A 72,089-nucleotide genomic window follows, 5' to 3' on the forward strand; every position below is an offset into this window, starting at 1 on the left:
GTTTACAAAATACTTTACAAATATCTCATTTAATCCTCACAACCTTATACTTTAGGGGTTAAGATTATGCCTCTTTTACAGATGGGATACCGACAAGTATGTATTAAATGACCTGTCCAGGATCACCTAACTAGAAAGAGTTCTGAGGTAGAATTAGAACTCTTGACACTATGACAAGTGCTACTCTACTACTACATCTAGCTCCTTACATATACACATAGAAATATCTTAGTAATTTTTAGAATATTGCCTTCCTAACTGTGTGATCCTGAGCAAGTCACTTAACCTCCTTTCCTTAACCCTTACAATTCTGTCTTGGAGTTGTTAATAGAACAGAAAGGAAGGATTAAAAAAAAAAGAACAACACTGGCCCTCTTCATTATGCCATGTTTATTGATTAACAAGCATTTATTATGTGCCTTCCATATGCCAGGCACTGTAGGAGGTATTACTGATGAAGATACTGAAGCCGCTACTTGCTGATCTGATAATTATGAAAGAGGGAGCCCTGGCTTACTGGAGTAGACATACAGGACACAGTGGATAATTTTCAAGACTTGCCAAGCCTAAGGAAAAGAGCCCCTTGGAGATAATATACTCTACTGCTTTCACTGTTTCGAATGGAGTTGAGTGATTGATCCTAAGACAGAAAGCAGAAGGAAATTGGGCTTGGTTGACCTGGTTATAAAAGTCAGAGAGTGTAACTCGGAGGTGCTAGATTTGCTCTTCCACTCCAGGGAGGACCAAACAAGAAACTGATTTTTAGTGGGAGACATTCGTCAAGGTAAGTTATACCTACAAAGAATGAATTACTGAAAGGACAGTCATGGAATCTCAGTCTCTAAAAAGAACAGATATTTTATGATGATTTAGACATTCACTCATCTAAAGGCACAGAATTGGAATAATTGATCCTTTAAAAGCATTTTCCAGCTCAATGATTTCTATGTTATTTCCCTTTCTTTCCTCCCCCCCCCCCCAACCTCTAACCCTGGCATGGAATCTTCAACAATTATTCTAAGTTCCTCTTTCAGTTTCTGCTGAAGTAGGGGGTCTCCCATGGGAGATGGTGGGGGTGTGAGGCGCTCAGAGTTCTGCTTTTGGACGAGTTTCTGGCAAACAATTGATCCCATAAGCAAGCATTTAAAGCAGTGGCAGCCAACACCTCTCAAGCACCCAAGGATGAAAATTGTTATGTGGCTGAGGCAACCTAATTTCAAGGTCTATATTTCAAAATGTCATTTTCTCTCCCTTGATGTTTATACGTTCAAGACACCACATCTCTTGACTTTGGGCATTCTCTCTGCCTACCTCCCATGTCTGAAATATTCTTCAACTCTGCCTTTTGACTTCTCTGACTTCCTTTAAATCCCCACTAAAATCCCATTGTTCACTAGAAGCCTTTTCCAATCCCTCTTAATTCTAGTGCCATCCCTGCATTAATTATTCTTGATTTATTATGTATGTAGCTTGCTTTGTATACATTACTTTACGTGTTATTTTCCTCATTAGATTTAAGCTCCTTGAGGGCAGGGATTGGCTTTTGCCTCTTTTTGATTCCCCAGCACTTAGCACAATACCTAGCACATAAAAGACATTTCTAAATGTTTATTGATTGACATAAATCATGGAGACAGATATTGGGTTTCTACCACACAAAACATTTGGTTACCTGAAAATATCCAGGCTGTCAGGTCTGTGAATGGAGATTCTTGTTCAGTTATGACTAGGTGGGCTCTGGGATCAAATCCAATTGTGAAATTCTGTGATTTCGGTAAATTTACAACTTTTTTTCAGTTAGAATCTGGGGTTGGCAGGAATGATCAATGAATGACTCTAAGACACTATTGATGTCTCCTTGATGTCAAGGGAAATTGAAGAAGGTTTTGGGTGTGTTGAGTGTATGCTTTGTAGATGTGTAGATCTGCCTTCTGGATCTAAACATGTTTCTTTTATAGATCATCCCTTGAGATGCTTGAAGACCTCAATCATATCCTCCCATAGTCTTTTCTTCCCCAGTCCAACCACCTGATTCTTCAGGTGATCCTCATATAGTATGATCTCCACCATCCCAGTCTCCCTTCTCCAAATACCTTCCAACTTATCAATATCCTTAAAACGTGATGTCTGCAACTGCGCACAATCTTCCAGGTTGTTATTGTTGCTGCTCAGTTGTTTCATTTCTTTCTGACACTTCATTGTTCCATTTGGGATTTTCTTGGCAGAGATACTGGAGTGGCTTGCCATTTCCTTCTCTAGCTCATTTTACAGGTGAGGAAACTGAGGCTAACAGGGTGAAATGACTTGCCCAGGGTCAGACAGCTAGTGTCTGAGGCCAGATATTAAATCAGGAAAATGAGTCTTCCTGCCTCCAGGCCTGATGTGCCACCTAGCTACCCTAACCTTCTAGGTAGGGATGCATTCATAAATGTTTAACAATTGGCTGTCAATTGCAGGACCTGGCTTCAATTTGGCCCTCAGATAATTCCTAGCTAGGTGACCCTGGTTAAGTCACTTAACTCTAATTGCCTAATCCTTATTGTTCTGCCTTAGAATGATACCTGTATCAATTCTAAGACAGAAGGTAAAAGTTTTAAACAACAAACAACAAATGTGTTGTTTGGAAATAGGCATATTCAACATACTTTGAAGATTAATTGACATTTTTTAACATTTCTCCACCGTTTTCTTAAATCTAAACAACTAATAAAAACATGAATTAAGTTCTGGTTTGTAGGAAATTCTGATTCCTGAGGTGCAAATGTTTGAACTGGAAATGTAACAACAGGCTTTCCCTAGCCAGTTTAAATTGGGCTCCAGCATACCCTTATTTCTAGGTGTCTGATATAGAAAGAAGACCATGAAGCTATCATATTCTGAGCCTTAAACACTTTGCTTCTTTCAATGGATCCTAAAATCAAGTTAACTTATCCCATTACTGACTCACGATGAACTTGGGTATACTATAGCCTTCAGATTTTTTTCATAGGAATTGCTCTGCAGCTATGTCTCTACCATCTTTTTTTAACTATAAAATTGGGTGTTTTTGAAGCCAAGTATAAGAATTTACACTGATCCAATTAAAGGAAATTTTATAAGGTCTTTTTGAATCATGATTTGGTTATCCAGTATTGTTAGAGAATTCTCACAGCTTTCTGTCATCTTCACCTGTGATTGCCATTAATAACAATAATGATGATGATGATGATAGTCCTTCCTTGAAAGTTTGTAAAATGCTTTAAAATATTAGCTCACTTTATCCTGATAACAACTCTGGAAGGAGTGTTGAGGGGCCTGTTGGAGCCAACTCAAACCAGCTTAGGTGACCTCATTGTTTTTTTTTTTAATAATATTTTATTTGATCATTTCCAAGAATTATTCATTAAAGACAAAGATCATTTTCTTTTCCTCCCCCCCATAACCCCCCATAGCCGATGCGTGATTCCACTGGGTATCACATGTGTTCTTGATTCGAACCCATTGCCATGTTGTTAGTATTTGCATTAGAGTGTTCATTTAGAGTCTCTCCTCTGTCATGTCCCCTCAACCGCTGTAGTCAGGCACTTGCTTTTCCTCGGTGTTTCTACTCCCACAGATTATCCTCTGTTTATGGATAGTGTTTTTTCTCCTAGATCCCTGCAGATTGTTCAGGGACATTACACCACCACTAATGGAGAAGTCCATTACGTTCGATTATACCACAGTGTATTAGTTTCTGTGTACAATGTTCTCCTGGTCCTGCTCCTCTCACTCTGCATCACTTCCTGGAGGTTGTTCCAGTCTCCATGGAATTCCTCCACTTTATTATTCCTTTTAGCACAATAGTATTCCATCACCAACATATACCACAATTTGTTCAGCCATTCCCCAATTGATGGGCATCCCCTCATTTTCCAATTTTTGGCCACCACAAAGAGCGCAGCTATGAATATTCTTGTACAAGTCTTTTTCCCCATTATCGCTTTGGGGTACAAACCCATCAGTGCTATGGTTGGATCAAAGGGTAGACATTCTTTTATTGCCCTTTGGGCATAGTTCCAAATTGCCCTCCAGAATGGTTGGATCAGTTTACAACTCCACCAGCAATGAATTAATTTCCCTACTTTGCCACATCCCCTCCAGCATTCATTACTTTCCTTTGCTATCATGTTAGCCAATCTGCTAGGTGTGAGGTGATACCTCAGAGTTGTTTTGATTTGCATCTCTCTGATTATAAGAGATTTAGAACACTTTTTCATGTGCTTATTAATAGTTTTGATTTCTTTATCTGAAAACTGCCTATCCATGTCCCTTGCCCATTTATCAATTGGAAAATGGCTTGGTTTTTTGTACAATTGATTTAGCTCTTTATAAATTTGAGTAATTAAACCTTTGTCAGAGGTTTCTATGAAGATTTTTTCCCAATTTGTTGTTTCCCTTCTGATTTTATTTACATTGGTTTTGTTTGTACAAAAGCTTTTTAATTTGATGTAGTTGAAATTATTTATTTTACATTTTGTGATTCTTTCTATGTCTTGCTTGGTTTTAAAGTCTTTCCCCTCCCAAAGGTCTGACATGTATACTATTCTGTGTTTCCCCAATTTACTTATGGTTTCCTTCTTTATGTTTAAGTCATTCACCCATTCTGAATTTATCTTGGTGTACAGTGTGAGGTGATGATCAATTCCTAATCTCTCCCACACTGTCTTCCAATTTTCCCAGGAGTTTTTATCGAATAGTGGATTTTTGTCACAAAAGCTGGGATCTTTGGGTTTATCGTATACTATCTTGCTGAGGTCACTTTCCCCCAGTCTATTCCACTGATGCTCCTTTCTCTCTCTTAGCCAGCACCAAATTGTTTTGATGACTGCTGCTTTGTAATATAGTTTGATGTCTGGGACTGCAAGGCCCCCATCATATGTGTTTTTTTTTTTCATTATTTCCCTGGATATCCTTGATCCTTTGTTATTCCAAATGAACTTTGTTATGTTTTTTTCTAAATCAGAAAGGAAATTTTTGGGGAGTTCAATGGGTATGGCACTACATAGATAAATAAGTTTGGGTAGGATGTTCATTTTGATTATATTGGCTCGTCCTATCCATGAGCAGTTAATGTTTTTCCAATTGCTGGAGTCTATTTTTAGTTGTGTGGAGACTGTTTTGTAGTTGTGTTCATATAGTTCCTGTGTTTGTTTTGGGATTGCTACTGCTAGTTTTTCTATTACAATGTCAAATAGTAGAGGTGATAATGAGCATCCTTGTTTCACTCCTGATCTTATTGGGAATGCATCTAGTTTATCCCCATTGCAGATGATATTAGCTGATGGTTTTAGATATATACTGTTTATTATTTTTAGGAACGATCCTTCTATTTCTATGCTTTCTAGTGTTTTTAATAGGAATGGCTGTTGTATTTTATCAAAGGCTTTTTTTGCGTCTGAGATAATCATGTGTTTCTTGTTGGTTTGCTTGTTGATGTGGTCAATTATGTGTATGGTTTTCCTAATATTGAACCAGCCCTGCATCCCTGGTATAAATCCTACTTGATCATGGTGGATGACCCTTCTGATCACTTGCTGGAGTCTTTTTGCTAGTATCCTATTTAAGATTTTTGCATCATTATTCATTAGGGAGATTGGTCTATAATTTTCTTTCTCTGTTTTTGACCTGCCTGGTTTTGGAATCAGTACCATGTTTGTGTCATAAAAGGAGTTTGGTAGAACTCCCTCTTTGCTTATTATGTCAAATAGTTTGTATAGTATTAGGATTAACTGTTCTCTGAATGTTTGATAGAATTCACTGGTGAATCCATCAGGCCTTGGGGATTTTTTCTTAGGGAGTTCTTTGATGGCCTGTTGGATTACATTTTCTGATATGGGATTATTTAAGAATTCTATTTCTTATTCTGTTTGTCTAGGCAGTTTGTATTTTTGTATATATTCATCCATATCACCTAAATTGGTGTATTTATTGCCATATAATTGGGCAAAGTAATTTTTAATGATTGCCTTAATTTCCTCTTCATCGGAGGTGATGTCCCCCTTTTCATCTTTGATGCTGTTAATTTGCTTTTCTTCTTTCCTTTTTTTAATTAGATTGACCAGTAATTTGTCTATTTTGTTTGTTTTTTCAAAGTACCAGCTTCTTGTCTTATTTATTAAATCAATAGTTCTATCACTTTCGATTTTATTAATTTCTCCCTTAATTTTTAGGATTTCTAGTTTGGTTTTCTGCTGGGGGATTTTAATTTGATTGCTTTCGAGTTTTTTTATTTGCATTTCCAATTGATTGATCTCTGCTCTCCCTAGTTTGTTAATATATGCACTCAGGGATATGAATTTACCTCTGATTACTGCTTTGGCTGCTCCCAAAAGGTTTGAAAGGATGTCTTGCCATTGTCATTTTCCTTGATGAAATTGTTAATTGTTTCTATGATTTCTTCTCTAACTAAACGATTTTGGAGAATCATATTATTTAATTTCCAATTAGTTTTTGATTTGGTTTTACATGTACTATTACTAATTGTTATTTTTATTGCGTTGTGATCTGAAAAGGCTGCATTTATTATTTCTGCTTTTCTGCATTGGTATGCCATGTTTCTGTGACCTAGTGTATGGTCAATCTTTGTGAATATGCCATGTGGTGCTGAGAATAAGGTGTATTCCTTTTTATCCCTATTTATTTTTCTCCATATGTCTATTAATTCTAACTTTTCTAAGATTTCATTCACTTCTTTTACCTCTTTCTTATTTATTTTTCGATTTGATTTATCTAAATTTGATAATGGTTGGTTCAAGTCTCCCACTAATATGGTTTTACTGTCTATTTCTTCCTTCAATTCTCCTAGTTTCTCCATTAGAAATTTGGGTGCTATATTATTTGGTGCATATATGTTGATTAGTGATATTTCCTCATTATCTAAAGTCCCTTTTTAACAGAATGTAATTACCTTCCCTATTCCTTTTGATCAGGTCTATTTTTGCTTTGGCTTTATCAGATATCATGATTGCCACTCCTGCCTTCTTTCTGTCAGTTGAGGCCCAGAAGATCTTACTCCATCCTTTAATTCTGACCTTTTGGGTGTCTGCCTGCCTCATGTGTGTTTCTTGGGGACAACATATGATAGGGTTTGGGATTCTAATCCATTCTGCTATTCATCTATGTTTTATGGGTGAGTTCATCCCATTCACGTTCAAAGTTATGATTGTCACTTGTGGACTCCCTGGCATTTTGATATCCTTCCCTAATTCTAACCTTTCTTCTTCAGCTCTACCTTTTTAATCCAGTGATTTCTTTTAAATCAGTCCCCCTTGTCCCCTCCCTTGATATATTTCCTTTTCTAGCCCCTCCATTTTTGTTCCCTCCCCCACCCCCCTCTTCTTCCCTCCCTTTTTTATGTTCCCTTCCCCCTCCCCCCCCTTGGTTTTCCCTTCTCCCTACCCTTGTTGGGTAAGATAGAATTCAAGATCCCAATGGATCTGAATGTTCTTCCCTCTCAGAGTTGATTTCCCTGAGAGTAAGGTTTAAGAAAAAACTCTCTTCCTCTCCTTCTTATAGGAGTTTTCTTCCCCTCCCCTTCCCGTGTTAATCTTTGTGTGAGAGATTATTCTATTTGTTCTTTCTTTTCCCCCTATTTACACATTACATTTTCCCCACATATTAATATACATAGATTGATATAAATATAGTCCTTATAGAAGAGAGTTTGAATAAAAGAAAAAGATAACATTTTTCTCCTTTTCCCTTTCCTTCATATTTACCTTTTCAGGTATTCCATGCTCTTTGTTTTTCGATATCAAACTTTCCACAGAGCTCTGGTCTTTTCTTTGCAAAAACTTGGAAATCTTATATTTTGTTGAATGCCCATACTTTCCCTTGGAAGTATATAGTCAGTTTTAATGGGTAGCTGATTCTTGGTTGAAGGCTCAGCTCTCTTGCCTTTCTGAAAATCATGTTCCATACCTTACAGTCATTCAGAGTGGAACTTACAAGGTCTTGTGTGACCCTGATTGGCATTCCTTTATATCTAAATTGTCTTTTTCTGGCTTCTTGTAAGATTTTTTTCTTTTGCTTGAAAGCTTTGGAATTTGGCAATTACATTCCTGGGAGTTGTCTTTTGGGGATTTAGTGTGGAGGGTGTTCTGTGAGCTCTTTCAGTGGCTGTATTACCCCCTTGTTCTAGAATCTCTGGGCAATTTTCTTTGATTATCTCTTGTATTATGATGTTGAGTTTGCGGTTTATTTCTGGATTTTCTGGTAGTCCAATTATTCTTAAATTGTCTCTTCTCCCTCTATTTTCCAAGTCTATGACCTTGTCGGTAAGATATTTTATGTTCTCTTCTAATTTCTTGGTCTTTTGGCTTTGCTTCATTAATTCTTTCTCATTTTCTTCCAGTTGGCTGATTCTGACTTTTAAAGCCTGGTTTTCCTTTTCAGTTTTAGTTTGGTCAAACTGGTTTTGTAGATGCATGAATTTCTTTTGCATTATTTCCCACTTTTCCTCCCAGAAGGCTTCCATCTTTTTGATCATTTCAGATTCAAATTCTTCATGGGTTTGTGGAGATTTTCCATTTCCTTTGGAAGGTTTCAGAGCATATGCTTTGTTTCCTCTTCTATCTTTTCTGTATTTTGTATTTTTGCTCCATAAAATGTGTCCAAAGTTGCCCCCTTCTTCTTGTTTTTCTTGGAGTGTTGAGGCTTTTCTGTGCTGTTTGCCATCTCTATCTGAGTGGGGAGGTCTAGCTTTTCTTATCTCTGTCTGGTCTTCATAGGCTTTTGCCCCAGGCAAATTATCCATTCATGGGTGTTACTGCTCTCAGTTCCCTCCCGATGCTTCTTCGTTGCCTTACTCCCATGCTCTGAGCCTGGCTTTGCACTGTCCCTGAGGCATCTCAGAGCCTTTGTGGGCCAGAGAGGCCTGCACTCTGAGGGTGGAGGGGCCAAGGTTTCCCAGAGCTCTGAGGGCTCCTGATAGGATTAACTTCAGTTGGGTTGGATTGAGTTTGTCTTAAAGCAGGGACCTTCCCTGAGACTCGGATGGAAGGATCCAGCCAGGGGGCTACAGGCTCCCCTCTGTCTCTTTCTGTTTCCTGGCTGTCTGAGTGCCCCCACGACTGGCTCAGGTTGTTTTCAGGATGTGGCCTTCTGAATAGCCAGCCCTGAGGATTACTGTTGTCTCAGAAGACCCTGCACTCTGAGGAGGGAGGGGCTGTGGCTTCCCAGAGCTCTGAGGGCTCCTGATAGGATTAATTTCCCCTGGAGTGTATTGAGTTTGTCTTAAAGCAGGGACCTTCCCTGAGACTCGGATGGAAGGATCCAGCCAGGGGGCTACAGGCTCCCCTCTGTCTCCTTCTGTTTCCCTGCTGTCTGGGTGCCCCTGTGACTGGCTCAGGTTGTTTTCAGGGTGCAGCCTTCAGAATAGCCGGCCCTGGGGTCCTTTTGCTGGCTCTTAGGTTCCCACTGCTGCCTCGGACTCAGCGCTCTGGGTTGGGGGGGATGGGTCCTGGGACTTTCCTTCTGCCTATCCCTTAGATCCAAGTGATCTTGGGTTCTGGCTTTTGGGGGGCTGTACCTTTTGATCCAGGTCCAGGTCCAGGAGGAATGTTGCCTGGATCTATCCTGTTGTTTGTTTTGAATTTCGGTGTCCTAGGAGCATACAGTTTGAGATTGGTAAGGAAGGGGTTTCCAGAGATCTGAACTTTAGCTCTCTCTAAGCCGCCATCTTGACCAGAACCAGGTTACCTCATTGTTAAATTTTCATTGGGAACATTTACAACTCAGAAAGCAGTAAATGCTACAAATCAGAGTGTGACTTATTGATTTGTTGATTGTCTAGATGCAAGAAAATGATGGAGAAAAATGTTACTAAAACAGATTAAATTTACAAGTATGTCATGGGTATGCAATTTTTTTCTCAGAGAGCTGGGAATTGATTTGCATTTTCTCCATCACTTTCTTTAGTCTAAGCAACTAAACTAAACTAGGCATCTAAAAATTTACCAGATTACTGCTTAGCATTATTATTCCCATTTTACAGATAAGGAAAGAAACTGAGGCAAGCAGAGGTAAAGTGACTTATCTGAACCACACAGTTGGATTTGAATTCACGTCTTCCTGACCCCACTTCCATCACTCTATCCACTGCTCCCCCTACCTGCCTCTGATAAAAAATGTTAAATGATACCAGGGGCAAATCACAGATCACTGGGGCATTCTTTTAGAGAATTTTCTTAAAACTGATATTTAAAAATTGACGATTACGTTTTGGTTGTGGTCATTCAGTAAGTTCCAAGTCCACTTAATCATAGTATTGTCTAGCTTACATTTCTCTATCTGTCCATAAGGACTGCATGAGAGATTTTTTCAAATGCATCTACAATATTTCCCTGATTTAACAGTCTAGTAACCCTGTCAAAAAAAGGAAATGAGGTTAGTCTGGCAAAAGTTGTTCTTAATAAAGCCATTCTGGTTCATTGCTTCTTTTTCTGTATGCTCACAAACCATTCCTTTAATCATAAATTCTAGATTTTTACCAGAAATCATTCATGGCTGGTCTTCTATAGGCAGAGAGGACATGGCAATATCATGGAAAATTTCTGGGAAACAGCCACATCCTTTTAGAGCCCCATGGGCTTATCTAGGTCTGATTTTAAATTTGAAGTCAAAGTAATTCATCCAAAGTCAGTAAGGTCATGGATATGGATAAAGTGGATAATAATCCATTATCAGCAGTACTTGCCTTTCCTTCTCCTTGGGTGTCTCTAGTAAAGACTGATTTCAAGTAGACTCAATTGTTCTTTTTTTCTTTTTAAACCTACCTTCTGTTTTAAAATTGGTGCTAAGTATCCATTCCAAGGCAAAAGAGCAGTAAGGGCTAGGCACTTAGGGTTAAGTGGTCACACAGCTGGGAAGTGGCTAAAACCAGGACTTTTCATCTCAAGATCTGTCCCTCTATCTACTGAGCCACCAACTGCCCCAACTCAATTGTTCTGAATGCAATTCATTTGCTCTGCATTTCTCTACTGACTGTGAATTACAGAGTTCATATTCATCTTTATATCCCCAATAGATCCTACCCCAATGCCCAACCCATCATTAACACTTAGTAATATTTTCTGAGGCATTTAGGTAGTACAATGGATAGAGAGCACTGTCTCGAGTCAGGAAGACTCATCTTCCTGAGTTCAAATCTGACCTCAGATACTTACTAACTGGGTGATCCTGGACACCACATAACCTTGCTTGCCTCAGTTCCTCATCTGTAAAATGAGCTGGAGAAGGAAATGACAAACTACTCGAGTCTCTTTGCCAAGAGAACACCAAATGGGCTCCTGGAGAGTTGTATATGACTAAACAACAATATTTATTGTATAAATGAAGGAATAACTACAGAAAAAGTACTCTAATGTCTCTCAGATGATATCAAGGCTTAATTTGTTCTCCTCCACTCCACTTATTACTGCATCATTGACTTAGAAATAAAAGGATAGTATTACAGATTTAGAATTAGAAAGACTCTTAGAGGTCATGAAATCAAAATCCTTCATTATTTTGGTGAAGAAAGAGATAGGAATCTCCCAAAGTCAGCTTGTACCAGCTAGAAAGTTGATTGTTAAATTTTCAGAGTGAGCATTTACACCTCAAAAACCAGCAATTGCTACTAATTGATTTATTATCTTGTTTACTGTCTAGACTTTAAAACATGATGGAAAAAATGTTAATAATACTGACTACATTTAAAATTATGTCCTGTGTATATCCTCCCTCCTAATGAATTACAAACTCAGGATTCAAATTCAGGTTCTCTGAAACTTCAAGGATCTGTATCAATTTTGCCTTCAAGGTACCCCCTCATCCTCCATCAGATTCTACTTTAAGAGGACAAGATGTTTATGTTTAAATGGAAGTCCCATATCCTTTTGATTAAGTATCAGGGAATAGTATTTCTCAGTGAGTCATATTTCACCTTGAATTTTTTAGATATCACTTTAACTGATTTTATTGCAGTACTCCTCCCTTTTCCCCCTCTCCATCTATTTTTAATTTTTTTTAAATCAGTTAGGGCTACAGAATTAGATTCAGTGGAACTTCCCAATATATATTTTCAAACTAAATTCATCCTCTGAACAGTCAAAATCTGTGTCTCTTGAGCCCTGAAATTTTCTGCTGTTACCACTCTTGGTTCACCAGACTAAGAGAACTTGCCCTTGGAGATTCACTTGCAAAACAGGGGGTTCAAAACCTCAGAAACCTCTTTCATTGGCATCTTCCTCTCTGTTGTCTCCCTCCCTTCCATGTAGCTTTCTTTAGCTCATCCCTGCCCTGAAGAGCTGATTTGTCTCTTCCTTCTGAATGTGGGCTGAGAGACCTGGGGAATTTTCTCTTCCTGTATCTTGGAAGCCTGAGAAGTCTGTGGCAGAAATATATCCTCATCCAAATAAACTATAATAATAATAAAACAACAGTACATAGCATTTGTATAGCACTTTAAAGTTTGCTAAGCATTTTATATGTTATCTCAGACAGACAACTGAAAGGCAGATGCTATTATTATCCCCATTGTACAGATGAGAAATCTAAGGCTATGGTTAAATAACTACATATACATATATATATATATATATATGTATGTATGTATGTGTGTTTCCTCATCTGTAAAATGGGGACAATACTTGTATTGCCTATCATGTGGCATCCCTGAGAAAAGGTCAGAAGGGACCTTGGAGATGCTCAGTCCCTGCTCCTCCTGCCTGCCCACCCTTGAGCTGATGTCCTAGTTGTAGATCTTCTTCTAGACCAGGGGTCCCCAAGCTTTTTACACAGGGGGCCAATTCACTGTCCCTCAGACCGTTGGAGGACTGGATTATAAAAACCTAACCCTAACCCTAACGGGGCAGCAGCATACACAATGCAGAATCCCCTACCACCAGATCGCCACTCACTATGCTGATGTCTTCCATTGTGCAGCCACATAATCTTTTGCATAGCCACACAAATTATTATGTCACCGGAAGTAGTACTGTACGTGAGCAACGCCATGCTTTGTGACGTCTCCACATATAGTGCTCCTCTCACTGACCACCAATGGAAGAGGTGCCCCTTCCAGAAGTTCAGTGAGGGCCAGATACATGGCCTCAGGGGGCTGCATGTAGCCCATAGTTTGGGGCTACATGCTGTAGTTTGGGGACCTCTGTTCTAGATTTATGTCCTCTTTTAGGGTCATTCCCATGATAATAGAATCTGGGCAGAACTTCTATATTTATTTAAACCATTACCTTCTGTCTTACAATCAATACTGTGTAGGTTCTAAGGCAGAAGAGTGGTAAGGGCTAGGCAATGGGGGTTGTGGCTTGCCCAGGGTCACACAGCTAGGAAGTGTCTGCAGTCAGATTTGATTGAACCTCCCATCTCTGGGTCTGACTCCATCCACTGAGCCACCCAGCTTCCCCCAGAACTTCTATATGGAAGCTCCCAAGTGTCCTAAAGCCTGTAGGGCTGGTTGAAATCCTTATCCTAGCTGGCTTGGGTCTGTCTTGTTCCAGCCTTAGTGAAAAGTCTTTAGACAGTGACATACTGTGATGTTCTGCCTTCTTCCTAAGAACAAGTGAATAGATGAAGGAAAAAATTTTGATATCTGCTCTTTACTTTGTGCCAGGCAAGGATGCTGAGTGCTGGAGATACAACTACAAAGGGTGCCCTAGACCTCAGGGAGTTTTCATCCGAATGGGGGAAACCATATATTAGGTAAAAATTGTTTTTGTCTTGTTAGAGCAGTTGGTTAATATACCTGGCCTAGAAACGATGATGGAAGTTAGCCTGATTACTGTTTGGTGGTAGAGGAAGTGTGTGTGTTGAGGACAGAGAACCAACCTCAGAACCAGGAAAACCTCAAGTCCTGTCTCTGACATTCTGATTGCGTGATGTACTTCTCCCTTCCAACCCCCCAAATTGTCTTCTTCTCTCGATGCTCTATCAGTTACAGGAAAAGGAACCAGCCTGCTTTGGCAGGAGTTTCCTTACTTGGGAATTTCTGATATCGATGAAACCAGAGGTCCAAAACTCAGAAAGCAGGGAATGGTAGTATTATAGATCCTCTTCAGTCAGAACAGAATGGCCCTATCAGCCAACTGAACATAATTGTGGCTGAAGCTGTTTTTAGCGTACTTGTTTCCCTATTGTAGCGGACCACAGATGGCTGTGAAATCTCTCTACTCTTTTGTCCTGACTGTCACTGTGTGATACCTTGGTGGTACTTCCTGAATGCAGTTTTGTGCATCATTAGAGCAGCTTGGGATGGGTAGGCGTGGTAGGAATCAGATTCCTTCTGGTCCAACAGCAGTCAGTTGAGAAAGACTCATTAGAGTAGGTGGTAGTTGTATTGACATGTTCTCCAAAAGTGTTCCTGAAATAATTCTAAGGCTTGCAGTGCAGGAAGTGCTGCTGGCATCCATCTGATGGATGAGCATGTTCTCATCTTGTCCACAGAGCTTGCCCCTCTTCCCTTGCCCCTCAATATGCCATGGGCTTAGGGCTGGACACAATGTTAAGTGAAAGTAAGTACAAATACCATCATCCTACTATTTCTACCAGGAAAATAAATGATGCCTGCATGGAGAGAGCAGTTGTCTCCATGTAGAGCTTTCTGTGAGAGAATACAGACTCCACAAATAGAGAACTTCCCCAAAGCCCTGTTGCATTAGCAGCTAAACATAACATGTGGAAGGGGGACTGACTGACTTAGCTGCTTACTAATGCTGGTTAAAAACCAAACTAGCCCAATTTAGAATTTTCTCATCTATTTTAGAAAAAAAAATCACTTGCTTTCTTATAAATTTGAAGATGTGGAATGATAGAGTAAACGAGAGGAGCAAGATGATATTAAAGGGACCCACTAAAGGGCTCTAGCTTTTCTCCTTGACCCTTAGGACTGAGATTATCTGAGTGCAGAGAGTTCTTAGCTCTAACGTGACTTATATATGGTTCAAAGTTTAAACTTTGCAAACTGTTATAGACAAAAAGTATAGATCAGATTTGTGCCTTGCTGGTTTGTTTCTGAACTGCACATAATTAATCAGCCAGTAAATTAATCAATTAGCAATATTTACTATGTGCCTGTGCCTGGTCCTGTGCTGTGTACTGAAGATATATATATATATATATATATATATGTATATATATATATATATATAAATCCTTACCTTCCATCTTAGAATCAATACTGTATATTGCTTCCAAGGCAGAAGAGTGGTAAGGGCTAGGCAATGGGGGTTAAGTGACTTACCCAGGGTCACACAGTTCCCAAGTATCTGAAGCCACATTTGAAGCCAGGACCTCCTGTCTCTCTGAGTCTAGCTCTCAGTCTATTGAGTCATCTAGCTCTCCCCTGAGGATACAAATATAAAACATAGATAAACCCTGATTTCAAGTAGCTTATATTTTACTAGGAGTATTCTACAATCTATTCACACCAAGAAAATACAAGACATATACATGTAGTCTGCATATGGCATTGACTCCTAAGACTTTCCAGCATCTCTCTGTTTTTGGGCTAGGACTTGGTTCATTTATCCCACTTGCAGCCACTTTCAGCAGGTCAGAAAGGCATGCAGCTTCTACTCTAATTCTTAGGGTCCTAAGAGTAGCTCTTGTGAGTGACTCCCCATCAATACCATTGCTCATTAGCCTCCACCAAAGTATGTACAGGTTACAGTCACAGATAGCCTTAATGAAAATATTTCCTGAAAATGCTAGGCAAACATAGGTCATTTACTTAGCATTCTATCCAATTATATTCTCTCTCTCCATCAAGGAGCAATGGTTATGGGGAAAGCAGATACACACCTAAAGTTATGGGTTAGAAAAGTTTCCAATTTTGGAATACAGGTGACCAAGGAAATTCACAGCTCTCAACTGTAGACTTTCATTGACTTTTTCTATCTTGGGGACTATCCATAAAAGTTCCTATAGGAACATAGCTTCTATGCTGAACAAATGCTTCTACAATTTAGCTGCTTGACTACCAACCACTTCACTAAGCATGACATTTCAACCACTTTAGCCAATCTACTGGACAACTCTTCTGATTCTCTGCTCTCAAATATCTAAGTCCTGTTCCTTACTTGCTGGACTTACTTGGCAGCAGCAACTCTAGTGTGTATCACTTCCAGCATCAAACTTAGATGATACCTTTACCAGTATGAAACATATAAAAATAGAAATTAAAAAGGATGATATAAAATGAGATAAAGTAAACAGAAACAAGAGAACATTATGCACAGTAACAAACATTGTGGGATGATAAAATGTAATAGACTTTGCTACTAAAAGTGAATCAGTGATCCAGGACAATTCTGAGGGACTTATTTAAAAAAAATACTATCCACCTCCAGAGAAAGAACTATTGGAATAGAATTGTATAAGAAAGCAAATGATTTATCACTTGTTTATTTGGATATATGATTTAAGGTTTTGGTCTTATAAGATTACTCTCTTACACAAATTAATAATATGGCAACCGGTTTTGAGTGATAATACAGATATAACCTAGTGGAATTGTTTGTCAACTCTGGGAGGGGAGAGGAACAGAAAGGAGAGAGAAAACATGAATCATGTAATCTTAGAAAACTTACGTGTAAATTTGTCACTGGTGTAAAATAAAGGAAAAATAAATAAAATCCATAAAATAAATACAAACAAAAAAAGAGATAAATCATGGATAATATAATTTTTATTTTTGATTTTTACCAAAAATGCATGTTATGTTCTTTTACAAAAAGGCATATTTATCTCATCTTTTTTTAGTCTTGATTGTCTGGCCAACTGCATATAGCTTTGACTATAGTCCTTCAATTGCAAAATCTTTCTGGCCATGGACAACTAGCACCTAACTTTTGAACTCAGTCTCTCAAACTCATGAGGTTTCTGCCAAGACTAGAAACAGTCATTTCTCAGGATTGCTGTCCACTGACCTGTGTTCAGGGAAAGAAACACTAAGCAAAAGAGGCAGCCCAGACTTTGAGGTCCCAGACTCAGGCTCCTCTAGACAAACACAGATTCTGACACGAGCTATTCTAGCCATGCTAGTTCTGCTGAAGAGGGGAAGGGGAGAGAAATCTCTGTGGAATACCATCATCTGACACCACAAAGGAAAGCTGATAATGCTCAAAGAGGGGAAGAGAAAGAGGTAGACACTTTGTTCTTTCTTTTCTAAACTGAGTGGGAAGCTCTTCCTAGCCCTGTCAACAATCATCTTTAACCCAATCTCAAAGTCATGAGGACCAGCAGGGGACTATTGTGTCATCCCAAAGCACAAGTAGCTGAGTCAGATCACAGATTTCTACCCACTGAGCCAAAGTGGGAATGCTCAGCTCTATGGAAGGTACCCCAGCTGAGCAGATCAGAGTGGCTCCCCTTATCATCCCTCTTATGTCTGTCTAGTACTTTACATTGTCTCATTTGCTTTCCACAATAACACTGTTGCCAGTTCTATCAATTATAAAGAGGCAGTATAATACAATGTAATGATCTCCTAATTTTTTATTTACCTACCTCTATCAATAAAATGTTTTTGAGCATGAACTCCTGATATATAGATGTTTATTTATAAAATATCTATATGTACTACAGTATAAATATATTGTATGTATTATGAAAAAAGAAAACTAGAAATTAAAAAATAAGGACATAAAATGAAATATTGTTGCTAAATAATTTTGTTTTCTAATATTACAATAATCTTTTCCCATTATTATTAATAACCATGTTTTGAGTGAGAGTAATATGATTGAATATTGATCGTTTTTTTTTTTAATTTGGTGTAACAGCAATCCAGAAGGCCTGGTTCCAAGTTCAATTTATTTAATACCTGTTTTTAATTGCTATCAGATAAAAAATATAGCTCACAAAGATACATAGATAGGTCCAAATGAAAGAAGGCTTTCAATGCCTATTTTACGAAACTAAAATTTCACTATCGTTCAGTAGTTTTTCAGTCACATCTGAGTCTTTATGATGCCATTTGGGGTCTTGATGGCAAAGATACTGGAATGGTTTGTCATTTCCTTCTCCAAGTCATTTTGTATATGAGGAAACTGAGGAAAACAGGGTTAAGTGACTTGCCCAAGGTCACAGAGCTAGGAATTGTCCAAGGCTAGTTTTGAACTCAGGAAGATAAGTCATCCTGACTCCAGACTATGTACTCTATTCCATGAGATAGATACCTGCTCACTAAAAAATGATATTCACTTTTTAATCTTATTTACCAACTAGAATGTAATCTTGTGGGTTGGTAAATTGGAGAGGTATGTTTGTCCCTTATGTACAGTTGGATAAAGTGAAACTTAGATAAAATCTCCTGTAAAGTTTTAGAAATTTTCTGTGTTAATGCTTTGTTGTAAAAACTCTTTCATGTGAACCTGGCTTTGGGGAGGTGCTTTCCCCATTTTATTATTTGACACGACCCTTGCAACTAAAAAGTGCAATGCAAAAAAAATTTACACATAATAAGAATTTTCCAAATAAATTTGCTGAAGTTATATGCTCCATATTTTCTCCCTTCATCTCTTCCCTCCCCCTTCCTGTTAATGACAAACAATTTGATCTGGATTATATGTGTATTATCATGCAAAACACATTTTCATATTGTTCATTTTTGGAAGACAATAATCATGGAAAACCCAAACCCCCAAATAAAAATCTAAGCAAACTCGAATGAAAAAATAGTTTAAAAAAAAAACAAGGATGTGATTTCCTTGAGGGAAGGAACTCTTTTATTTGTTTGTTTTACCTTTCTTTATATACTATTTAACATATTATCTGGCTTGTAGCAACCAATTAATCAATTCTTATTGGCAACTAAGAACAAATCCAAGATTTTTGTTGAAACATCATCTAGCGAATTTCCATCTATTCTAGTTGTTTTTACAAATAGGAAAGTGTTGAATTTTTAAATTCCCAATACCTGGTTTCAAAATACCCTGTAGCTCTTCTTCATTTAAAAGATGTTTAACAATTCCTTGATCACATGGGTCGATGGGGATATGACTGGGGATATAGACTATAAATGATCACCCTAGTGTAAATATCAATAATATGGAAATAGGTCTTGTTCAATGACACATGTAAAATCCAGTGGAATTGTGTGTTGGCTACAGGAGGAGGGTGGGGAGAGAGGAGGGAAAGAACAGGAATCTTGAAACAATGGAAAAATATTTTAAATTAATTAATTAAATAAGATTTTCCAAAAAAAAATTAAAATAAAAAATGTTTAATACAAAAATATTTCAAAACAAATGAAAAAGTTTTATTTGCCAGTGCATAAAATGTATGGATATGAGAGATGGATATAGATGACACATTTAATAAGGTTTTGGGGAATGTTATTTAATTGTTAAGTGTTTTGTTAGTTTTGATCCCTTCATGGTATTTTTTAACTACCAGATACTCTGTCTGTCTGTCTGTCTGTCTGTCTGTCTCTCTCCTCTCCCCTTCTCTCTCTGTCTCCCCCCTCTCTCCTCTCTCTATAGGGCAGGGCTTATTACTAATGATAGTGAATATAAATCCATATTTCCAGTAATATTCTAGAAAATTTACAATTTGTTGGTTAATCTTGACAGATTTGACTAGGTTGCCATTTTTAACCTTGAAATGTGTCTGATGAAGAACTTATGCTATGAGTAGAAAAAGATTTTTCTCAACTCTTTTTGTTGTTCACTTGTTTTCATTATTAGTATTGTTTTCAACCCAGTTTTTAAAGTCTCTTGTCTGTTTTGTGAGGGTGAGTCTAGTTAAAATTAGATAACCCAATCCACAAATCCACATAGCTAGGCATATGAACTTCAGTTTCTCATAATACACTGAGATTAAAGAAAGAAGTGATTCTTTTTGGGGGGTTGGAACTTCCTCCTTTCTCAAAGGATACATCACATACTATTTATGACATGTGACTGTAACATACAGACCAAGTAAGGGCATCACTACCAACTCACTTTTATTAAATGTTCATAAAGCTTAAATTTCTTCCTTTTTAAAACATTAAATGTTGAGGTGTTCATAGAGAACTAGCAGGTTTGCCCAAACCCTTTTAGAGAACAATTTGTTCCAGTGACCATGAAAATGGCTGAAATAAGTGCTGTGGTGCATCTAGAGCTTGGTCAGGCATCCTGAACAATCTCCCATCATTCTGGTTTTTCTCTTGCCACTGAACTTCAACAACTCTGGAAGAAAGTGGCTAACAACTTGATCAATTCTGCCTCCCTTAAACCATTTCATGAGTAAGCCAAGACCACCTTGTAATTGTCATTGAGCATCTTTGAAAATGAAGTTGTTACAACAAGAAGATATTATTTCTATTTAGGAATACTAATATTGTCTTCCAGAACCCCAGTAGATCTTGTGCACTCTGCTTTAGAGACCCTGGGGTAGGGAAAGGCCTTGTCCTTGAATCCTAGATTCAAGTTCCACCTCTTACATAGATACAGCCTGTGTGACCCTGGACAAGTTACTTGACCTCTCAGTGCCCCAGGTACTGCTATAAGAATTCCCAAGAATGCCCTTCTTTCCATGATCCTACGCTATTTCCATTTTCGTATTTACATATGAAAAGCAAATCCTTATAGATATAATGCTTTAATACTGAGTAATTCTATTCCTTTGGTAATTTCAGAGAGTCTGGCAGACCAGTGGGAAAAAGAAAGGGAAGAGTCACCTCCATACCTCCCAATGATTACTAGGTTACTACTGTTTTATCTCTACTCTTTACTGTGTACTTAATAAACCCTATACTATTCTCTCCCTCCCTCCTCCCTCCCTTCCTCTCTCTCTCTCTCTCTCTCTCTCTCTCTCTCTCTCTCTCTCTCTCTCTCTCTCTCTCCTCACCCCACCATGTGTAAAACAGAGATAGTCCGGTATAGCAAATAGCAGAGATTGTTCTTGGAGGCAAGAAGACTTGGGTTCAAAGTCCTGTCCCTGGTCCAGTCTAGCTGTGTAACTCTATGTAAGTCAAGCCCTCAGACTGTAATTTACAGACAAATGGCTGATCTTCATTGATGGATGGAGTTCCCACACTGGGAATTCCCTAGCGAGATAGATTAATAGGTTCATACTCTCACACACCCCACACCAAATAAGAACAATTATAGTTACCTCTTTATTATTTTACATATGAATAGGAACAATAAGATGTTTTGATTTCTTCAGAAGAAAAACAAATAGCACAATATACAGAAATTTATTTCTATTATGATTGTCTATTAAGTTCATATAGCTGGAAAGTACTGTGACTCAGAAATTGGACAAAGGGAAAAACCTAACAGGGAAGTTGTTTTTTTTTTTAATCAAAAAACATAGTATACACACTCACAATATGGAAAATTTTAGCTTCCTTTTCTGAATCTCTGTGGTTCTCAAAACCTCATGAGTAAGTGTCCAGAAAGCTGACGACCTTTTAATCCTTACTGCTTGGCTTTTAGGGGTTTGTTAATGGTAGGGTCCGATGTGTGGGAAGGTGTATTGGGCACAGCGATGGGGTAACAACAGATGCCTTAAATGAGTGCAACTCGAGGGCTTGGCAACAGTTGCCTTCCTGGATAACTGAAAGAGAAGAAGGAAACTTGGGAAAATGTTTATTTATTTCCTTGATCAAGACTTATTGCAGCAAAGGGACTAGCCCTCAGGGCATGGTATGAAGCACTTCAAAAGCTTTGTTCTAGAAGGTCATTCCTTTGACCTAGATAAACCCAGCTGGACACATCCAAAGATCATAGATTTTAAACTGCAAAGAACCAAATGACTTCATTGTACAGATGAAGAAACTGAGTCCCAATTGGGAAAGGCACAGAGGCAGTGAGGGCCAGAGCTAGAATGTAAGCCCAGGTCCTCTGACTCCAAATTCACTCTTTCTACTGTACAGCTTTGGCCAAGACAAGGAATTGAGGCAAAGTAACTTTGCTGCTGGCTTTCCCTTTATATAAAGTTCAATTCTCAGTCATTGACTAATCTGAGAAATGATGGGTGGGGGCAGACAGGGGTAGCATTCCTGGCTTCCAAACTAGTCATCTCTCACACATAGGCAAAAAGCTTGCTCAGTCGTGATTTGTGGCTTACAAAGTGCTTCCTTTATAACAACCCTATGAGGCTAGTACTGGTATTATTGTTATTTTATAGATGAAGGATCTCAAGCTCTAACAGGTTAAGTGACTTGCCCAGGGCCACACAGGGACAAAGCATATATTTCAGGTTTCCAAATAGACCCCTGATGCCAAATCAAGCATTTTGTCTTCTCAACTCACATAACTGAAGAGTGTCCAGATGTACTGTCACAATTCCAAAATATGTATTGTGCACCTACCATTTTTTTAAGTACTATAAAATGTATTTTAAGCTGAGCACAAAAATTCTTAAGAACATTTGGCCACACAGAGCAATCTATTGCTTAACAATTCCTTAATCGATTCACAATGAAAGTGACCAAAATTAATTACTCAACAACTCATTTATTAAGCAACTCCAATGTGTCAAGTACTATGCTGGGAGCTTGGGATACAAAGATGAAACAAAAATGAAACAGCCCACATTGTGTGAGGAGGTGAGGGAAGGGTTGAGGTACCTGGAAATAAATTCTATTAAGAAAAAAAAGGAATTAACCTGTTCATCATTTCTTAAGATGAAATAGTATTCTGTCACAATCATATGCCACAGCTTGGGTATTTTCATATAACAAATAAATAAATTTAAATTTAAAAAAGAATGTGGGGGGAATGGATTTTTAGTTTCATTTGGAAACCAAACAAAAATTGAAAAGGAAAGAAGGAAGAAGAAGAAGAAGAAGAAGAAGAAGAAGAAGAAGAAGAAGAAGAAGAAGAAGAAGAAGAAGAAGAAGAAGAAGAAGAAGAAGAAGAAGAAGAAGAAGAAGAAGAAGATGTTGAAAATGACGATGATGACAATCCCTATCCTTGAGGAGCTAAGCTCATGTAAAAATGATAACTCATAAATAAATGAGCACAACAAAGGTATGGTAAATTTTAAATATATATATAAAATGCATGCAAGATAAAATTTTTTTGGTGGGTGGAATGGGAACCTAAGCAGTTGTGGAGATAAAGAAAAGCTTTGTGAAGTAGGTATCATTTTAGTACAATTTTGAAGGAAGTGATGAATTTCAAGAGGCAAAAAGGGAAGAGAACAAGTCCTTTAGTAAATGTTTACTATGTTTCAGACATTGTACTACATGCCAAGCACTTTACAAATCTTATTTCATTTAATTCTCACAACAATCCTAGGATGTAAGTGCTGTTAGGATCCTCATTTAAGTGGACAAAAGTTAAGTGATTTGCCCAAGGTCATAAAGTTAGTAAATATCCCAGACTAAATTTGAACTCAGGTCTTCCTGACACCAGGCATTTTAGCTCTAAAACAATTAAATTGCCACTTGTACATGAGAGATAGCCAATGCAAATGTACAAAAATTGGAGGTGGAGTGTGGTGCAGGAGGAGTAGCAAATAAGCCAATTTGACTAGGTAGGGTAAACCTCAAAATTTCTCAGACTTATGAATGTTAGGGTTTTCCCCCATTGGGGAATCTTCTACTTAAAAAAATTCCCTAGCAGATGGTGAGAACTCTACTTGAGTGTGGGGGCTCCTAGCTATGGGAGTGTCCCTGATCCACCCTACTTAAGACTGCTTTAGAACAGAAAACTGTTTGCTAAACAATGAAAGTACTTTGATCCATGGTTATGGAAGGGACAGGGAGTTCTTTGAGTCATGACTGTTTTAGAATTGATACAATGGGACACTAAGTACCTATAAAGGTGGGGCAACTTGTAAACTACTTAAACCTAAAAGGGTGATAACTTATTCAGAGGTTTTTTCTTAATGAAATCTGTCCACACAGCAGCATTTTTTCCTGACTTACTAAAGAGATTAAAACTACTCAGCTGTGAATTCAAAATGGGTGGTCCTTTAAAAACATTTACAGTAATTGGTAGACTTAGGGGAGGTGACAGAGGAGATTTTGCCCTTAAAAATAAGAGCTCAGAGAAGAGCTAGGGATCTAGATTTCTGACTCTCATTCTGAAGGAGAGTTCTTTGAGGAGTTTCTCTGAGGGGCTCTGTCCCTCTGGGGTAGGAGCTCTAGAGGCTCTTGAGAGAGGCCCTTTGAAACAATCTCTGGCTGGAAGACTCTTTGAGGAAGGATGCTGGCCTGGTGTCACTAGTGTCAGACCTTGTGGTGAGTGTTAAAAAACTGACTGATTTCTCTTTTAAGACTCAGGTCTAGGCCATATTGGCTTGAGGCCCTTCATACTTATTCCTTTCTTACTCTCTCTCTCTTTCTTTGATTACTCATTGTATTGTTAATAAAAATCTCTATAAAACCCAATTGACTTGGGTATTTGAATAATTGGGAATATTTCCCTGGCGACCACCTTATATTTGATTTTTAAAACCCAAGACACTGTAGTGAAACATATTTCTGTGGTCAAATTTACTCACCCTCTCTTATATCTATCACAATTTAAATCTTCCACTATTTTAATCACTACAGTTTAAGACCTCAACCATTTTAAATCTCACAGTAGCCATTGGAATTTGTTGAATATGGGAGTGATGTGGTTAGACTTAAGTTTTAGGAGAGTCCCATTGACAGTTGTAAGGGGGGTGGATTGGAGACAAGAAGGATTTGGAAAAACAAACCAAGATTCCTTTCCAATGTGTTTTCCCCTGGGCTGTGACCAGGTTTTAAAAATGTTTAATTTACCAAAGACAGAAGAATGAGAGCTCTGGGAAAGGGTGAAGAAAGGGGAAGAAAGACTGTGATCTCCAGTAATAGCCACAGCAACTGAGGAGAGGGAACAAGGTAGTATGATTTTGTCTAAGAGAAGCAAACAATAACACAAACACCTGATATAGGAACCTCCAAGAAATAGATATCCCAATGACTCACTAATATGGTGACTATGTACAATTACAAGTATTTCCTTATATAAAGAAGAAGCAGGAGAATGGAAATGACAGCTAATGGTTTCAGAAAGACAAATAAAAAGCTTTTTAAAATTGCTTTTCCCCTTCTAGTTTCTAGAGAAAACAAAGATAAATTCATTTGTAAAATCATCCTCATAAGTTCATTGATAAATGTCAAAGGCTTTTCTCACACCCAGGGCATCCCTAAGTTCAATTGATCTCAGTAATATTACATTTAATAAAGTTACTAAATTGACATTCATATAGGATGTGACTTTAAATATATGTTTTAATAACCCACTCTACCACCTAAAACCTTATTTCTCTGCTCCATTGTGGGATGTTAGTGATCCAGGGGTTCTGAAAACCAAAGGGGCACAGCTCTAGTTGGACCTATGAAACTGGAAAGGATTTGACTATGAACCAGGCAATGAACTGCATGGCTATTGTCAAAAGACAAGCCAGGCTAAGTTCATAGGGCCCATTACTAGATGGTGATGAATTTGGGAACAAGAATTAGTCTGCCATGACCATGATCTACTTTACCATGGGTAAAGTACTTTGGTGGTGGATCTAAAAAAAATACAATGATAAAATCACAGATCCCAGTGAAATATGCTAAATGGACTTAACCATCATCTGCATCTGTGGCTTCCTTGGCTTTGGGGATTCAAAGTGAAGAAAACTCTTATCAATGCAGATCAACAACTGTTCAGCAATTTAGAGATTTCAGGGAGTTGCCTAGGGTTAGTACAAATTAAGTGACTGGCCTAGGGTCTGCACTGTCAGGCTGAATCAGAAGCCTGAATTGAAATATTTCTCGAAACTCTGAGAGCAGATCTCTACTCACCATAACTGCTACCTTTTACCTATCCACATAGTGTGCCATTTATTTTTTTTTTATTTTTTGCAGTGTGCCATTCAAAAATAAAATATGTATATTTATAATTCCTAAGCTCAAGAATGACAGTAGACAGCAGCAAAGGTATTGGTCCTCAGGACAGTTGTGTGAGGGCCCTTGAAAACTTAGTTATAGAAGGTATATATGGGCATAGTTAACATATGCCAAGGTCATTATTCTCTTTATATTATATAAAGGAAACAGACTAGTGAAGAATTGAAGGAAATAGATTTCTGTCCAGAGGAGGAGGAACTCTGATCAGAATATTTGGAAGACTAAGATGTTCCTCAAAAAAGGATTAAGAATTCCCATGGGCTAAAGAAGGGGACATACAGAGCCACTTATTGTTTAAGTCTATGAAAAGAGGATTCCAGATGTTTTATTGTGGCACATCAGTGACCCTAGTTTCTAGAAGGCAAGGTCACCTGAGGGCATGCTCTGCCAAGTCTTATCAAGGTGGAAAGACTGGACTAGTTCTTGATGGGTTGGCTCAGTCTAATCCTTCAGAATCTGTCCAAGTTTATTTGGCAACATCTCAGAAGGTTGGCCACCTGGTGGTGATTTTTTAACTCCTAACCACAGTAACAAGTGAAGGGGAAAAAGGAGTTATGATTTGCTCCTGAGAGAGTGCCCACCCAGCTGAAATCCTGGATTCTTTGAGGAACTGAAGAGAAACAAAGCAATAAATGATCCCCCCCCCCCCCCCCCCCCGCTGGGGTACTTCAGGTGGCTGTAGCGGCTGGGTGATGGATTCTTCTGGAAATTGGAAAAGGAAGGGATTCCTGAACTTACTTTCCGAGGTTCCTCTACACCCCAATACGCCCAGGTCCCCAGGACCAGGGCGTCTAGTGGAGCAGGGGGAAGGAGAGGGGTGCAGGGTACCCTGGGGTTCAGAGAGCAGATGGTGCTGTTTCTAGACAGGGAAGCAACTCAGTCGAAAGGGAAGAGAAAGTGAAAGGCGGGGGAGAGGGAAAGGACAGCAGGGGGTGGAGCTGTCCACGCAGTTGGGGGTTGCGAGGAGAAGGAAAGGCGGGGGATGCCCCAGAGTGGCGCAATATCTTGGGGGTGGGGAAAATGGTCCCTTTAGCCTCGCTGCAAGGGGAATTCCCTAAAGCTCAGGAGGACAGGAGGGTGACGACGTAGGGGGAAGCCCCAGCGCTGGCTAGAGAAGGCTGCGGCAGCAGGCGCAGCAGTCTTATTGTGGGATTTGGTGTCTTGGGAGACAGAGCCTCGAACAGCCATTCCACTGCGTCTCTTTCAGCCTTGACCAGTCCTGCTCCCCAAACCATGAGCATCCTCCGGCTCCTAGTCCTGAGCTGTGGTAAGTGCTTGAAACCGACCCTCTGACGCCCTTCCCTCCGGTTGTTGTGGGGTGGTGTTGGAGCTAGGTGCCACCGCGTTTGATTCGTGGCTCTCCACCCTTCTCCAATGCGCCCCATCCATCTTCACTGGCTCACGGCTCATTCTTGTCCACCTCTCATCCTGCAGCTTGGTGCTTGGTGCCGGCGACTCTGATAGTGGAGACGACTTGTTCAGGGAATGTTTCTCTGCCCTGTACTGCCCTCTGGGACCCTCAGACTCCATACACGACGATCTTCTGGGAGAAGGTAAGGAAGACTGCAGCAGGAGTAGTTCCTCCTGTTTTGTGGCGTTGGGTCAATGAGCAAGGGCGGGGAGAACTTAGCATCTGAGGTATTTCATGCTTTTTCTGAAGGAAAGTGGAAAGAGTGAACAAGTGAGAGTAAAGGGGAGAGAAGGTATCCTGAAGCTCCTAGCTAGCTCATAGAGCACACCCCAAATCCCCAAGATTAAGTGTCAACCCACCAGGCTCAGACAAAATGATTAGGGCCCTTCAACACCACTCCTAACACCTGGCTCTTCAATGTTACTCTCCCCAAATTGTAAAAAGTCCGTGGCCCAAGAGCCCTAGTATTTATAACCCAGAGTCCTTTTTTCCTCTTCTCTACTTCTAACCTGAGTTAAATTCAAGGGTTCTAAGAACCTAAAAGACCAGAAAGTCTGAAATAATGGTCCATTTGAAAACATGAAATAATTTCATATTCTAATGGCATGTCTGAAGTACACACATATACATATGTATGTATTTATGTATGTATACATATACATGTAAAGAGGAGAAACAAGCCATTGAAAACTGATTTTTAGTTCCCTCAAATTGTCAACTTTCATTCACTTTAGGGATTACCTGTCTCTGGCCATTCTGCAGCAAGGATGACAAGCCTTTGAGCAACTAAACTGGGGAATAATCAACATATATTTACTATATCCATAGGTGCACAGGTATATTTGAACAAACCTGTTTCTCCATCTGAAAATGGAAGAGTTTCATTAAAAGTTCTCCCAAGTCTCATCCACCTCTAAAAGCCTCTGGAGGCCCTAGGAGGGCCTCTGATTATATTCTCCAAATTAAATATAAATTAATTTTTGGCATTAGGTGTCTTCAGCAGCTGAATTAAAAAACAAAACAAAACATGGTGCCCTAGGCTCTCTTTTTATCTCCATCACTGATTTGCTGTATGAGCTTACAAGAAATTACTCATCTACAAAACTGAGAAATGTTTGCCACCTACATTATAGCAAGATTGCTATGAGAGCTTAATGTTTGTGCCCTTCATTTATATATATGTATGTGTATGTAGGTATGTATATATATATATATATGTTTGTTGTTATTGAGTCTTTTTCAGTCACATTTGACTCTTCATGATCCCATATGGGGTTTTCTTGTCAATGAAATTGGAGTAGTTTGATATTTTCTTCTCCAGTTCATTTTATAGATGAGAAAATGAGGAAAACAGGGTTAAGTGACTTTCCCAGGGTCACACAGCTATCCATATAAGTGTCTGAGGCCAGATTTGAACTCATGAAGATGAATTCCTGATTGCTAAGTCTAATGCTCTATCTACTGTGCTACCTGATGATATATATATGCATAGCTGATATATATAAATATATACACACATATGTATACCACCATACATTGCAAGTTCTCTACTTAAAATATTTTGTGGTTTTAGATACCTTTGTCTTTAAAAATATTATTTTCTTAATATCTCTGTTCCCTCCTGCTCATTAAGCCATCTCTTATGATGAAGATTTCAAAAAGATAAAAAACTAAAGAGTACATCATGCATGTCTGATAGTATGTCATAGTCTGCCTCCCCATTTCTGCAAGAAAAGGAGGAAGGGGCTAACTCTCTTTAAATATGTATAAGGGCTTATTTCTCTAGCTAAATCATGCTTTCAAAGGGCAAGGGATAGCCTTTTTTATACTCCTTTAATGTCCTGCACATAGTTGGATGCTTGGTTAGTGTTTAGTTTTTAGTTGATGTGAGCACAAAATGGAGAGGGTACTAGAACATTGCATCAAATTATAGATAAATTGGCAAAAGGGAGTCCTGAAGTCACCTACTTTAACCATACCCAAAGAACAAATTCTGATAGCCATGAGATATCAAAATGAGGCCATCCAGCTTTTGCCTGAAGACTTCTGGTCCACAGGGAATTTACTGCTTTATAAGGCTTTTCATCACAATTTTAGACAACTCCATTAAAGGGAAAGAGATGAAGGGAAGCATTTGTGTAATGCCTAGTGTGTGCCAGACTCTGTGCTAAGCCCTTTTGTAAATGTTATCTTCTTTGAACTTTACAGCAACCTTGGGTGGTCAGTACTATTATTATCCCCATTTTACAGTTGAGAAAACTAAGGCAGACAGATTTAAGTGATTTGCCCAGGGTCACATGACTAATAAGTGTCTAAGGCAAGATTTGAACTTGTTTTCCCTATTTCATGTCTATCACTCTATCCACTGCTTTACCAGCTTCCTTATATTCAGTTCAATGGAATTCAACAACCATTCATTAAGTACTTGCGATGTACCAGGGCCCTTAGAGATACAATGATGGAAAGGAAAACCAACCCTGCCCTCAATGAGCTTACACTTTATTGGGTGGAAACACAAGTAAATATAAGATAAAACCCTAAGAAACAGGGGTGGGGGTGGGAAAGGGCAAAAATAGAGGATCTAATTAACAATTTGGAAGATTCAATAAATTTACCTCCCCTGTACCTTCCATCCATTGCTTCAAGCTTTAGTGTTTTAAGTTTTTTTTAATTGTTATCACTTCAGATATTTGAAAACAGCTACCATATGTAATAGAAAGAGCAATTCATTTGGAATCACAGGACCTGGATTGGAATCTGAAATTTTTTATTTACTGATTTGCACAGGAGGTACTTCCTGTGCCTAGACTGCATTCTGTCCACATGTCACTTGTTGAAATATTTTCCTTTTTGGCCTAGATCAAGTACACAATTTTTCATGAAATCTTTTCTGATTCCCTTCCCTAGAAAATGGTTTCTCTCTTCTCAAATTTTTTGTGAAAATGGAGCAAGCATGTATTAAGTGCCTAATATGTGCCAGGTACTGTGCTAAGTATAAATATCCCTCCCACATCTTGGCTTTTCCCATTGAGGTTTGGATTATTATTTTTTTTAATTTAAATTATAAAGATATTTTATTTTACCAATTACATGTAATAACAAAATTCCACATGAGTTTTCTAGGGTTTTATGATCTGAATTGTTTCCCTTCCCCCTCCCAAAGTTGGCAAGCAATTTGTTTAGGGCTATACTTGTATTATCAGGCAAAACACATTTCTATACTGATCTTTTTTGTAAGAGTATAATCATATTAAAACCAAAATCCCAAATAAACTAAAGAATCACATGTTTTGATCTGCATTCTGACTCCAAACAATTCTTTCTCTGGAGGTGGATAGCTTTTTTTGCATAAGTCCTATTGTTGAGGGTTGGCATAAGAACTTAGATTGGAATTAACACATTATATGCTTCCATAATTATTTATACATGTATTACTTACCTTTGTCTCCAAATTAGATTATAAACTCCTAAAGCCATGGACAGTGTTGTTTTTAGTCCTTGTATCTCAAGTTGTTTACTTATAGTTAAAATATGAAAAAACAAAACAAAACATCGAATTGAGTGTTCTCTGGGTTAAGCATTCTCAGGTCTCTCAACCAGTCCTCTGATGCCATGGCTTTATATCCCTTCTCCATCACAACTATCTGCTTCTGACTCTGTTCCAGACTATCAATGTCAATCTATACTCCATTAAGTCATTAAAGTGATTTTCTTAAAGCTAAGATGCAATCATGTTACTAAACTCCAGAGACTCCTTATTCTCTCCAAAAAATCCTTTGACACTCAAAGCCCTTCATATCCTAGCCCCTGTTACTTCTTCAGTCTTATTACACTTTAACTTTCCTCTATGGACTTTTCAATCCAGTGACCCCCAAACTCTTGGCTGTTCCCTAAACAAGGCATTCCATCTCTCAGGTCCCAGAATTTTCTTTGACTATCCCTCATACATGGAATGCTCTCCCTCCTCTGCTTTGACAACTGACTTCCTTGGGTCTCATTAAACTAAGATCCAACTGGAAGCCTTCCCCAACTCCTCTTAATTCTAGTGCCTTCCTTCTATTATTTCCCAATTATCCTTAATATATCTTTTTTTGTTGTTGTGTCATTTGAGTCATGCTCAATGTGGTGTGGCTCCATTTTACATTTTCTTTGCAGAGAGATATAGGAGTGGTTTGCCTTTTCCTTCTCCAGATCATTTTAAAATGGGGAAACTGAGACAAACAGTGACCTATATCACACAGCTAGTGTCTGAAGGCAGATTTCAACTCCGACCAATCTTCCTGACTTCAAGCCCAGCACTCTTATCCTCTGTGCCACCTAACTTCCTTTGTATATATTTGTTTGCAGTTGTCTCCCCCATTAAATTAAAATGAGCTCTTTGAGGGCAGGGACCATTTTTAGCTTATTTTTGTATCCCAGTGCTAAGATATAGCCTGCTACATGATAGGTGCTTAATACATCTTTATTGATTTTTTGATTTCCAAAGATTTGGTGCCTAGAACTGAAAACAATATTCCACTTGTGTCTGATTAATAATAACAACATAGTACTTTAAGATTTGCAAAGTGTTTTATATTTGTTATCTCAGTGACCCTCCAGCACCCCTGGAGGTAGATGCTACCTATCATCATTCCCATTTTAGCATACACAGGAAGAGATAGAATCCCTAAGAAGTTAAATGAGTTGTGCAGGGTCATATAGTTGATGTCTGAGGCAGGATTCAAACCCACGTCATCTTGACTTAAAGTCCCACATTCTATCAACTAGCTGCTATGATAGGGGAAAAGTAGAGCAATAAGGTCACTTCTCTGTATAAAACTAGAAGTAATTATTTCTCATTAGTCATTTTCAGCATTTGTCATCTGAAATACAGCAAATATGATTTTATTTTCCATAATCCCTCAGCTAGTTTTATTTTTGATACCTCTGTATTTTTTTTCTTAATTACTTAAGGGAGCAGAAAACCCCCCACAAAACCTAATAGCTCTAAGCTAGCCAGATGTGGAATTAAACAGTCATTAAAAGAGGGGTAGATGGGAAAAGAACCTACCACCCCCTCCAAAGAGTAATCAGCAAGCAATACACAAATCCCCAAGGGTGTAATTAAAAAAAACTTCATGAAATAAGTGGGGAAATTTTTAGACTGTTGAGCTCCAGCTGCTGTTAAGTCCAATCTTTTTGTATTGGGTCATTTGGAATGATGTGGTAAACCTTGGTCATTAACCTCTGCCTCTTATGGGGCTTTAACTGATGTTATAACTGTACAGCTGTGGGTGGTTGTTTTTATAGACATATTCCTTGCATTATTTACTCTGCAGGATATCTTAGGCCTTTATTTTTCTTCATTCTCCACCGCCACTGAACATTCTACCCCTTTTCTATGAAACTAAGCCATTGAGTTTTATTAAAACAACAACCCATTGGGTGTTGGGATGCAAAGGAGTTATTGTTATGCCAATAAACCAATCAGAGACAACTAAAGTGATATTTATTAGACTTCTCAATACTTCCAACAGGTCTAGGAACATCCTACAGATGTTTGTGATTTTCTAGCCCAATAATTATATGTTTGTATTGATTGTATTTGTGCTGTCAAGAAGAAAGTGGTGTTTGGGGGCAGAGGAAGGGAGAAGGAAGGAGGGAAGGCCCCCAGTGAAATGTTGCTTTACAGAAGATAAAACACCTTCTAATTTTTTCCACTACTTTCTTGTGAAATGTACAAATGGAGCAGAAAAAGAGCCACAAGAAGAAGAATGTTAAGTAGGTATCTGTGTCAGGTTATTTATCCCAGCTTATGTTACCTCCAAAAGCATTATTTTAAAAAAATATTTTTTCTCTTTCTCTGGCACTGAGCTGGATATTGGACTAAGTGGGTTAGATAGATGCTATCTCTGAAGTTGGTTTCCGTGGTTAGTTTTACGGGACAAATTCCTGTGTAATCTCTCTATATCATTAGTACCATTCTAATTACTCATAATTACAAATTCCATTGAGCATCTCTAGTCTTCTGGGCTTTGGGCAACACATAATCCCTGTCTAAATGGAATTGATTTACCTGGGATAAAAAAAAAAATCAAGCCCATGCAAGTCGTGCATTTATCAAATACTTTTAACCAAAGAACTCGATGCACTCTGTACACAGTGCCCAAATAATTTTTATAGAATCTGTGAAGTCTAGAGAGCCTGCCATTTTGTTCTCCTAATGGGGAAATAATTGGAGGTGCAAAAAAGGTGATGTTTCATTTCTATGGTAGTGAGTCACTAGTGAGATTTCTCTGAGGCTGACTTAGCCTGATTTCCTTATTCTTCCTATTGGACCAGGCTTCTCCCAAGTAAGAACGCTCCGATGTTCTGATGATTTCTTCCGTCTCCTGAATTCTCTTCTGGTTTTATATATATATCTTTTTCTACTGTGCCTTCATATTGTTAATGAGAACATGAAGAAGTGAAAAGAAAGAGAAGAGAATGACCCAGAAATGCCAGCTCTTAGGAAGCAATCAGCAGTCAGTGGCACGGTGGGAGTTAGCTGCCCTCAAGGAGCTCACAACCTAATAGGAGACACCTAGAATCTTTTAATTAAAAAACTGACCAAGATCAAGCAGTAGTTTTCAACATAGGCTTACATGTCATATACATATCAACTCTTGACTCATCATCATTTGGAGTACCATATTACTCAGCTGGGTTGGACTGGCTGACCTCTGCTGGGCATAATTTCATTTAATCCACTTGAATATTTGTCACTCTTAGAAATATTCTAAGAGGAACCAGGGAATAGATTCTGGATTAGCAAACTATGATGTAGGGCCAAATCTTGCTGCCCAAGTTTGGCTGAATGGCTGGTAAACTAAGAATGGTCTAAAAAACCAAACCCAAACACCAGAAGCTAGATTTGACCCCCTGGCCTATATAATGCACCCATCGTGCACAAAATTGATGACCTTCCTTAATGACCTGCTTAGGAAAGGTTGATCTTCAAACAGACACTCCTTGGAATGACCAAAATGCAAACTGGGCTTCATACTGGGCGACACTTTGCTGTTCATTTATGGGAAGCCAGTGTGATACAGTGGAAAGACATGGAGGAGATAGAGTGATATGGGGAAATGAGCACTGGATTTGGATATGCTCCCAGGCTCAATTTACAAAGCCATTGATAGCATCCAGGGCAAGGAAGGCATGATTAGATTAGCTAGATGGCCCAATGGATAGAATACCAGTCCTGGAGTTGGGAAGACCCCAGTTAAAATCCAACCTCACATGCTTACTCTGTCTTCACTGTGTGATTTTGTGCAGGTCACTTAACTATTTTTGCCTCTGTTTTCTCATCTGTAAAATGAGCTGGAGAAGAAATGGCAAACCAGTCTTGTATCTTTGCCAAGAAAATCACAGAAAGGGGTCACAAAGAGTCAAATGTGACTAAAACACTTAACAAAAGGTTGGATGATGACTCTGAGTGTCGGTAGGCTATTTAGGAGATTCTTTTCCAGGTGTAGGTAGGAGTGATCTCTCAAGTCCATTTTAACTCTGAGATTCTGTAAGTAGAAGACCCAAGTTCATGCCCTGGCTTTGCCTCTGAAGAGTGGCTATGTGACCTTGGGCATGTCAGTGGGTCTCCACAACCTCATCTGTAAAAATAAAGAGTATGGAGACCTATTACTTCATAGGTTTGTTGTAATGATCAAATTAGATAATTTGCATAGAGCACACTTGTTACTACTAAGCATCAGCTATTCTTCTCAGAGGAATAGCTTTTGTTGCTGTTAGCCCCAAAATAGTGATAGAATCTGTTAAAATATGTAAAGCTGATGCTTCAGTGACTGAGAGCTAAGAAAGATGTCCTGCCTACTTAGAAGCTGTCCCTTGTGATGTAAAATGAAAGAGGATATAGGGAATACCCATTTGGTCAGGGTCAGGGTTGAGCAGAGATGCGTCATAGAACAAGTGACCTTTTCTGGATGAGTTAGAAGGGAAGAGAAAAAGAGGAAACAACTTCATGTGCAAAATCACATGTGACATTTTTATTATTATAACAGCAGAATTGGGTCAGCTGAATGGTCCCTTCAGTCTAGCACTCTCTCTCTCTCTGACAATGGCATCAAGGAATGTTTTGTGTGATTATTATTATTAAATATTATTAAATGCCTACTGTGTGCCAAAGGGTAAAGACAGATTTAAATACCCTGGATTTCTTCCCCTTATCTTGTCATAGACCTTTCAGCCATAAAATGATCAGAATGTTTCTTGAACCTAGTTATATTTTCCTTATGGTATTAACAAGCAACAAGACCTAGAAGGAGGAGGCAGAGGAGAACAGAGTGCACTGGGAGAAAAGAGAGGTTTGGGGTGCACCTGGAATCTGCGGATCCACAAAGAAGAATATACAGCCTTGGGCCAGCAACTGGTACCTGTTAGGACTCTTTAGAATCTTGGTTGCTTGAACCACTTAGAGAGGGGAGACTTTTGAGCCAAACCGAAGTAGGAAAATTTATTGTTTAGATTTTCCCCATATTACCCCATTAATACTCTTCCTACCACCACCAGGTTTTCAGTCTTTTCTACTCTGATGCCCTGTAAGACTACTCTGATGCCCCTCTAGCCAAAACTAGTCTTTTAAAAAGTGCCTACTATGTGTCAGGCACAGTTTGAAGTCCTGGGAATACAGAGAAAGGTTAAGCTAGTCCCCACTCTCAAAGAGCTTATAGTCTAGTGGGGAAGACAGCATGACCCTATAAGTCTGGTAGTGAAAGCATTATTATGCCCATTTTATAGAAGAGGAAATCAAGGGTTCAAGAAATATTAGGGACTTTCTAAATAGTCAGTTTTTTAGTATCAGCAGCAAAGTTGAACTCAGACCTGCCAAAACTGGTGCTCTTTCTATCATCTTGTGTTGCTACCTGGGGAAGAAAGAGCTAAATAAGACATAATTTTAAGGCTATCTGTAAACTTTAACTTGGTTGTTGGTATATAGGCAGCTAAGTTGTATGCTTGACCCAGAGTCAATCAATCAAACAGTCAACATTTAGTAAGTGTTTACTATGTGCCAGGTATAGTGTTAAGCTAAGGGAGTCAGGATGATCTGAGTTCAAATCCAACATAAGACACCTTGGGCACATCATTTAATTTCAGTTTGCCTCTATTTTCTCAACTCAAAAATGGGGATAATAATAGCACCTACTTCTCAGGGTAGTTTCAAGGAACAATGACTAAATATTTGTCAAGGACTTGGCACAGTACCTAGCACATGGTAGGTTAGCTATTGTCACCATCACCGTCATTACTCTAAATGTGAGATCCTTGTCCTGTTTGATGAGCAAGCAGACACCCGGAGGAGTCAAATCTCAGCAATTTTGATAACTAATAAATGGCCTGAGTGTTCCACTTGGGTTCTCCTGGTGTCAGGAGAGAGCAAGGAAGACCACCAGCCTGATGGGTAGATTGCTTGTGGCAAACTTATGGGAACCCTGGATAGGAGAGCTGGATGGTGCTGTGGATAGAGCATTAGGCTTAGAATCAAGAAGACTCATTTTCATGAGTTCAAATCCAGCTTCATATACTCATTAGCTGTGTAGCCTTGGGTAAGTCACTTAACCTTGTTGGCCTCAGTTTCCTCATTTATAAAATGAGCTGGAGAAGGAAATGGAAAACCACTCCAGTATCTTTACCAAGAAAACCCCAAAATGGGGTCCCAAAGGGTTGGCTATAGCTGAATGACAGCAACAAGGGTAGGAATCACCCAAGATGGGCATAGTCAGACTGTAATCTGTTTTGTTGGAAGGAAGAAAAAGACTGAGGAGCTCAAAAATCTAATTGAGTATTTGGATGTTGTCATATGGGGAATTAAATATTATGTAGAGAGAAGTATTAGAAGATAAAGCTGTAAAGATAGAATCAGATGATGTTAGAGCTACAAATACCCTTAGAGAACATCTTTAATCCAACTGCCCCATCCCATTTTCCAGATGCTCAGAGCAGTAAAGTAACTCACTCAAGATCACAAAGCGTGGAACCCAGATTCAAATTCTGACTTTCTGATTCTGTGTCAGAAGTACTCTTTCCAGTGCATTGGGGCTGTAATGAAGGACCTTGAATGCCAGGCTCAGAAGTTTGGTCTTTATTCTCTAGGGAATTAGTTATTTAATGGTTTTGAGGAGGGGAAGGGGCACAATGGATGAAGTTTTATGCCAGTTAACCTGGCAGCAGTACACAGCATGGCCTGAAATGTCTTCCAGAAGGAGGCTCCATTCACTTTTCCACCCTAGTAAACCTTGAAGGCTCATGTAATAAAGATCTGAGGAACTTTCACAGAAATGTCACTGCTTTCAGTGGATTCCAGACTTTCCCTTTGGGGTCCTCCACTGACATTACTTGGTAGCAGGGAAAGCTTGAATGGGGACTCTGTTGGGAAAGGACTCACTCAGGGGATGGAGACTATTTTCTTTACAAGAAAGAGAAGTGTAACCACTGAACGTCACTCCTGTTACTGTCCATAAATCTCAGAAGAAGCCACAAAGGTCGTGCCTTTTAAGGAACAGGAGGAAGGAAGGAGGCAGCTCGTTTTTTCCATGACAGAAAAAGAAGCACTTTTTTTTCCATAAAGGAAAAAAAAAAGAAGGAAGCTCACTGATGTGAGATCTACCTGATCTGAGTACTCTGGATAAAAAGCTATAAAAGGACATGGAAGGTCAGAGGTGTCTCTTGGTGATGTAAAATGTTTCCCACATTTGCCTCAGTCTCTCTTCTCTAGGAAGAGCCAAGATTTCAGGTAGGGTAGTTCTGAGGAGCAGAGCTATAGCCCTAATATGGTTCCTTTAATTGAAATGATATCTCAGAGGCTCTTTTGTGAGTTTCTTTAGGGCTGTCTTTTGCCTTTCTCTGTATTCCTTAGCACAGTCCTAGGCACAGTGACTAAACAGTGCTTGTTCAGTCTTTCATTTGTGTCCAATGTTTCATAACCCTATAAATTCATGGGGTTTTCTCAGCAAGGACACTGGAGTGGTTTGCCATTTCTTTCTTCAGTTCATTTTACAGATGAGAAAACTGAGGTAAACAAGGTCAAGTGACTTGACCAGAGACCCACAACTAGTAAATGTTTGAGGCCAGATTTGAACTCAGGAAAAAAGAGTCTTCTTAATTCCAGACCTGGTACTCTATACACCTTGCTGGTACAGAGTAGGTGTTTAATCAATATTTACTGCCTGACTGACCATTAAATATCCTGACCACTCTGCCCAAGCTAGAGTTGGACTAAAATACTTCCCTTCAGGGACTGTGGCATAGTGGCTAGCATGCCAACCTTAGCATCGAGATTGGAATCCTGCCTCGCTATATAGCTGTATGACATTGGGAAGATTATTTTATCTCAGGCTATTCATCTGTAAAACAGATAGGACAACAGCAGCACCCACCTCATGGAGTTGTTGCAAGGATCAAACAAGGTGATGTCTATGTAATGTTTTGAAAACCTTGAATAATATATAAATGTAAGTGTTTTAGATTTAGTAGTAGAAGAGACTTTGGAGGTCATAGAGTTTTATAGCTGAAGAAATTGTAGCCCAGAGATATGAAGTGAGGTCACAATCAGCAAGTGTCTGAGGCAGGGTCCAAACCCAGATTGCCTTGACTCCAAGTCCAGTGCCCCATCTCCTACATTTTATTGCTTCTCTTGATATTTTACAATACAACTATTAACTATTTGAAGAGAAGCCTCAGGATAGTGACTGTAACACTGGGGCAAGTTATAGCACAGCCTGGATAGGTAGAGGGCCTGCAACGTAGACCCCCAATGTATTTCCCATATATTCCATGACATAATTCTCAGGTATTCCTGCCCTCCCCTTCAGAAATCCATTGAGTTGTGGGTAGCTGCTGCAGTTCTAAGAAAGAAAGGGAAAAATGAAAGAAAGGAAGGTAGAAAAGGAGGAAGGAGAGGAGGGAAGAAAGGAAGCAAGTTGAGATGGAGGAAAGAGAAGAAGGAAGGAAGGAAAGATGGAAGGAAGGAGGGAGGGAGGCTGGAAGGAAGGGAGGGAGAAAGAGGAGGGAGGAAGGGAGAGGAGGAAGGAGAACAAACTAGAAAAATCTAGGGGTTGGAGGTTAATAGGAAGGGTAAAGTCATTTCATAATGATTTGGGGCAGGTTCTGATAGGGGAAGATGTTCCCAAAGAGACTGTGGTCCAGTTAGTCTGCAATCATTACTGGAGAGGAAGCCAGACATTCTAAATCAGATCAGGGCTCTGTCCTCTCTTTCTTTGAATGGATAAGAACACCTAGGGAAATCCAGAACTCACATGGATTTGGAAATTCCATGGTGATGATACTTACAGATTCTCTTGATGCCAATCTATCTGGTCTCAACCACTTACTAGCTCTATGATCCTGGGCAAGTCACATAACCTTTTGCCTCAGTTTCCCCATCTGTAAAATGAACTTGAGAAGAAAATGACAAATCACCACAGTACATTTACCAAGAACACTCCAAATGGAGTCACAAAGAATCAGACAAGATTGGAAAAAACCTGTCATATAAATTATTTTCTTGTTAAACTGGACTGTTCATTTGTTCCTGATCTTACCATGCTATTTCCCATCTTCCTGCATTTACCTATACTCTCTTGCCTAAAACAAACTCCCTGTGTCTACTTATTAAAAGCTGTTTCTTCTTGCAATACTCATTTTGGGTTCTGGGTCATTCAGGAATCCTTCCTTGATCCATCCTCTGCCCTCAGAAAGAAGTGTTTCATACCTTGTTAAAACTTCTATGCCAGTCTGTTTGATCTCCTATGTAGCGAATCATATCCCAATTTTTATAGAAGTCATCAGGGTACTTATCACATCCTCCCACTCATCTTAGTATCCATAGTGCTTAGCACAGGAGTTTATACAGGGCACACCAGTTTATTGGGAAGAAATCAGAACCAGAAGAGTCTCAAATAAAGATGAAAATGATCTCTCATATTGCTGAATTCAACAAATAATTCAAACAAAGATTTAAAAATTAAATTTAATAATATTTAATAGCACCCCTACTATGTGCGAGTTTCCTGTGCAAAGACCTGGCTTAATTCCTTGGTCATTTAAAAACTATTAAGATAAATCATTCTGGCAACACCTATAAATCTTGCCTTGTCAATTAGACCTAGTAAATTTCAAGGAAGAAATCCATTTTCCTAATAAAACTACCCTTGAAAAAACCCCCATGTTAATGCTAATACATTCTACCCTCATTATGACATCAGCCTGGGAGCCAAACCATTTTGCATGTAATAAAGAGTTGTTTTTATGATGAATGGGGATTATATTGGCAGTTTAATTGAGTTAGAAGCCAAGGTACATGAGGGTGTGTGCACAAAGAAGGCAATAAAAGAAAGCTGTTGGATAAGATTGGAAAGCACTAGGTTAATTTAATACCAATTCCGTGCTTTTAAGTATATTTTACCAAATTGTCAGATGAAATATAGGGGAAACACACACACACACACACACACACACACACACACACACACACACACACACACATTATGTCTAGATCTGTGATATCACGAACAAGCTTTACAAGTGTATTGCAACCTAGGATCTTGGCACCGAAAGATTATCTGACATGTCCACAGACTTAGTATATGTATAGACACAACATTTGAATTCAGATCTCTCTGACTACAAGACTAGATCTCTATCCACTATGGCATACTGCCTTTCATATGCATATTCGTGTTACTCCCATTATCTTTGAAAAAGTCTGTGTTTGGGGAAAATGGTGAAGAAATAAATAGAAGGGGAAAATTAGGGACTAATTTGGCTTAGGAACTAAATGAAATGTTGATGTGGTTGGGATCTGGTGCTGATGGTCTTCCATTCAATAGTTCTATTTCAAATGAATTTTTCTTTCTTTTGAAAAAAAATTTTTGCATGGTTTGCATTCATTTAAAAAGAAAGAGGAATATTTCTGTGGCCTTTGGTTTGGCATTCCACGTGGCTTATTCAATCCCTTGCTTCATGCTCTGGTTTAGCCAGATTTCTAAACTACATGAAAAGCTTGGCGTCCCCACTGGTTAGTCAAATGAGTGGTCTCAGTACAAGTCAGAAGGGAAGCTATTGATGTCTCTTCTCTTTGATCTATTGTAGTTCAACTGAGGAGTGAAACTGCTGACTGAAAGTTAATATGGAAAGGACATGGAATGAGTAAATACTATTAAGAAGAATTGGGCTGTTTTGAGTGATTAGTGTCCAAGTTGTGCTGTGGTGAAGCGTTCTTTAAAATTAGCTGGTTGAAACGTGCTTCTAAACTTTTCTCATCAACAGCCTTTTTTTTTTTTTTGGTTATGAATGAATCAGATGCTTGTTTGCTAGCATCCTAAAATGTTAAGGATATATGTATATTTAGCTTCTAATACATATTTTAAGCCATTTTATCTTTCCCATAGTTGATTTTTTTGTCCAGTTTCCAGTTTAATAAGAATTTCACAAAGTAGGAAAATGGTGGATTGTTTTTTCTCTCTGGTTTTGTTTCCCACCCTACCACCCATTTTTTTTTTTTGAAGTCAGCACTCTTAACGATTTTCCTCCTTGGTTAGTCAATAGCTTATGTGAGCAATGCACATAACAGCATTTACCATACCATGTCTATTCAAAATATTTTTTTCCTATAAAATTTCCCATGGATGCCAAACAACCCATTTAGAATATGAACCATCAATATTGAAAAATACTGCCATCTTTAAGGCTTTTTTTTTTCCAAGGGAGTTGGTCACAAGTGGAAGAATAGTTGTGATTGTCAATAGGAGAATCTGCTTAGAAGCACAAATTTAGAATTGTAGACCCTTTGAACATAAATTTAGTGTTGGAAGGGATCCCGAAGGTTGTCTAGCTCAGAGATGTCAAACTCATGGCCAAATTCACAAAACTCCCAAGTGCATCCTGAACCAGATTAAAATATAAGTGGGAAATGTTTAACAAAATTAAGACTGTTAAAATGGGGACAGGGGGCAACTTTAGTCCTTGTAAAAGGGCTCCCTTCCACTAATTTCTGTACTCTGAGCATGCCATTTAAATGTTTTGCCATTTTATGTCTCTGAAACAACTAGGGCAAGTGTTTTCATTGTCAGTGTAGCCCAGCTTGATTATAGCTCTACTCCCTGGAATATTGAAGGCAAAGAGTCTAATTCACAAATAATATCTATGGTGGTCTGCTCAAACCTACTATTTGACTAGAGATGTATCACTACTCTTGGTTGGTCCCAAATCAGAATTCTTCCAATTGTAGGAGTGAGGGGAAGAAGAGGTATAGGAAACATGGGATGTGGGGAGAGAAGGGATCTCAAAAGCCATCTAGTCCAACACCCTCATTTGTCAGATAAGGTAAACGAAGCCAAGTTCACTCAGGAAAGTAAGTAGCAAAGCCAAGGATTTGAACTCCAGTCCTCCAACTTCCAATCCAGTGCTCATTCCACTCCCCAATGCTATTCTTTTTGTTCCTTCTCTTTCTTCTAGGCAGGATCTTGTACTGAGTAGGCAGCTAATAAACTGTTGTTGAATGGAATCGATTGCTTTGCTTTGAATTCCCTTCTATCCCTCCCATCCAACATTTGTTTTGCCATTTAAAAATGGCCAATGGCATTCGGAAGATTTTGCCAGTGGCCCATGGAAATTTGACCATAAAAACAGACCAGTTTTCGTTGTTGCTGCTGCTGAATTTTTAAAAATGAGTTATCTCATGCAACTAGGCAGAAGGACACTGCCGACAGGTCCCTGATCACCAGCAAGATTCTTGCTTCAGTAATTCCCAGCAGCCGGCATGATAATGAAGCCATTTTTATGTAAATGGACTCAATAGTTTATATTTTTGCTGCCTCCAGAGGGATGCAGTGCTTTACTCTTGAATTCCAGATGAACTGTTGGGAATTCGAAAAATGGGTGGACAAGAGCTATCCACTCTTCCTCTCCCCCATCCCAGTGGAAAACCAGGTGTAGATTACCTGGAAGTTCCTGTCATTCATCCGAGTTTTTGTCACTACAGATGCAGGAGTTTCTGTCAAAATATAGTCCCACTGAAATTCAGTGGAAACAAATCGGGGCTGAACACATTTTAAGGTTAATTAAGAGAGGAGAAGTGGGATGTTGCAGCAGTGTGGGGACTGTAGCTGTCCATTGTCTCTTGCACTAAAACCTGCAGTGCCTGGGCAGAATTAATTAGTTGAACCTGCAGCAGCCGAACAGTTGTAGCATCACCTGGAGGAGACTTGGCATGAATTAGCACTGGATTATCCCTGGAGCCTGACCTGTTAAATGCCCTGTCTAGCAAGTGTAAGCATGTGTCTGCCAAGATGCTGGGGGTGGGGTGGGGGTGAGGGCACATGATGAGGCAGCATTTCGTGTTTTAATTAGATTTGAAAAGCTCAAGTTTGTGCTCACCCAGATATGTGTTTAAGAAGCTATCTGACTTCTGTCTTTGCTTTAATCAGGACACTTAATTGACCTCCCTCTCTTTTCTAATATCTGTAAGGCCACATGTTTTTTACCTTCCTCCAGCAGGGCTCTAATAATTATTTAGGAAGAAATCCTTCAACACTTAAAAGATAGCCAAGAAAATGAATTCCTTCTCCCAGACTCTTTCTGGGCAAGACTGTGTGTGGAGCTTAGGGCTCCAAGGGAATCTTCAGGAAGGAATGAACAGGCTGCCTGCCACCAGAGGTCTCTGTAGCTTCATGGAGGGGGACTACTGAACAGAACTGAATGGGATGGAGGGATGGAAACTCGGGCTTTCCGCTGATCTGGTAAACTCCCAAATTAATAAAGGAGCAATAGCAATGGAAAGAAACTGTGTTTGCTTCTCCAGGGGAGGTATGAGGAGGACCTCACAAGCTGTTCCCTCAATTTCCTGCCTATGTGCCTCAGTATTTATTATTTTTCTTAAAAGTAAAAGGGGTGGTGGGGGAAGGTCTCTCAGGAAAAGAGACCTTTACAGACTAGATTTCCCTGCAATATAGAAGACTGGGCACTTGCATTGTAGAACAAAGGGAGTGGCAGCAAGATCATTTCATTGATCATCTCTGTTTGTATTCAGAAAATGCTTCTTGGCTGCGAGGCACAAACTGAGCATAATTTGCCATAAATGTCAGCACTTCTTCCTGGTCATTGCTGGACCCCCAGCTGTCCAAGCACTGCTCTGTTGAAAGGTCTGCCTACAAGTGATAATTTGCCTTACCATTTGCAGGACTCAAATTTAGAAAGCCAGAAAATTATGGGAAATAAATGGATGCTCAGATGACAACTTTTTCAGATAAGAAAAAATCGGAACAGGAGATGAGGTTAGGAATGAAGTGGTGAATGGCATATTCCAACATCTGCAAGTAGGGGAAGATGGAAATTAGCAACTGTTGCACTTGGAAAGGAGTCATCCAATTTAGCTTAAAACTGACCATTCAAGTCAATGAGGTTTGAAAAAGCCTTCACAGAGAAGTCATACGGTGTAATTGAAACACTGCTGGCTTTAGTTAGAGTCATAGATTCGAATCTTACTTCTGATGCTTAGCTAGGTGACTATAGACAAATCACTTCAGCTCTGGGAACCTCAACTTTACTTATTTGTCAAATGGAGTCATTGGAATAAGCCACTATCTCTGAGCACTGAAGATACATGCGATCAATCTCCTAACAGGGAGATGGTAGATTTAAGGTGCAGAATGTGGCATACAGTTTTAGACACGGTCAGTGTGAGAATTTGTCTTGCTGGACTATGCATATCTGTAGCAGGGTTTTGTTTCTGTTTTTTTATTCCTCATTTGTGGTGACATTTGTAAAAAGTAAAATCAAAGGAAGACCTTGGACTAAGAGATCTTCAAGGACCTCTTGCAGCAATAACATCCCATGACTCAGTTGTTTGCCTAAATTCAGTTAGGACCTCTGGCCTGATGTCATGAGTTCTGTGTTTGGGGAAGATAACTCTCCTTATATTTGTTGAGTGTGACATAAAAAAATGAGGGACTTGATTGATAACAACTCTAACGGAGGTTCTATTCTTATTTTTCTTCTCTTACTGGTAGAGTTCATAGCATATTTTGTAATTTCATGGATGGTAGCAAAAAAGAGACCTTTTAAAGAACCTTTATGGGCTGGCTCTCATATTCATTTTCTGGTGATGACCTATGTGTTTAATTGGCCCATTTGGTGTGGATCTACCATATTTCAAAAGACATTTTTTAAGCATTCTGCATGAATCTCTAATGTCTCATTGGAGGCTTCTTCCATGTGCTAAAGTTCTGTGATTCTATGAATAATAAGTGAGTGCCTGATGAATGGATGGATGGATAGATATCTGAAATGAAACATAATATTTTATTCAGAGAAAATAAGTACCATCTAGGTAAGGAAAATATAGTCAATCCATAATAACATCATAGTAAGCATTTATTGAGAAACTGCTATGTACAAGGCACTGTGCTACACGCTGAAGATGCAAAGAGATATGCCATCTCCTTCCTCAATGTTGAACTAATTTTATTGTTATTAATCATCTAACTGGAGAGTTTGGATTTATTGTTGTTGATATCCCATCTATCCTTTTTTATACCATTACCTTCTGACTTTGAATTGATACCTTTGGCTCCAAGGCAACAGAGCGGTAAGGGCTGGGCAGTTGGGGTTAAGTGACTTGCCCAGGGTCACACAGCCAGGAAGTGTCTGGGGCCATATTTAAACACAACACTGGCCATCTCCAGGTCTGGTTCTTTATTCACTGAGCCACCTTGCTGTCCCTTTTCTTTGTAAATTTCTTTTAAAAAATAATTTCCTTCATCCCATCCATTCTTAAAGCTCTAGCTCAAATCATGTCCTTCATGAAGCCTTTCCCAATCCTTCTGGATGAGAAGGTCTTTCTCCTCAGAGAAGGTTGGACATGACCCAAAATGACTGAATGACAAAATAATGTATTAAGAGCTAACAATAGAAAGTGCTATCGAAGTGCCAAATGGATGGAGGAAATATTGAACACTCGACTTAAAATAATAAAACCCGTGTTCTAGTCCTGCCTCTGCCTCTGACAAGCCCTGTGGATTTCAGTCATTCGTTTCATTTTTCCTCTAAGATTAGTATTTGAATTAGATTATCTCTGAGGTCCCTTCTAGCTCTCGTCTTCACTTGACTCTTCAGTGTTGGGTCAAAAGAACTCAAAGGAGGGGGAGATCCCAGGGGCTGAAGTAGTCAGGAAGACCACAAATGAGATGCTTAAGCTGTAGCTTGAAGGATGTCTAGAACTGGGGGCATTTTAGGTGGATGGACCAATGTCAGCAGAGATGCAGAGGCAAGAAGTTTCAGGGTGGTCTTTTAGGAGAAGGTGAAGAAATCACTTGAGAGTTTGTCTACAGGGGCAGTGGAAGATCAATTAAGATATGAAAGCCACATTAAGAACATTGCACTCAGTCTACAGGCAATGGGAAAGTACAGAAAGTGTTTGATCAGGGAGTGATACATGAAGAGTGGTATCTTAGGAAGAATAATGTGTTTAAGATACACTCAATATGATGAATAGGATTAATCTTAGATATATAGATGGAGTGGGCTGCCACCTAGTGATAGACCCTACTGATTTCCCTAATTGCAGATGCCTGAATTTCTACCATTAGAGATTCATTCTTTTGGGGATGAATATACAATAGGATGGTCCCTTGTTAAGTCTTTGGGGTGGGACTGAAAATGTGTCTTCAAGGATGTGTAGGGGAGATGAAGAAGTAGTGAAAGCAATCCCTTTTTTTGTAATTTTATCTGAAAGTAATATCTAACTTGTAGTTGTATCCTTCAACTTAAAATATACTTTTCAGTATGGTGTGTGCCTTTTTCTTTTGTACCTCCTAGAAGCTTGCACATAGAGAATATGGACTGACTGAATTACAAGTATATGTACTATGTAGTCTCTAGTTTATAGCAGGATAGCTAGGTGATGCAGTGGATAGAGGACTGGGCTTGGAATCAGGAAGATTCATTTCCGTGAGTTCAAATCTGTTCTGAGACACTTACTAGTGGTTTGATCCTGGGCCAGTCACTTAACCCTGTTTGCCTCAGTCTCTTCATCTTCTCCAATGAGCTGGACAAGGAAATGGTAAATCACTGTGATGTCTTTGCCAAGAAAACCCCAAATGGGGTCATGAAGAGTCAGCCATGACTGAAAAGACCAAACAATAATAGTCTGAATCATGGCAATGTGATATAGTGTGGATGGCATGCTGGACCCAGAGTCTAGAATCTTGGGTTTGAATGTCGCCTCAGTCTAGTCACATGATCATGGCTCAAATCAGTTTCAAGTGGAAATAATAATACTATATTCTTTAGCCCTGCATAGAAATTATAAGTAAGATGCTTTGTATACCTTCATAAGCTATAGAAAGGTGAGCTCTCATTATATTACCCTTAGCTAAGTAGCCCCTAAATTGAAGGATCCTCCAGGAAAGGAAGGGGTCTCTGATGAGCTTTTCATTTTTACTAAACAATGGGGTGAAGAGCCCTTTATGAAACTTTTGTGGATGGGCCCAGATTTTTAATTCACACCACTGTATAAGGAGCAGCGGTAACAGATCAAGAACCTGGAAACATCTTTTATTTTACAATTGAATTGGCAGTTTTTTCATTATCTTGGATTTATGCACTGTTATGGTAAATCAAGAAATTATGTATCATGCATTACGGCCCATTGGCTGTCAGCAGCCCAAATTTGGCCAGGCCTCAGCAGTTTTCTTATTCCAAGGTAGATATTTTATTAAGTGTATATAATAGGTTCCCCTCCTCCCTTTAAATCCAATATTTTCTTTAAAAACAGGCTTAATATTGGTTCTTTGAATGGTATTTACAGATAAGTTTGGTACTTCAGCTCAGAGTTTGTAGCTCTTGGTCTGTAAAATGTAACACTATTATCAGGGAGTAGGAAAAAGAATTGATCTTTGGGTCAGAAACTCTAGCCAGAGTTTTAGTTCTAGCTGAGGCACAGAATAGATGTCTATCCTGATGCAACTCATTTACCTCAGTTTCCTCATCTGTAAAATGAGGGAGTTAGACTGGAAGAACCTGAAAGTCATGTTTGGCTCTGAAATTCAATGAGTCAATGATTCTTTTCACAGATTAATGCACGAGGCGGAGAACTGACAAAGATGCTGGGGGTAAACCAAAGCCTTAGTGAACATTTCCATTATGAGAAAGAGATAAATGGCTCATTAGAGGCCTGTCCTCCGGAAAAGTGTTCCTTGAACATCAGAAATATCACCTGCCAGAATGCTGGAATTTACAGATGTACTTTGCAGGCTCCAGGAGAAGAAAACAGTCCAAGTGACATAGTTTTCCTGAAAGTGGCAGGTATGGTGATTTATGACAAATTGCATTTATTGTAATCAACACGTACTGCAGACCCACTGTATGCACAACATTATGCTAGGTACTAGGATATAGTAGGTGAATCCAAGAGAAGTTATGTTTATAATCTAAGGATAAGGTATCAGGGCATTTTCCCTTCATAAGATGTATTGACTTTAATCTGATGTTAAGGACAGAAAAGGCACCTTGGTGACACAGTGGACAAAATTCTGGGCTTGGAGTCAGGAAGACTCATCTCCCTGAGTTCAAACTTGGCTTCAGACAACTACTAGTTGTGTGACCCTGGGCAAGTTACTTTACCCTGTTTGCCTCAGTTTCCTTATCTGTCAAATGAGTTGGAGAAGGAAGTCACAAACCACTGCAGTGTCTTTGCCAAGAAAAAGGGGTCATGAAGAGTTGGACTTGATTGAAAAACAACTGGAATGATACCCAATGATAATGGTGCTGATGTATAGGCAAGAATAGAAATGGCAGAGGTAGATTTTTTTTAGATTGAGACAAATACTTGGGATAATAATAGCCCTTTTACTGAAGGAAAAAACGAAATCCTAAACAAACTATTTTTATTTTTAATTGGAAGGCTGCACCATGGAGCATGAAGATGACAAGTTTAAGAAATACCGAGCTGAAATTCTCTTACTGTTGGTTCTTGCAATGTTCTATGTATTTCTCATCGTTTTTACCTGTGTAAGTATCTTTAAGAAGTTCAGTTCCATCCAGGAAACATTTATTAAGTGTTGATGATGTTCAAATCACCATGATAGGGGATGAGGATAGAAACATTTGTTATTCTTTTAAGAAAAAAAAACAAAATTTTAAAAGGTGATTAGGGAGATATTCATCCAAATCTAGTTCACTAATAACAGGCAAAAAAGATGTTGGGAGGGAAGTGTTAAACTCATTTGTGTGTTTGTGCACATATGTATGTGGTGTGTGTGTGCACTTATGGACCTATGATTTTACTAACATATGGAACTCCAAGTATGGAAACCTCTTCCACCAATGTAGAAAGGTGATTCATCCTTCACATCCTTAGTGAGTTGCCCGGGGCACTGAAGGACTAAGTATCTTATCCCTGGCCACCCAACCAGTACTAATTAGAGTTAGGACCTTAAATGGGGTCTTCTTAACGCCAAAGCTAGCCCTATATTCCCTACACTGTGCTACATACTTCTGTTTCTAATAAGCAATAGAAATAGCTTGTCTCTATTTTCATTCTGAATGCAGCACACTTTGATTTCCACAGGGCTTGGAAATCATTTCAGGAAACTTATCATCTCAGCCATTATTGTGATGATAAAACAAAATCATGTATTTGAATATCCTTTGAAACAAAGCCAAAGATTACTGGACAAATGCAAAATTGTCTGTAGTCATTAGTAAATCACAATCACAATCACAATCAGAGCTCTGGAAAAGTCAATCTTATTCAAGGGACCAAACATTTTTTTGGATACCTACTATGTGCCAAGCACTGTTGGGAAGAAAAAGCACCATGTGAAACATGGTCAGTCCTTATTAATTCCCAGAAGCCTAATCTCAGCAGGGGGAAATAATGTGCATGCACATGTGTACACACACACACACACACACACACACACACACACACACACATCACAAAGATAAGTCCTGCTAGAAGACAAGCAGCACATGAAAAGAGAGTAATGTGCCCACTATTTTGCATGTGATGTGTTTCTGTGTATGTGTGTATATTCCCTATGACTGTTATTCAGAAAATGAGTTTGCATAATGATATAATCCATGACACCCATCTGGAAGAAATCCATCATTCCCAGGACAGTGGTGACAGTCCAAAATGAGGACAGTAGTAGAGATGAGAAGGAACTAGGGCTTAATGAATTTTATGTAACTGGGGGATTATACAAAAGTTGTCCCCCTGAAAGACCACATGTGTGAGCTCACTGACCTGGCATTTTGGGGATATACCTTTCAACTTCTGGAAGGTCTCATGTTACTTAGCACTGAAAGGCTCAAGCTTTGAGATGATGAAGCAATCCACTTATTGGCCACCAAAAGCATTGGCTTTTCTTGCCTAATGACCAGTTAGGACCTTTAGCATTCTCAAAGTGCCCAGCAGCTGAGCTGGCACACATGGGCCACTGGAAGCAGGCAGAAAGGGTCTGCATAACCCCTTCCTCCCCCAATCACATATTTGCCACATGCTCAGCAAAAATGTTTGGTGAAACTATAATTGAATACATGATTTTTTTCCCTCTTTTTTTTTCCTTTCCTCTTGGGCCACATGGTGAGCTTCCTTCTCAGGAAGGAGTTATCTAGCCACTATCATGAATGAACATTTTAATGCTATTGCTAACTATACTATTTTCATTTCTATTACCCCCTTTTATTTATTCTCTCTCTCTTTTTTTAAAAGAAATTTGCAAAGCTACAGAATATATTTCCTGATGTCAACAAACAAGGCATGGAACGAACTTTTCTCCACATCCCCTTCCAAAATAAGAAAGGCACTCACCAGATGGGCCCAGCAACAGTTCAGAAGATGGACTTGGTCTGAGTTTTCCCTCTATGGGCTGTTTTTAGAATACGAAAAATTCATAAACATTCGTGGTTCTTTGGACAGCCAAAAGAACAAACAAAGACACTTGTGTGAAGGGGCAGCCACAGTAGGATCATTATTCCTGAGATGACTGAAAATGGGTCCACAGTTTGAGCACTGGTGCAGAGCTCTAGAAATATGGAAACATCATCTCTCAGGTCGATCCCAGCTATCAGCATCTCCTGAAGGATCCCCATCCAGTTGTGTACTCTGCTCGTTGGCCAACCATGTGAAAACTTTTGGAGAAGGTGAGGGCTGACCCAAGGAATTCTTCCAGTCTCATGGCAGCTACCCTCCATGAAATATTGTTGGAAAATACTCATGAACAATGAATGTATGGAACTCACTCTTGCTGGGGACCAAGAGACTGATTCCCTAAAGGCAGACAGCAACCTTCCACACCTCAGAGGGACCTCTTAGAAGCTGTAGGATTTTGCTACACCAGCACAGATGTTTCCTGTATTGGAGAAGATGGACAGGTCCTGCTGTGAGGTGGTGGGAAATATCTAGTAAATAACTCCCTGGTGTGAAGGGCCTGCCATTATGTGTATTATGAGTACGTTGAAATAACAGGTCCATGAGCCATTTCTCTTGCTATGGCTTTTTATGAGGGAAAGGCGTTTGCAAGAAAACTGTGAAGAAAGATGCCATGTTAGAAGAATATATGCATTACAGGGAGCGTGTGCGCGCACACACACACACACACACACACAGAGGTAGTTAACAAAAGGGAATTTTCAGGCTGTAATCACAAATCTCACATGGAGGTTGTACCAATGACTGTTTCTCATAACCAAGCTCGGATTTCTTCTGTCCTGTTTTTCTGAGGTCAGGAAGAAATTCTTCAGAGTTAAAAGTACTACCTGTTAATGTACAAGTGTGATAAGATTGCCAAATAGGGACAGTTTTGCTTCCTAGTTTCCTGACACCACATTTAGGCTATTTAAGGTGAGGGCTCCGGGTCTGAAGGTTCTCCTGAAGAGGACTTAGGAGAGGGGGAGAGAGAGAGCAAAAGGAAGGGGAGATGAAGAACGAGGGAGGGAAGAAGGAAGGGAGAGAGAGAATTGGAAAATGGCTCCATGCCATACGTGTTACTTAATACATTCATATTATCTGTACATGTATTTCCCCTTGCCTTTCTCTCCCCTGGTTTGTCTTTGTATCCCTAGGACACAGTGCCTGGAACATAGTAGGATTTTAATAAAATTTATTTTAATTGAATGGAATACATGGTGTTATTCAAAGGAAAAAGCTGACCCTTAGGGTTAGAAGTCGGAGCAAACAGAATTACTGATGCTGCAGAAACCAATGACTTGACTGTGGCCATTATCCAATGCTGGTGACTAAGGCAGGGGTCCCCAAACTTTTTACACAGGGGGCCATTTCACTGTCCCTCAGACCATTGGAGGGCCGGACTATAAAAACCTAACCCTAACCCTAACCAGGCAGCAGTATACACAGTGTGGAATCCCCTCCCCCAGATCGCTGCTCGCCATGTTGATGTCTTCTATTGTGCAGCCACATAATCCTTTGCGCAGCGCCTCTTTCTAAGGTGCCACACAAAGGATTATGTCACCGGACGTAGTACTGTATGCGAGTGACGCCATGCTTTGCAGCACCACCGCATACAGTGCTCCTCTCACTGACCACCAGTGAAAGAGGTGCCCCTTCTAGGAGTGCGGTGGGGGCCGGATACAAGTGGCCAGTTTGTGGACCCCTGAACTAAGGGAACAGGATCCTCTTCTTTTCCTTTCACTGTCAGAAACCTAAAGCTAACCTTCGATTAGTTTCAATTTTCTGGGATTTCAGACTCAACATATTTTTTGTTTTGAAGAAATTGGGGCCTTTTTTTTTTCCTTTTTAGGCATAAGGAACCCTCCAAAAACAAACAAACAACAAAACCCAGCCCTATAGGAACATCAGACTTTATTCATTTTTAATCACTAAAACCTTGGACATGGGACTTACCCAATTGAATTGGTTGAACATTTTGGTTTAGGATTCCTTGCCTGGAGCCTGTCAGGTATTTTGCAGAAAGAAAATCATGGACTCACATTTAATCATTCTTCATTCATTCAGGAAAGCAATGTTTTTTGGTCCTTCTTTAGCTATCAGTTGTCTTAATCAACAGCTACTCCAAAGTATCTAGGGGGAAATGCAGACCTAGATCTAGTAGAGTATAATATCTATATCCTATAGATACAGTAATATCAGCTCCACATTCTTTTAAAAAGCTCCACCACTTGTTTTGACAAGTGTTTTGACAGTATTCGCACCAGGTGAATTCCTTACTATATGGAATAAAACAGTAATCTTGTGTCTACATGGTAAAAAATGTGGAGATCGGAGCCCCATTAACTTAGTCAAGACTGGAAAAACTTCCCTGGATCATTGAAGCTGGAGCACCTACTTTTTTTTTCTAGAGCAAAATCTTTTACTTTGGATGGCCAAATAGTCCAATTAAGTGAACTCTGTGTAGAAATGATCTAGAGCTAAGGATATCACAGTAATAACTATTTTGTTAAACCATCAATTATGCCTTCTGATTGGTTAAAAATATTGCATTGATTGGTTGTAAAGAGAGACCTGCTCTATTAGTTGATGAGATGACTCAATTCTATCAGTGGTCAGATTGCATGTTTTATTATAGTTTATTTTGAATCCAAAATGGGATCAGTTTTTTCACCACCTTTTTCCTCTCCTTTAGGGGTAAGTATATTTTATTGCATAAAAACAATGATAAGTTTTGCTCCCTATTTCTTTGTTCTTGATGGGTTGGTTTCCTAACTAGAGATCTTCGAATTCAAAGTGATTCCTATTATTTTCCCTTACCAATCTTGTTTTTTCCTTGCCAAATGTATGTATGACTCTCCTTCCTTCCTACTGCCAATGAGGAAGTCTTAATGATCAAGTGATAAATATAGAACGTTTTTTAAAAAGTAATTTACCAAGAAGGAAATCTTGTGATCTCTTTTGGTAATCTTTTCCCATGTTTAACAATCTTTACTCTTCTATAAGAACATTTCTCCTTATCCTTAATAATAATGACAACATTTATAAAGAGTTTTAAGGCTTACAAAGTGATTTTGTAAATTATCCATGATACAATTTTGTCATTACATATTTGAAGTCAGATTTTCAATTTGCCCTTCCTTTTCTCCAAACCAAAAAATCTTCATTCTTTTCTCCTCATTAAACATCTGACAAATATTTGTTGAACAACTTACTTTGTGCAAGGATATTTTTCTAGATGTCATGGGGGCTTCAAAGGTTAATTAATAGGAAGCAGTTTCTGCCCCACAAAGAATTAAAAACCTGTTAGAGGAGTTAAGATATATTTAAAATTATTATAAGAAGGATAAGAACTGGACTTTTGACTTTATTAATATGAGGAACTTCTGTTTGAGGAAACTGCCTCTACTAATACAGGTTGGTATCTTTTCTTCATGGCAGTTATGGTGCAGTGGATAGAGTGCCAGGCCTCAATTCAAGAGGACTCATCTTCTTGAGTTCAAATCTGGCCTCAGATACTTACTAGCTGTGTGACCTTGGACCAGTCACTTAAATGTTTGCCTCAGTTTTCTCATCAGCAGATTGAGATATAGAAGAAAATGGAGAACCACTCAATCGTCCTTGCCAAGAAGATCCCAAGTGGGGTTATGTATATTATTGAAAAATGACTTAAGAAAAAATCTTTTCTCTAACTTGGAGTTTAGAGAACTGCTAGTTTGGAAGAAGTTATTTGCCCACAGTTGCAGAGGTAGTATAGGACAGAAAGCAGGCCCTGAACCTAGGTCTTTCTAGCCTTGAGGTCAATTCTTTCTTCTCTATCATGTTGCATCTTTCTAGTTCATTTATATATTTAACATTTTCTATCATAGTTTATTATTTTTTTGCTATGTACAAGTAACTACTATATAACAGAAAAATATTAAATAAATCTGTTTGGGGGTATTATGTAAAAATAACTACTAAAATAGAAAATGCTAAATAAATAAATATTATTTATGCATTACATATAAATAATTCTATTACAAAATAGAAAGGTATCAAATACATATTATTTATTATGTATAAATAAGCACTACAAAATGGAAAAATATTAAGTACATACATATTATTTATAAATTATATAAAAAACTATTATAAAATAAAAAACTATTACATACAATTATATAATTGTAGATTATATACAATTACTACTAAATACAAAAAATTAAATAAATACCTATTATTTGGGTATTATATATAACTACTATAAAATAGAAAAATATTAAATTAATACATATGATTTATATGTTAAATACAAACAAAGTCTATTATAAAGTAAAAAAGTATCAAATACATATTATTTATTATATATAAATAACCACTGCAAAATAGAAAAATATAATATTTATATATGATGTACAGATAATTATTACAAAATAGAAAACTGTTAAGGGCATTATTTGTATATTATGTACAAATTGCTTTTAAAATATAATAAATAAATACATGTTATTTCTCTACTATATGCAAATGACTACAAAATAGAAAAATATTAAATACATACATATGATTTATGTATTTCATATAAACAACTATTACAAAATAGAAAAGTATTAAATACATATTATTTATTCTGCATAAATAACCATTACAAAATAGAAAAATATTAAGTACATGCATATTATTTACATATCATATACAAATAATGATTACAAAATGGAAAAATATTAAAGACATCATTTGTATATGATGTACAAATTAACATAAAATACAAAAATTAAATAAATACATTATTTGTATATTATATGCAAATAACTACAACGAAATTAAAAAAATTTTTAAATAAGTATAAATACTTTTTACAAAAAAAGCCATTGCTTTATTTTGATTAATATCTATTAGCATTAGACCATTAGGTAACAAAATTCTCTTTTAGGTCTAGAAGAAAAGATTATTTTTCAACCATGGTAGGGGCAATCAGGGAAGGTCTTATGGAGGAAGTGCTTTGGGGGTTGGGTTTGAAGCATGGTTAAGGATTCAACAAATGGAAACAGGGGAATGAAGTCATGCCAGGTATAAGGAACTTTGGTGAGATAAATCTCAGACGAGGGAAAAGAAGTGACTTCTTTCCTTTTAGATGAGGGAAAGGAAGATATTCAAGAGACTTCAGGTGCCCAGTTTAGCAAAGTGCTTGGCAGGGTACCATTCACAATTAGTCTGGCTTGGTAAACTGTACTGAGACTGTAACCCAGGCTAAGGAGTTTGGACTTATTCAATGAGCAATGGAGAACTATTATGTGTGTTTGCATGGGGAATAATATACTCAGAAATGTGCCTTAGGAAAATCAATGTGACAGAAATGTGCAGCAGGATTAGAGTGGGGAGAAGCCCCGGGGAAAGTGGGGAGCCCATCCCTGGTGAGAGAGTTCAGTAGTATTACCCCACAAGAAATGAAAGAACATTGGAATGTGTGTAATTGCTCATTTGGTTTGGTTTACAGCTTGTGTGCAATCAAATTGTTGGGTTTTGACTTAGAACTGGATAGAAACCTTTCTGCTTTTTTGCACCTGATTCAGTGACAATTGCTTCTTGGTGGGTTTTGTTAAGTTACATCTCACAGCTGCTGTTTGACTGACAACCACTACTTCCAGAGCAGTTTGGGGAAACCAGGGTGTGTTAAGGGCAGTATAAGTAGGCTGTGGGAAGGGGGTGTTTGATGAGAATGAGCAGATCTTAGAAATCCACAGTATACTGTATTGCCTTGAGTGGGATAAATCACACACAGACTCTGATCCATTTTGAAGCTATGGGATATTGTTTCACAAACAACTGCATGCCCCTCTCCTTTTCCTTTCTTTTTTCATCCTCCCTAGGGGATTGCAGGCAGCATAGTCAGGTAACAAAGGGCTATCCTGAAGAATGCCATCTTGGTGGGATGCATTTTTGTTCATGATTCCCAGGGAAGTGACAGTAAAGGGAGGAAGAAAAACTTAGGGATGGGAAATAAATGTCTTACTCCCCCCCCCCAAATGCATGAATGTGCATCACATCCCTTTGTGTAAAGGGCAACAGACCTCACCTACGATTTCCTTTAGATTCTGCAGGAGAAGAGTATTGTTGTATTCTGCATCATTAGAAGGATTTCTTCCAATTGGCCTTTTTTTTCTCCTCTCTTTTGCAAAGTAGCCTGTTTACAGATATCTGCTCTCTTGTAGATTATGGTAGATAGCAAAGATAAGTGGGAATGAATTCAGACCCTGATGAGCTCGGAGGGAGCCCACGGAGTTAGAATGCCTTTTTAAAAATCGGCAAATATATGCATTTGTTTCCCCAAGCACCTGAAAGACCCAGTTGGACAGCCCATAAAAGGCTCCTATCCAGAAACAACAAAACCTGAAGTCAGAAGTCAGGGGACACAAGGCTGAGAACTAATAATAATTTTGCACTTACACAGCAGTTTTCATCGGAGGACCTTGGAGTGCTTTATAAACACTAATTAAATTGTCCAACATCCCTGTGAGATTGCTCTGCATTACTCTTTCCAATTTACACTGGGTGGGGAGTAAGATAAATTTATGCATGGGGTGAAGCTGGAACTAGGCCATCAGTGAAAGTTGTTTTGTGAGTCAGAAAAGGCAACAAGATTCAGGGTGTCAAACTTCTCTTCTACACTTACACAAAACCAGCGCCATTCTCATCCCAACACTGTGCAGACAGGACTCCAGAGCTTGTGTGTTCGCCCTTGAGAGCGCCCCAATCTTTTCTCCTCCCAGAGAGCGTCAATCTCATGGGAGAGCAGAATAGGCAGAAATCTAGATGGTATAGTTTGAGGGGTGCCGAGAAGGTCCTGCGGCCCCAAGTTTGTCATGGAGTCCTTCCTTTGAATCTCATGCCTCCTCCTTTTTAGGTATAATCACTTACAACACATTTTACTCTGAATTAGTATATCCATTTATTCAACCAAGCATTTAAAAAAAAGTTTCTTCTAAGCAAAAGGCATCGTGTCTACAAGTTAGCTTTCCTCCATGCTGAGAGCGAGATACTGAAGGACTAGGAGACTTGATTGGGGCTTGTGATGAGTGAAAAGCATAATTCTGAACACGGGGCACTGACCAAGGAAGGGAGCCTTTAATACAGCGTCACAGTAAGGAGATTCTCAGGAGCCCGTGTCTGAAGAAGGAGAAAAGAACCCAAGGAAATGGGAGGTAGGGAGATACCAAAGTTCCTGCTGCCCTTCAGTTACATTTTCCCCACCTAACTGTTTTCACCAGGTCAGCTTTGATCCCAGGATCTCGCTTCCTTCACGGTCTCTGGGAGAGAAAGCCAAGGGTAAACCTGAAGCTGCTGAGATCAGAAATTCAAGAATAGGGGAGGCAGGTGGGATTAGAATGCAGAGAAAGCCGAGGTTAGTATGGAAGGCCAACAGGGACATTCCTGACAGCTATCTGGTCTCCTGATTGTCCTCCCCATTGCGGTGGCAGGAACTGGTTACAAGGACAAGGCTGTCTTCATTATATCCCCATAGCAACTAGCCCAAGTTCTGGACAAAGCATGTGCAAAGGAAATGAGTCAGGAGATATGATGAAATACATGGAGAAGAAAGTAAAAATTGCATTTATTACACTGAAGTGGAAATCAACCTTAAAAACTTTCAGGAAGTGAAAACCAGTGAGCCTTGCTTCCTTGCAAATAGTCCTCCTCCTCAGCTAAATACATAAATTAACCAAGAAAAACAAAACAAAACAAAAAATTCACTCCTAAATGGTGTGACCCAGATGATTTTTGAGGGGCATTAAATGGTTTATTTTCCCCAATTATATATAAGACATTTTTTGACATTCATCTAAAATTGTTTTTGAGTTCCAAATTCTGTCCCTGGCTTCCATTTACCTTTCATATAGGTTATACATGGGCAGCGATACAAAGCATATTTTCCTATTAGCCATGTCATGAAAGAAAACATAGACCCCCCTAAAAAAAAACCTGAATGAAGAAAATAATGAAAAATTTTAAAAGTATGCTTTGATCTGCCTTCAGACTCTATTGATTCCTTCTTTCGAGGCAGATAGCATTTTTTTGATCATGACCTTCAGAATTATCTTGGATCATTGTATTAATCAGAATAGCAAAGTTATTCATAGTTGATCATCATACAATAATCCAATTACAGTGTACAACAGTCTTTTGAGACTTCTCATTTCCCTTTGCATCAGTTCATGTGAGTTTTTCCAGGTTTTTCTGAAAGCATCCTGCTTATCATTTTTATGGCATAGTAATACTCCTTCACAATCATATACCACAACTTGTTTAGTTATTCCCCAATTAATGCTTATCTCCTCAGTTTCTGGTTTTTTGCCATCACAAAAAGAGTTGCTATAAATATGTTTGAACTCAGATCTTTTTTTTCCTTATAAAAAATCTCTGGAAAAAAGGGGGAAAAAGAGAAAAAATCTGTTTGGGATGTTGATGGGTTTTATAGCCCTGTGGGTATAGTTCCAAATTGCTTTCCTAAAGGGTTGGATCAGTTTATAACTCCACTAATAGTGTTTTAGGATCCCAGTTTTCCCACATCTCCTCCAATATTTGTCATTTTCATTTTCTGTCATATTAGTCAAGTTGATAAGTATGAGATGGGTACTTTAGAGTTGTTTTAATCATCATTTTTCTAATTAATAATGATTTAGAGTACTTTTCATGTGACTATAAATAGCCCTGATTTCTTCTTTTGAAAACTGTCTGGCCTTTGACCATTTAGCAACTGGGCAATGACTTGCGTTCTTATAAATTTGACCCAGTTCTCTATATATTTGAGAAAGGAGGCCTTTATCAGAGAAATTTGGTGTAGAAAAATTTTCATAGTTATCATTGCTCCATCTTATTTCTCCCCACCCTGATTATTATTCTCCCTCCTTTCACCCATTCCTTCCTTAAGTGTTTTAGTTCTGACTACCACCTCCCCCAATCTGCCTTCCTTTTTACCAGCTCTCCTCCTCTTCTTTTATCCCTTTCTTCACCTACTTCTCTGTATGGTAAGATAGATTTCTACACCCAACTGAGTATGTATGTTATTCTTTCTTTGAGTCAATTCTGAAGAGAGTAATGTTCAAAAATTCTCCACCCTCCTTACCACCCATCTAACCCTCCACTCTAAAAGCTCTTTCTCACACTTTTTTATTCTACTTCTCACTTCCTCCGCTAGTTCGTTCTTCCTTCCTGACCCTTACATTTTTTTTAAAACATCATTCCATCATTGTCAGCCCACACCCATACCCTCTATGTTTACTCCTTCTAACTGCCCTAATAATGATAAACTTCTTAGGAGTTATGAGTATCATCTTCCCATGTTGGAATGTAAACAATTTAATCTTTTAGAATACTTAATTTCTCTTTCCTATTTACCTTTCTATGTTTCTTTTGAGTCCTGTATTTGAAAGCCAAATGTTCTACTTTTCAACAGGAATGTTTGAAAGTCTTTATTTCATTAACTCCTTTTTTTTCTCCTAAAGGATTATACTCAATTTTGATGGGTATGTGATTCTCAGTTATAGTCCTAGCTCCTTTGTCCTCCAGAATATCATATTCTGAGCCTTCTGATCCTTTAATGTAGAGGCTGCTAAATCTTATGTAATCTTGACTATGGCTTCATAATATTTTAATTGTTTCTTTCTGGATGTTGATAATATTTTCTCCTTCACTTGGAACTCTGGAATTTGGTTATAATATTCCTGGGGTTTCAATTTGGTTTCAATATCTCTTTCAGGAAGTGGTTGGTAGATTCTTTCAATATTTATTTTACCCTTTGGTCTAGACTATCAGGACAATTTTCCTTGATAATTTCTTGAAATACAATGTCTAGGCTATGTCATGGTTTTCAGATAATCCAATATTTTTGAGAAGAGAAGACTTGTCTTCTGAGTTTGTGTTTTAATTTTCCCTGCTGACAGTAACTTTCTATGGTTCTGTTCTTTTTTTCATTTTTTACTCATTTTTTTCTAGACTATTTCTTGATTTTATGATAAAGTTGGGCTGTACTCATGAGGTGGAGGAAGCATTATTCTGATGTTTGTGCTGGTGTTTTCAGAACTATGTTTGGGAGTCTATAAATTTTTAGTTCTAAGGAGAAGTATGCCCTTTAGGCCTGTGGTCTGGTTTGGAATGACCATAAGTATTCTTTTCCCTCCTGAAACTATGAACTGGGTCTCCATTTTCCTTTAGCCCCACACTCTGATGTTCTAGTGTTCCTTCTCACTCTAAGACTGTAACCCAGAACTGTACACTGGATCTGTATATGGACAATGCAAGTCGTAAGCCCAGTTCCAGAAATGACTCCTTTTAATCTTCTTCTATTCTGTTCTCCACCACTTAATGTCCATGTACTGAGTGGTCTGGAATCTTCCACTGCTGATTCAGTCACTCCTAAGAAATGTGGTTGACTTGCTGGGAAGTAGCCTGTGCTGGACTGCGTTCCACTTTCATCCCAATAAGAACTTTCCTGACAACTCTCTAAGATATATCCTTGGGCAGCAAAACTATTTTACTTCACACTTTTGTTGGTTCTATCACTCCAAAATTTGTTTTAAGCATTATTTTGAAATTGTTTGGGGGGAAATTTGGGAGAGTTCAAATGAGCTTCTGCCTTTACTCTGATTTTCACAACTTTTAAAAGACTGTAAAACATACTCCTTATCCTCTCCTTTAGCTCTATTCTATTCTTCTTCATTCTACTCTCCTACATGGCCCTGATAATACTATAATAACTTTAACTGTGGCTGACTGGTAAGTCTCATTTCATTAAATTTTACCTTCTATAGGAGGATTTTCCTGATTTCCCTTGGTTTTAGTGCTTTCCCTCTGTTTATTATTTCCAATTTATTCTGCATATAGCTTTCTTATACATAGTTGTTTACATATTGTCAACTGTGAACTCCTTGAGCAAAGGGACTCTTTTTTGCCTTTCCTTTATCTCTAATTGCTGATTGTAGTGCAGTGCCTGATACATAGAAATGCTTGTTGCCTGACAGAAGAAATAATGCTAATCCTACTAGTATTACTAATGTGGCAGCAGGACCCAAACATGGAAAAAGTGTGGAATTTAGAATCAGGAGAGACTTGGATTTGAATTCCATCTTTTCTATTTACCTAGTTTTGTGATCATGGACAAGTCAAAACCTTTCTAAAATTCAATTTCATTATCCTGTGTAATTGGAAATCTTGTGCCTTTGAACTACATTTCCCAGGAGCCCAATGACTTCCTGTCCTTACATGCTGATGTAGACAGGGGATAAATAGGATGGTCTTCTGTCACTAGCTCTCTTTCCTTCCTGGGTCAGGACATTGGTGGAGCAGGCACGTGGTTTTATTTTGTTACTTCTAGTGATCATTAATAAATCTTATAAAATATAATATTTTAAGTTGTATATTAATTTTAATTTTTACAAAGTTCAAAATGGGCATAATAATTTGTGTATTCTAAACTTGTAAAGCTATTGTGATATAAGTGAGATAATAGGCACGAAAAGTTTTGTAAGCCTTCACATCTCTAGATATATCCATGAGTTTAAGTCTTCCTGAACCTTTAATAGAGGCTCTCATCACATCCTGGATAGGATTCTAAATATTTATGGATCTCAAATAGGGTACGGAAGAGTTATCAAAAGTTAAAAGAAGGAGGTTTATCATTCTCCTTCTTCTCTTCCTCCTCCCAAAATTTAAATGCTAAAGCTATGAAAAACAAATATGCTATTCTCACAAGTCTCCTCTGCTCCCAGGTTGAGGGGCTGTTTGCCTTTCCTCCAACCCCAGGAATTTATCTCCTTACTCACTACCCAAATTGAACAAATATGGAATTCTTTGGCTATTTTTGGGATGGTATTATAGGAAGGCCAGAAGGATGGATTATACCAGTAGTACTATTTGTTGCCCAGTAGAATACACACAGAGTTTTACTGCCCCTGAGTTGACATCAAATAAGAGTCAGTCTGTGGCCAGAAAAGACCTTCCTGAAAAGACCCAGAGGTGCCATTTCCTAGATGACCAGCCATACTGGCTGAATGGATCCACAATGGATCTACAAGAATGGATCCAGCCCAATAATCCCTCTAGAAGCAGATGACCTCCATCAAATGTCCTTGATAAGAAAGGGGATATTGAAAATGGCAGCCAGAGATGGAAATTTCCCTGAGAGAGAGAGAAAGCAGTGAGTTATATATCTCACTGGTAAGCCTGATTTGTGCAGAGAGACCTAAGAGAGCAAATAACCCAGCCTGTCAAGTGACCTAGACAGAATGACAGTAGTCATATTTTCAGTTGGTTGAGTCAGTTTTGGCCAATTTCTCTGGAGCATTAGGTACAAACACACAAGTCTGCTACTAGGCATTACACATGCAAGTGTTTGACTTTCCCCCTTCACTGTTTAAAATATTGACACTGCAGACTCTACTGGAGACATCTTCCTCTTCACTGGTGAGGGAGAGCTCCCTCATTTCTCTCCTGATTTCCCTCTACCCCTTGACTCAAAAAGCAGTGATGCAGTTCAGATAGACGCAGCTCTTGTTCCAAGCCTGTATAGCAAGCGCTAGCATTTAGTGACCTTCTGCACCAGTAATTCTGTCCTTTGGGGATTGAAATTGATTTTTTACCTCTTTGTCTGTGAGCACAACACGAGTACAGCTGTTACTGATGCTGATCTCAGGTGCATGTTTAAAGGTGAACTGCAGGACTTTTAAAAAGATAAATAGAAAAAAGTTGTTTTAAGAAGACTCTGATGACCTCTACAAGTACACAGTATGCATGTTTAAATATAAAGGGCAGTATTTTTAAAAGTAGCTTTTAATTTCCCTGTCATCTGGGAGAACTGGTATCTATAGAATATAGAAACCGACAAATTCCTTCTCTGATCCAAATCACAGCAAAAATTGTTCTTGAAACCGGTTGCAGGCCCTGTCCAATTCTAAGTCATTTGTTTCTAGGATCTATATTCTAAATAAGTGATAATTGGGGGATTCTGCCATCATTTAACTATCTTAAGCTAGTTCATTCAGATTTTTAATAATTCCCTTTGCCATCACTGATGCCACCCTGTATGCCAAGTGGGAAGGGCATTGCTTCATAACATTTCCTCTTGGGGGGAGGTATAGAATCACAGGTGTCAAACACTAAGGGAGCAGAGGCATACTACCTAAATCTAATTAAAATGTAATTGGAAAATATTGAACAAAATAAATAAAAATAAATAAAACCTAGATAATGTTAATATGTGGTTTTCTAAGTCAATATGTGCCCTTAAGAATCTTTATAGTTTATTGGCCCCTCTTTGTATTTGAGTTTGACATCAGTGGTACAGATAAAAAATGGCTAAGGATTAAGTTTGGTAGTAGGAGGCTGCAATGAGGGTCATGATGAATCCAGAAATATGACATTGGCAAATGGTCCTTGAGTCCAGAGTTTTTAAGGGGCCTCAACTTTCTCTCCAAAGCTGCTCCAGCTCATTTCCAGCTCATTCATTCCCAGGCCTAGTTGTGCTTGGAGAAACTTGGCCCTTGTATAGATCATCAGATCACTACTACTAATATGTTAACAAGTATCAAGACTATGCAGGTATCATTCCAGAAGCTGGTCTTTAAAGATTCCTCCTGTTGGCTTATGGGGTTTTCCGATGTGTAATTCAGCCTAAACCACAATAAAAAGGATTGTGCTGGGCAATAAGAGGGGACAAGGGTAAATAAGGCATGGACCCTGAATCTAGTTAGGGAGATATATACTATGTGCCTAAATAATTATGACATGAAATGGAGCTTCACTGATGAATAACAGAAGTGTAAATCCAAGATCCACCTCAGAAGAGATCATTTCTAATTTTTTTTTGTCTGTGAGAAGAGTAGGAAGACTAATAATTTTCATGGACTAGATGTCTAGAAGGATGTGTAGGATTCGATAGCTAGGAGAAAACAGAGAAAGGGCATTCCAGACTTAGGGAATAATGTGAGCAAAAGCAAGGAGGTGGGGAGGGGGAAGGATCTATTTAGAGAATGGCTAATAGTCTGGTTTGTTTAAAGACTAGGCAGTGTAGATAAGTAATAAGAGAGGAGATTAGAAACAGAGGGTAGAGGGGGGAAAGCTAGGTGGCTCAGTGGATTGAGAGACAAGACTAGAGAAAGTCCTGAGTTCAAATTTGGCCTTAGCTGTGTGACTGGACATTTAATCCTTATTGCCTAACCCTTCTTCTGCCTTGGAACCTATATGCAATATTGATTCTAAGATAGAAGGTTTAAGTTAAACACACACACACACACACACACACACACACACACACAGGATAGTATCAGAATATAAAGCAGAGGGATTTGAAATTTATTTGACAATTGCTGTCATTTGTCCTTAATTTTCAAAGAAAATCAAAGACATCACAATCGATAGGGTCTTGACTTGCAGGTGAATTGGATTTTAGTGAGGCAGATGAACAATAATTGTCAACCTCACACCAAAGTCTGGTGGCAAGACAAAAGTCAGGGTAACTGGCAATGGCCAGAAATGCAATGGATGACTTTAGTGTCTCTGATGTCTGACCGAAGTCTAAGTGCTCCCCAGTACCTGCTTTAGCCACCTTCGTGACTGTTGGAACAAATTCTTATCTTTCCATTCAGTCAGGGGAAATCTTCACGTGCCTGGGGCAGACATCCTCCTCACTCACTGATGGGTTTGAGGCCCATCAGTTACCTTCAATCTGGTTCAGCCTATCAACTGAGATGGTTTATTGAAGTGTGGCTGCTGCACATGCTAAAGCATCTTGGAGCCACAGGTGAGCCTTGAGTGCTAGGTGGACACCAAAGGTGGATGAGCAGCCCTGAAAAGGACTTGTCAAGTCCTCATATCATGGATGCTACTTTTCCATGAATACCCAAACATTAATCCCTAAGCCCTACACAAAGCAGGCAGTAAGCAGACATTGAATGCTTTTGAGTCAACATGATTGTATCTAAGGTAAATATAGACATTTAATGACATATGGATGGGGCAGGAGAAGAAACTAGAGGCAAGACCACTATTGAGGGGCATATTGCAAAGTTCGGACATCAGAAGGGGTTATGTTAGGATGGCGCAATGGGAACAGAAGAAGAGAATATGAAAGATGTTCTGGACAGAATCATCAAGTCTTGGGAACTAATCAGATTTGAGAAAAGAAGGTGAGCAATTAGTCAATAACAGGAAGCTCCTATACATGGATGATTGGATAAATAGTGACACAACTGACCGAAAGTCAAGTCAAAAGAAGGATAGGATAGTAAATTCAGTTTTGCACACAGCTGGGTATGTAGTGTTTGTTGATGGGACATCTAGGTGGAGATAAGCAGGCACTGATGGAGGGATAGAACTAGAGCTCAGGAGAGAGGTAGAATTTGGGAGTTCAAACCTTTGGATTGAATGCGTTTGCTCCCTCAATGTGGGGGATGTTTTGTTTTTTGAAAAAAAATTAATGAAATATGTTGCTCAATTTCTATAATTGGTCTTCAGGATTTAAAAGTAGAGGGTCTTATAGAATTATTATTTGGGGAACCATGTGAAGCCATTGCTAGCAATAACCATATGCTGCTACAATGCTTTCCTGGCTAATGTAAACCAAAGGTTTAGAGGTGCTGCTATTTTGGCTAGGAAAATAAGCAGATGCCCTTCCTAACCATTCCTGTGCCTTGCCTAGGGACACATTTGCACATACTGTGGTTCTCTGATATACAGAAGAACATAGTCTCTTTCAGTTAATTAGTTATTACTGTACATGACTGTGTGAGAGCTCTGGGAGAAACTGCCAAATTTCCTCTCTGCTCTCTTGGACAAGAAATGGAAAACCTTTTTGCTCAAATAGAAAATAAAGTTTAATTTGGCATCCCACTTGAACATCAGCCTGAAAATACACATTTGGACTTCTTGGCAGGGTAGGAAAGAAAGAATGGTAAGGATTCAGGGTCCTTGTACTAGGCTTAACTAGTTATGACTTCTTTCTCATTGACCTCCCCAGAGCAATAAGGATGAAGGAATCTGTGCTGCTGATAAGGACCTCCTCTCCTCCTCTCTCTAAACAAAGGGGAAGAGGATGATCAATCTGACCACTGAAAATAGTGTGACCATTTGGATACAATCTTTGGAGTATAGTATGGATTGTTGTTTAGAGTTTGAAGTTATTTATCTCTCTCTCTCTCTCTCTCTCTCTCTCTCTCTCTCTCTCTGTATATATATATATATATATATATGTGTGTGTGTGTGTGTGTGTATTTATACACTTAAACATATGTATAAATCTATATACACATGTATACAAGCACTTACATATATGTGTATTCATACATGTATATACAAATCCATATATAAAAATGTGTATGCACACACACACACACACACATATATATATATGCTACATATTTCCATTAGAATATAAACTCCTTGAGGGCAGTGACTTTTCTTTTTGTATTCCTTGTATTCCTAGAACAATACCTGGTAAACAGTTGGCAATTAATGTTTGTTGAACTGAGTTGCCCTGATTCCATATTGTCTACTTTCTTTTGTTAAGAAACAATCTGCCCTGTCTAAGAGATTTCTCAATATCTTGGTCTCTCCATACTTAAACCTGGATGTCTCAATAAAACTATAAACTCCATATTTTTAAACCAAGTCCTTTATCTTTAACCCTCACTGCCAAGAAATTTGTTCCTTTTGACTTGTATCTGTCTCTCAATGACACCACAATTCACCCAAACATTCATGTTTGAAGCTCTGATCATCCCTCAGCCTCCTTCTCCATAACCAATGAAGCTCTGAAGATTCTACATCTGATGTATCTCTCACAGTTTCCTTATATCTTTGCATTTAAAGCTGTAATCCTAGTAAATTCCATTTAGTCTATTGCAACAGAATCTTAAATAGTTTTCTCACCTTCTATTTACTGATACAATTCAAAAGCAAAACATTGACTTGAACTATTTCTATGTTCCTAATCCCCAGAGGTCTTCTTGTGTGGGACTCATATATTTAGTTTTACAAATTCCCAGGGCAGATGAATCATATCAGATGGAAGGATGATCTCCTTTTCTGACATTCATGGCTGGGTTTGTAGACACATGTGTCTTCAGTGATGAGGCATGGATTACTCGGGCTTAGGTTTCAAGCTTGCTTGCTCAGCGACGCCACCAGGTAACAAACTCTAGACTTTCCAAGCGGTGAACACCAGCATTAATTGTCTATCAAAGTAATCACTGAAAAAAAATTGAGATGCCAAAAAAAAAAACTAATGCAATCAATAAAAAACTGTTGCAAGATGACTGTATTTCAATATATTTATCTCATTACTGTGATTACTACCTCCAACAATGCTTGTTACCACATCCATGTTTTATTCTGTAAGATGCACCCATTTCTTCCAATACAATTGGCTCAAAGTCTTGCAAGTTTATATGTGTGTGTGTATGTATATAAAACACACATATGTATACAATATATATACAGATATTGTGTGGTTGTTGTTCAGTCATGGCTGAATCTTGGTGACCCCATTTGGGGCTTTCTTGGCAAAGATACTAGAATGGTTTGCCATTTTCTTCTCCAGCTAATTTTACAGATGAGAAAGCTGAAGCAAACAAGGTTAAAGGACTTGTATAAGGTGACACAGTTAGTGTCTGAGGCTGGATTTAAACCCAGGTCTTCTTGACCCCAGATCCATCACTCAACTATTCTGCCACCAAGCTGTCCCTTTGATAGACTATTTCTATATTTTTCCAAGGTTTTCCCACCCAAGGAGCTGTCTGTATGTTTCTTAGGGCATTGGCTAGAATGGGCTTTCTTCTCCAAAGGAAAGTCTTTTTATTTATTTTTTTTATTATAGAAGAGCATAATTTTAACTTTTCAAATTCGAGGAAGGGGTAATGATTTTCTTAATAGAGAGTTACTATAAATATCTATACTTATATATTTTATATATATAACACCACCCAGTGCCACACTGACATATATATATACATATATATATATATATATACTGCCTTTTCATTTGTTGTTTTATTACATAGAGACTGATATTGATATTTTATACATATATGCATATGGATTTAAAACTTATGTTACCTGCCATGTTTTTTTATTGCTACTTATTCATTCAGGAAGAAAGTTGTAAAGTGAATCATCCAGGGGTAACAAGTATTTTGAAATTTTAGATCTCTATCTTTTTAAAACATTAATTGAATAAAGGAAAATATCTGCTCGGTTCCCTTCACAAGCAGGATGATGGGAGTTAAGGGAAGGATGAAGCCTGAGAACAAATGGGCACCTTGGGTCTAGGAACAGACTAAGTCATTTAAGGTTTTCTTTGTCCTTAAATCAGCTCCACCCACTGAAAGCATATTGATCTGCAGTATTTTAGTGATGCTTCTAATTGCAATTGACCTGCTGACATGTCTTTCCAAGAAACTCACTTATTATGTATATTCCAACACAAAGGAAAAGCAAATAAATGGCTGCCCTTTATCCAGGGTATTTTTAAGCAGGGTATCCAGATGGTGCAGTATGAATGGAGCATTAGGCTTGACATCAGGAAGTTCTGAGATTGAATCTGACCTCAGACTTTCACTAGCTATGTGACCCTGGAAAAGTCATTTAACATTTGCCTCAGTTCTTCAAATATAAAATGGAGATTCTGAAAAAAGTAAATGGCAAACTGTTTTAGTATCCTTGCTAAGAAAACGCCACAGATTTTAAAGTCCATGGGGTTATATAGAGCCTGACATGACCAAACAACAATAACAAGGTAGTGTAAGGTACTTAACTACGTTCTGCTTAGTGTGTGTAGTTATAAGCTGACGCAGAAATGAAATCACAATTTCTTTCCCCTAGGATCTAAATGATTGGCCAATACAATTTTTTAAAAATGTACCATCAATACTAAGTTTACTTCAAATCAGTGACAATGCCAACACCACCCAGTGCCACAATGCCATATCTCCAATTCCTGGGAGTTCAGAAGTGAAGTCTTTGCCACAATTATATGTTGCGGCTTATATGCTATGCTTTGGAGTAAAAATAAACTCACAAAATGCCTTAAGCCTGTAATAGCCTTTAGGAGACCCATGAGTGAGTTACTCATGTTACATTTCTACAAAACCTTAATAGGGGTCTATACAATACGTAGAAACTCCTTATTCCCTTCCTAAAAGACGGATGGCAATGGAGCTCATGGTCTGTCGACTGATGCACACACACATGCATGCATGTGCTTACATGTGCTATACATATCTCATATGACAGCCTCTAAATTGCTTTTCCTGCACAATTCTTGCTTTTAATGTGTTGCAGTCCAGTTGGCTCATACCCATAACACACCACTCCATTTTCCTTCAGATGATCCTCAATTATAATTTGTCTGAGATAAGGGTATTTATGTGTAAGATTCTACCCCTTTAAACATTGACCTTTCATTTGGAGAAGTTTAGTGTTGAAAGGGCAAAAAATGTACTTTTGCATAAAAAAATTAAATCAACTTATAAAGGATGTAAAGCATTATCTCATGAGGGAACAGCTTGATGACTGAAAGGAGCATGGAAAAACTTGGTTTAATAATTGCTAAAAATCTGTGTAAAAAAACATTTTCAGGAAGCTATGAGGAATTTGGTTGCAAAGGACAGGAAATGAACTTTGGAGAAATATAAATGCTTAGATCATTTGGTAAAGGTTGCAGATCTGGTACTTTTAACATGGGGTCTATCAACTTTTTCAAAATATCTATAATTGTGTTTTAATATCATTCATTTCCTTTGTAATGCTATGTTTTCTTTTGCATTAAAATATTACTTTGAGAAGGGACTCATAGGCTCCATTGGACTACAAAAGGACTCCATCCATGCACAAAAAAAGCTAAGAACACCTGATGAAGGGTGATGTTTCCTTTGTTTATGAACAGTCTGATGGTTTAAAGGGTCCAGGAAAAAAAACCCAAAAACCTTTTATTTGTTAATACTTACAAAAAATCAGGTATAAAGAAATTGTTGTCAGACACCCAAGATGGTAATGGTAGGCATCTCTGAAGATTATGAAATGGTTGAAACTAGAGCATCGTGTTCCCTCAGCTCATTTGTATGTAACTGTTTCGAGGCTTGAGAAGTCAAACTTCACAAAATGAGAAATCACAGAATTGCTTAGAGAGCGATTAAGTGAGAATTGTTGATTTTGCCAAGGAGATTTGGTGAAATCTTTTCCAATAAGTAAAAGGTGAGTACCAGGAGGCTCTCATTTAAGTTATTGAAAGTACTAGGGAATGGACAGTGGTAATAAGCCTGGCAAGAGATTTCTTATTTACTGGAGAGAAGATCTCTCAAGAGAACAAGTTGCCTTCTCCTGAAACCTCTTGTTTAAGAGGGTACAGAAGGGCTAATAGCTGATTTTGTTGTGAGGTTTTTGTTGCTACATGCAATATGGTCATTGCAGTATCTTAGTGAATGAATCTCTAGTGGGGCTTATTTGCATTGCCTAGAATTGATAAATGGATGAACTTTGCACTCTCTGGCTTAATGGAAACTTCAAGTCCAACTAGAAGCAAAATATTTCTTCAGCACCCATAAGGGTTGTTGTAAGTTGAAAGCACTTATAAATGGCTTGTTGGTCTGAGAGAAGAAGAGAATTTGTCCAGTTGGAAAGTAGTAAGGATTAGAGCAGAGCAGTTAGAAAAGAAGCAACTTCATATGATGCAGGTTTTCCTTATTAAATCAATAATATCAAGGTTTAGACAGTTCTGAATTTTTAATTACCACAAGCAAATGAATTTTCCTTACTCATGTTTCTTTTCCAGGTTTCAGTAATATGCGCCTGCTCTTCCCAACATATTCTGAGTGTAATGT

At 38.5% G+C, this 72,089-nt stretch overlaps 1 protein-coding gene across 1 annotated transcript; it reads left to right on the plus strand.

Moving 5' to 3' along the window:
• Nucleotides 1–26,671: 26,671 nt before the first annotated feature.
• CD83 (CD83 molecule) lies at nucleotides 26,672–52,454 on the plus strand. The gene is made up of 5 exons (XM_001376755.5): nucleotides 26,672–27,155; nucleotides 27,323–27,441; nucleotides 48,401–48,632; nucleotides 49,231–49,337; nucleotides 51,046–52,454. The coding sequence occupies exons 1-5, from the start codon at nucleotides 27,122–27,124 to the stop codon at nucleotides 51,184–51,186; spliced, it is 633 nt and encodes a 210-aa protein (XP_001376792.2). The 5' UTR covers nucleotides 26,672–27,121; the 3' UTR covers nucleotides 51,187–52,454.
• The last annotated feature ends 19,635 nt before the right edge of the window (nucleotides 52,455–72,089 follow it).

This window comes from Monodelphis domestica, chromosome 3, assembly GCF_027887165.1.
Source record: "Monodelphis domestica isolate mMonDom1 chromosome 3, mMonDom1.pri, whole genome shotgun sequence".
Classification (NCBI taxonomy): Eukaryota; Metazoa; Chordata; class Mammalia; order Didelphimorphia; family Didelphidae; genus Monodelphis; species Monodelphis domestica.

What these genes read in the sequence shown, in the direction of transcription:
- CD83 (XM_001376755.5), top strand. Translation starts at nt 27,122, where the DNA reads ATGAGCATCCTCCGGCTCCTAGTCCTGAGCTGTG. An exon ending in AGTTTTCCTGAAAGTGGCAG is followed by an intron (nt 48,633 to 49,230) that starts GTATGGTGATTT and finishes TTTAATTGGAAG; the next exon opens with GCTGCACCATGGAGCATGAA. An exon ending in TTCTCATCGTTTTTACCTGT is followed by an intron (nt 49,338 to 51,045) that starts GTAAGTATCTTT and finishes TTTTTTTAAAAG; the next exon opens with AAATTTGCAAAGCTACAGAA.